Source organism: Sander vitreus, chromosome 16 (assembly GCF_031162955.1).
Source record: "Sander vitreus isolate 19-12246 chromosome 16, sanVit1, whole genome shotgun sequence".
NCBI classification, from domain to species: Eukaryota; Metazoa; Chordata; class Actinopteri; order Perciformes; family Percidae; genus Sander; species Sander vitreus.
The window spans coordinates 5,329,860-5,388,427 of NC_135870.1; the positions used below are offsets into that span (position 1 = coordinate 5,329,860).

The 58,568-nt window shown below is 41.3% G+C and overlaps 1 protein-coding gene and 1 long non-coding RNA gene across 2 annotated transcripts; one reads left to right on the forward strand and one right to left on the reverse strand.

The window, feature by feature from the left end:
• Positions 1 to 29,524: 29,524 nt before the first annotated feature.
• On the forward strand, positions 29,525 to 46,682 carry lhx5 (LIM homeobox 5). The gene is made up of 5 exons (XM_078272151.1): positions 29,525 to 30,122; positions 32,362 to 32,585; positions 33,495 to 33,772; positions 36,600 to 36,765; positions 44,441 to 46,682. Exons 1-5 carry the CDS (start codon positions 29,950 to 29,952, stop codon positions 44,788 to 44,790), a joined length of 1,191 nt encoding a protein of 396 aa, XP_078128277.1. The 5' UTR covers positions 29,525 to 29,949; the 3' UTR covers positions 44,791 to 46,682.
• Positions 42,098 to 52,253, reverse strand: LOC144531835 (uncharacterized). The gene is made up of 2 exons (XR_013503259.1): positions 51,763 to 52,253; positions 42,098 to 44,830 (listed from the first exon to the last, which is right to left on the reverse strand). It is a non-coding gene; the product is annotated as an uncharacterized LOC144531835 (long non-coding RNA).
• Between the last annotated feature and the right edge of the window lie 6,315 nt (positions 52,254 to 58,568).

Sequence of the window (58,568 nt, forward strand, 5' to 3'; positions counted from 1 at the left end):
GGAGGAAGGAAATAACAAAAAATGCAAATGGAGGCAAAAAAGGCAATGTAAGGAAGAGGAGTGAATGGAGAGAGGCTGATGCCATGACAGAGGGAACATTAGATGCCCCAGAACTGTCTCCCATCTCTTCTGCCATCCCTCTCAATTTCTTCTTCCCCTCCCCTCTGCTCTAAATGTACTGTATGCTCCCTCTCCTCTCCCTCCCTTCTTATTACAACTCCACAGCCGCCACCTCTCCACCTCCCACCACCCTTTACACCCCTTCCTCCCCTCTTGTATCTCTCCTCCCGCTCTGCTTCTTCCTCTACCTCTCCATCACCCCCCCCACCTCAGCCCCTCTGCCACCGCTGCCCCGTCTCTCCCCCATGTTGTCTCTTATCAGGTAGAGAAGAGATAAGGCCGCTATCTCGCCGTGCCAGGGCTTTGACATGACGCTTTAATGCATAATAAGTTCACTCATCTTTTAATCAATGCGGCCAAATGATGAATTTCTGAAGGGTTAACAGTCAGTCATTGGCAGGTTTTGGGCCAAAAACACAGAGATAAGGTCGGCCTCCGAATCAGACGGGATGGTGTTGGATTTTGCACAGACAAATATGCAAATCAGATGTACGTACAGTCGCTGTCAAATTCTTAGCAGATCTCCGAAGCATTGTCTCTGTCTCAGCATTTTCTGAACACATCCACTGACATTTTTCTATTAGCTGCTTTGCCTTAAATCTCTCATGAAGTAGCTGTTGCGATGCTGTTGACAGATCTGAATGTGTTTCTCCGTTTAATCTCTGTTTGAGACAACATATTCATTCCCAGTCAAAGATTAAAATCACAGATATTTGACACATCTGCTCAGCTACAGCTTTATATATATTTTTAAATTATGTTCTTCAAGTAAATTTGTCAAACTGGAAGAGATGTTTACATTACTTTAAATGGGTTTTTTTTAAATGGGAATTTGGGAGCATTAAGCATTTTAAGCACCTCACAATAATCCATATTCGACTGGAGCGTTGATAGCTCCAGAGCTGCCAAATCAAATACAGATATAATCACACGGTCAGAAAAATATCAGACTGAGGACAGATTTAAAGTCAAACTGAAATCAAATACATTTTTTTTCCACTTTCCATATTCTAAGACAAATTGGCATTAGCGTAGTTACAAATGTCGATGGCAGCAAGTGAGAGCACCACGTCCAGCTCTCGGCCACTTAAATCGAGAGGCGAAGTCCCTCCCCTTCCGGTGGACCGCCATGGGACCTTAACTCGGAAAAAATATGAACGGTAGCGAATGGGGAAAGACAAATTATTTTTTTATCCATTGAGCCATGGATTACAAATACGATGTTCATCAATTTGAAAGATAATTTTTCAACCGAAGAAAGTCTCAGTTAGCCGTAGGTTTGTCACATGACAAATGTTTAGTTTTGTGTGAACCCGCTCAGTGAACTACATCTCTCGTCTCACACAATTTACGTCACCTAGCTTGATGCTCAACTTGCTCGCTAGCTAGCTAGCTTAGCTCAGTTCCACAACACATGTAACGTTATCTTACCTGATGTGTTTGATCCAGTGAAGTGTTTTCAGCAGATAAGCAAAAGAACAAGCAAGATCCACTGCTCATTTGAGTAACGTTACATCCCCGGTACGATACACAGAGACATCGTAGCTTCAGCGAGACGTCATCCACGCGACTTTGAAGTGTGTAGTCTTTCTAATTATGTATTTTCACATTTGTCTTATACTTCAACAGTTTAACAATAAACTGAGACTTTCTTGACTTGCGAAATTATCTATTAAACTGATGAACATATGTGTAATTCATGGCTCAATTCAAACGGGATCAAAAAATAATTTGTTCGCCTCTCGATTTAAGTGGCCGAGAGCTGGACGTGGTGCTCTCACTTGCTGCCAATGTATCCCAGTGGCCACTCGTGGTATTGCTACAGAAAATCCTCTGCTGCCCAAAAAGCATTTTCTCCATAGACCACCATTATAAAAGAGGCGCCTGTATGTAAAATTGTTAACAGGACACCTCCAACTGCAAACAAGGTCTATTATTACTCTTTTTTATGAATTTCGAATCTACAGCTTGACACCCTTTTTGTCAAGAAATGGTTTTATCCTCTTGAAAAATGGAAAAATATACACAGTATGCACAACGTAGTTTATACTTCCTTCCACGAAAAGTGAGGAGGATTCAAATTCCAGCTTGACTTGAACTTGTTCTTGGACTACATTCAGACTGATTTTAACTGATTCCAGACCAGACAGCTTTCCCAACAACGCCCTCCTCCCTCTAAGCCACCCACTCTGCCTTTCACTCTTCTCACCCTTCTCCTCCTCTACTTTTTTAGCATCCCCTCCTTTCTCCCTCGTCCGCTCTCCAGTCACCCATATAACCTCCCAGAACCCTTCCTCCTCCTTCTCTCCCTCCTCTTCCCCTCTTGATGGTTAGTTCATGGGTCAGCCGGGTGACAGGGCCTGAGTTGGGAGATAAGATGAGGCCAGAATGGCATTACTACACCCCGACACTCTAAGGGGTGACGCCGGGGCGACAGCTGGATGGAGAGATGGGATGAAACAGGGAGGGGGCTTGAACGGTGAAGGTGGGGGCTAATCTGCCATCGTTTGAAGTAATAATACATTAGTGATAATCATCACCACACACAGAGAGAGAAGAAGGACACACACATTCACACATGGGTGCTGCGCACAAAGGCGGAGACAAACAGACAGGAGCAACCAACAGAATTACAGAAAGACCCTGATTCTTACTCTCTCACTGTAAATCACAGCTCTCTGTACTTCCACCCAGCCGCTGCCCCTCCCTCCAATCCAGTGTGGATATCAGGCTGGTGCAGAAGGGCTCAGCCCAGCTGATAGCAGGTCCTCTGAGGGTTGGGGGTGGAGTGCTGAGGGGTGAGACATGGGTGGGTGGAGGTGGCTGTGTGTGTGTGTGTGTGTGTGTGTGTGTGTGTGTGTGTGTCTGTGTGCGTGCGTGTGTGTGTTTGGGAGCAGCAGCTCAGGGACTATAGGAGGCTTACCCTGCTCCCTCCGATATGGAGGTCAGGGGTTAGTCCGGGCAGGAAGGCCACTGTGCTGCAGAGAAACACCACTGGTGTGTTTGTGTGTCTGTAGTAGGGCCGCAACTAACAATTATTTTCATTGTCGATTTATTTTCTCGATTAATCGATTAGTTGATTGGTCTATAAAATGTCAGAAAATGGTGAGAAATGTGGATCAGTGTTTCCCAAAGACCAAGATGACGTCCTCAAATATCTTGTTTTGTCCACAACTCAAAAGATATTCAGTTTACTGTCAGAGGAGAGAAGAAACTAGAACATATTCACATTTAAGAAGCTTTTTTCCCCCCTATAACAAAATGACTCAAACCGATTAATTGATTATCAAAATAGTTGGCAATTAATTCAATAGTTGACAACTATTCGATGAATCATTGCAGCTCTCAGTCTGTAGGTCTATTTCTGTCTGATTCTTTGTTTAAAATGTGTCCTGTGTGCTAAGATAATCCTAACTAATAAAACAACTTCACATTTATGTTCTGATTGACGCTCTGCAGGTCGTACGTGGTTACAGATCTGGCTCAGCAGACGAGCGTGTGCGCAGGTGTAACAACTCGTGAAGAGAAATTGTCCTCTTTTCTATCTTTTTTTTCCCAAGAGTGATTGTGGAAGTATAATCAAATCAGGGGACTCTTCATCTTGTAGCAAAATGGCAATTTGACCCCTGCAGCGAGCAGGGCTGATGTGACAGTGAGTGGTGTATTGTCACAGGTGCAGAAATGCTACTGAACCACATGCCAGCATTAAAAAGAAAGAAAGAAAGCAATTTCCTTTGTGTGCTGTCCACTAACTTTTTCCTCTTGCTGGGGTTTGACGACCCCACGCTGAAGTTTGGCAAAAATTAATGACAATTGTGTCTTGTGATTCCTCTTCTGGTTATAGCAGCCTCAAAGACAAATATTACCTCCTGATGCCTGGTTTGTTTTAAACAAGTTCTCCAAATGAAACAACAAAACACATTTTGTATCTTCCCTCCAGAGCAACACTTTTCAACAGAAGCGTTTTCTGATCCGAGGCCTCGTTGGCAGGAAGCCATTATTTGTCAGTGCCTTCCAAAAGCATTAGCAGTCACAGTTGCAGAAATCTAACTGCTCTGTTAAGGTTTGGTTAGGTTTAGGCAGAATAACAATTTTTTTAAGGTTGGGAAACAATTGCACTTGATTATTTTTTAAAGGATAAGCCGCTATATTATATATTTTTCTCATTTTCTACAAATCCTGTGAACAGACAAAAGCCAACATTTCATGTATCTACTAACAAGTATAGTGTGTGTATCCACAGCCTGATATATCTTTTCCCCCTGTGCCATAGAGCTCCATTGTTGTTAAAAACACATCAGTGAGCCACACTGTTGCACTGGCTGATCTCTTCCTTCATTATCATTAAAACGCACACACTGTAGATTATTCTGTCTCAATCCCACACACACACACCGTCCTGCTGCCCGACTATTGAATGGGTTGCTGAATTACGACTTATTTTTTTATTCTCGACTTCTACAATTCCTGTGCAACTACGGTACGGTTAAAGTTAGGGAGGTATTTTAGTTATGTAAACTCTGGTTAAGGTATGGTTAGGATTAGGCAACTGAAACACTTGGTTAACATGAATCTTGTTGATGTCTGTGATGGGTGGCGAACTCTGGTCTCCTGCGAGAAAGTTGGACTGTCCACCACTCTAATATAATAAATGTTATATAAATAAATCATTACTTCCAATATGAATGTAAATCTGAGGGATACTGGACTTGTAAATAGTAGGGGTGTACGATTCAGAAAATGTCACGATTCGATTCAAAAACGATTCACAGTATGTATATGTAGTTACTTTTCCAATGTGATTGCAGTAGACCTACAATTAAAAAAAATATATTTTAATATTAAAAAATATGAATTGATTTTTTTTTATTCTATGAATCGATTTTGAGTCAGTAGAGCTTGACTCGGGATTCAAATGTGAATCAATTTTTTTGCACACCCCTAGTAAATACTCACCTAGAGCATCAAATATGTATTAATCCGCTGCAAGAAATGCACAACTTTCCTCTGTTTTACTCATGTCTGCTAAAAACTACATTGACCAGCTGTTTTAGGAAATGACTGAGGCTTTAAAAAAAAGACTCAACTGTGTATTTGTAAGCCGTTTTATTTTTTTTTATTTATTTTTTTTAATCCATGTCTTTCTGTAGGAATCGACAGTATTGAGAGACGGACTAACGCATTATTGGTTTTGGTCTTTATTTATCGACAACAAGAACAATATAGAATAACGCCAGCCCTACCTATATACATATATATAATTTTCATTTTCTCTGCTGCTCTTAACCTTGTTTTCTCCTTTTATTTCTTGTCTTTCTTCCTCTCCACATTGTACCAATCTCCCTTCCGTCCTTATTCTCTCATGCCTCACAGTTTCTCTCTAATATACCTTCACTACACTGCTTCTTGCTTCTATAGTTTTTCCAACCTGCCCCCCACCCTCTCTCTCTCTCTCTCTCTCTCTCTCTCTCTCTCTCTCTCTCTCTCTCTCTCCCCCCCCCCCTCCCCCATCCTCTCTCTCTCTCGCCATTTCAGCTCCTGCATTCTTATCTCTATGTTGCCGTCCTCAGTAATTATTATTATGTGCTGCAGAGATAATTCGAAAGCTGTGAGGAGAGAGAGGAGAAAAAAAAAGGGATGAAAGAAACAGTGGCTGTGGCTTCCTGGGCTGTGCTTCTCTTATCTGACCTTGGGCAGAGCCACTTATTGTTAGGCAAATCTCATGTGCAGAAAAATGGAGTGAACGGCTGTGAGAGCGAGTGAGGTGGTGCTAGTGATGGTGGTGGTGGTTAGGGGGTGGGGGGGGAGAGACTGTCGGGAGGGGATTGAGAGGGAAAGGGAGGGAGAGAGTGAGGAGGAGATGGATGGAGGTGGAAGGACAGACGTCAGAAAAGCAGCGGGTAGAAGGAGTGTTTTATGGAGCGATTGGGGAAAGAACCGAGCAGCAAAAGAGAGGGATAGAGGTGTAAAAATGCACAGAGAGGTAAAAACAGGCAGACGTATACACAGGCCATGAGATATGGGAGGAAAGGGAGGAAAGGGAGGAGGAAAAGAGAGGATGTGTTTTTGAGACAGAACGTGATGACGAAGGAACATGAAGAGAAAGTGGAAAATGAGAAAAGGGATGAAATAGAAGGGGAGTTTAATACGGGTAGGGGGTATCCAATTTTCATTGCCTAGTGAAGTAGACACTTTTGGCTTGTTCAAATAAATCCCTCTGCTGAAGAGTAGTCATATAAAATCAATTCACTTTTTGTTTGAACAGAGAGCATACTCAAATTTGTCTATGCTAAATTGTACTTTTTGTTGTATGTGAGCTTTTATTTGTGCCTTTCTATTCTCCGTTGCCTACATCCCATTGACTGTAACTCTCAGTAACCTCTTCTTAGTGAATAAATACGACATGATTAGTATGACGTGTAGCTGACATTTTCTATACATAAGAGTGGTTTCACTTTTTCATAAGGAGCACTCACCGAACCCTTGAATTTCTTTGCATCTAGACAGTTAACTGTCTAGATGCAAAGAAAAGCTTACTCCATGGAGCGAGTTGCTGCAGGTGATGGCGATGTTAACACGTCTGGCCTCGAAGCTGCACAGTGAGCAGTGAGCACGTACACTTGCGAATGTTGGACTATAAATTCCCATAAGTGGCGTCCAGGCCCACGAGGGGCTGATGTGTGGCCTTTTCCACCGCCGCAGCTCAGCTTCCTTTAATTACAACCCATTCTGCAGGAACAACAGGCTGTCCTTCCACCAGATTTAAAACGACGGGCTCCTGGTAATTAATCGTCCTGCGTGTCCTTGACAAGGTGCAAAGTGCGCGTGTGTGTGTGTGAGTGTCTGTGTGCGTGATAATGTGTCCGTTTTTAATAAGAATCTCAAGAATATGAACAAATGCAAAATGTCATATATTTGCAGGCAACAGCTTCTCATATATGACGATTTTACATTTTAAGGACCTCACTTTGGGCTCTGGGAGGTTTTGATGGACGTTTCATCTACCTTTAGAAAAATGTATCGATTGATTGAGAAAATAATTATTAGTTGCAGCCCTAAAATAAGCCTCAGGCTTTGTGGCCTATAAGGCTTTTTTTTTGTTATCAGTTATTTTGGTTTACAAACACGCTGCAATATCATTTCCTAAAGTTCACATCAAGTCTCCTCCAGCTTCTCCTCCCCCCCCTGTTCTACCCCACCACTTCTGCGTTAGTTTCATATTGCCAGACCTTCCTTCTCCACAGCGCTGCGGAGGAGGGTCTGGCTGGTCCACACAGCATTCTGGGCTGGGAGAAGAACGTGCTCAGGTTTATTGGCATTCCTTTAAACCAATCACAATCATCATGGGCGGCACTAAGCACCGGGCAGAGCCACGGTGCCTCTGCAAAATAGCCTAGGGAAGGAACTTGTTTTGGTGGAACATGTGTACGTTCAAAAGTTGTTTTAGTCGTGCAACAGAAAACTCAGATTGGACAGATAGTCTAGCTAGCTGTCTGGATTTACCCTGCAGAGATCTGAGGAGCAGTTAACCGTAGTCCTCATGAATCCACCGGAGTTTAAAATTCCAACACAAAGAAAGTGGAAGGTAACGGACATCCGGCCGAAAAGAGTGAAATCCGGCGGAATTTCCGGCAAATCAAGATAATTGAAGCTCCCATCATGTGAAAGCCCATTGCCCCTGTTAGGTAATAAACTTGCTGAAAAAAGGGCTGCCACAGCTCAAAATGAGAGGGAAGCCTTGGATGCTCTCCATGATGTTGACTGGGCAGGTGTCTACATCTGCCCACATCTGTGCACAGTGCAGACCTCATGGTGCACTCAGAGGTGAATGAAGTGGTCGCAGTGTCACAATAGTGTTAACACTCCCTCCCAGTTTAATGTGTAGGGTTGCAGAATTATGGTTAAGAGCATGACCATGACTATTCATCTGTCTTAGGGAACAAAGTGGTTTTTTTTGCACATTAACCTTTTTTTAAAAGACGGCAAACTCTCTCTTTGCACAATTGACCCATTTATTTTCTATGAACTCGCTTCACATGAAATCAATGTCGTCTTAAAGGAATAGTTTGACATTTTAAGAACAGTGCTCATTGACTTTCTTGATGGGACTTAGATGAGATCAATACCACTCTCGTATTTGTCCGATAAATATAAAGCCACAGCCAGCAGGCGGTTAGCTTAGCTTAGCATAAAAACTTGAAACTGTGTAATGGATAGCCTGGCTTTGTTTAACGTTCAAAAATCAGAGCAATAGTCCGGCACATAATCCATAATCCACTGTGGAACCACAATTTGTTTTTACACAGATAAAAAAAAAGAAGCTATAATGAGCTTTAGAGCTGCTGGTACGCAGCTTATGATTATATTATCCTTAAGACAGCTGTTTTCAGTCTTTATGCTCAGCTAAGCTAACAGTCTCCTGACTAGATTCATATTTAACAAACCGATACGAGAGCATTGATGTTCTCATCTAACTCTGCAAGAAAGCATATGTGTATTTTCCAAAATGTCGGACTATTCCTTTTAAAACTGAATATAATAATAATAATAGTAATATCATCACAGCATGCAACCAAACAGGAACAATACATCTCCACATAGAACATGTAGTTGCATTATATTTGCAGGTTGCCTGTGGAGAGAAAATGTCCTCTCGTGCAGAGAGAAGTAATTACAGAGCGACTGAAGCAAACACCTGTGATTGGTCAGGCAGTTTACCTGTGGAAAAGGGAGCACTTGATTTGACGCAACAATAAGCCTGATCAGCTGAGTCATTCATGTCAAAATGGTAATGATTAGCTCTGCTGTCCTAACGTGTCATAACACACCACATATCATCGTCATCATCATCATCATCATCATCATCATCATTATTGTCACCATTATTCAAATCATTCCAGTTATCATAGTCATCACCGATGCAGGCATCAGCACCGACCTCCCACCCTCTGATCGAGAAAATGTCCCCTTCAGAGCGACATGGACCCCCTGTGTGTCGTGACCCCCCCATTTAAGCCACATCTTCACCCCCAGCCCTCCTCTTCCTGCAGTCCACCCCTGCCGGCTGCTCAATTCAGCTTCTTTAACCGAGGAACAAACAAACAAAACACCCCGGGGTAATGAGGCCACCTCTGGGAATAGACATGGTGAAAGGAGCCTTGCGTATTGATGTGGGATTGACCTTTATTGAGAGAAAGCCAAAGAAAAGGGGAGATGTGGAGAGAAGAGCTCTGATCTGATGGAGAGGATTGAGCTGTCTGCTGCTGTTGGAGTGAAAAAAGGTGACAAGACAAAACCCTGATCAGTGACTCAGGCAATGAGATAACCACCTTCGGGGGGCATTGTGCTCAGAGTGGTGGTCTGGATTTAACGTGGGCTTTCCCACACTATGAACAGGACCTGACTCTCTCTCTCTCTCTCTGTCTCTGTGTGTGTGTGTGTGTGTGTGTGTGTGTGTGTGTGTGTGTGAGAGAAGGGGTGATGAGACCACAGTGACCCGTGGGTGTAGTAGAGCCGCGGTGCCCCTCATCAGCTCACATGATCACAGCCGGTTGATGGTTCATTCAGTCACACAGCAGGTTCGATATGAACCAAATGCATAGCTGACATATAGTTTGATCATTTAAATACTAAAATGTGTGGCAGTTCATTGCAGAAATATATAACAATGCACACAAAACACTGATGCAAGATTGCAGCGAAACGTGAAACAGAAATACAACTTTTAATTCTTCATTTGATTATTTAAAGAGTTAAGCTTGTTTTAAAGTAGTTTTCTCTCCTTGTTTTTCACGTATAAAGTCCTTCTTAACCCGTAAGTGTTATTCTGATTCTCTGAGTCTTAATGAGAAAGACATGTCGTTTATAAGGAGCAGGATACAAAGAGGTCAAATACAGGGCCAACTACAACTGCACCAAATCTGTTTGAAGATGAGCTGAAAAGCTTCTAAATATAATCCACAGCAGTAATGAGCTTCTTTGCACTCAGAACTATGAAAACCCTGTTTCTTTATTCAAGCAGAATTGATCAAGTAGGCTAGTGTTTAATTGGAAAGATGGTAGCTTCAAGTATTGGTATTTTTTGTTGCAAAGATAATTAACCTCCTACTACGACGGCTGTTTCGTTTTTATTTAATTTCTCTGAATATTTCAGAGTCGACCCTCTTGAATTAGAAGAGTCATGACGGGTTTTTTTTGTTTTTTTACCGCTGAGCCTCTTACATCAAGTACTGTTCTCTTGCTCTGTGTTTTGTAAAATGTTTACACTAGAAAGTTGTGGACTGTACAAAACGTCAGCATGTGGAAAGTCTCAGGTCAAACACTTCTACACAAAGTGTTACAGAACACCCCTTTTTTACGTGACATTGTGGTGCAAGTGCATAACGCATTTTACCTGCAAATGTATTAATAGGTTAAAAAAAATCTGAGCAAACATTGTGCAGCCCCGTCTCTGTCTGTCAAACTAAAATGGAAGGGGTCTCTGTCTGTCTGTCTGTCCTTCGATTTTCTCGACAACCGTTCACCCGATCGACTTCACACTTGGCTGCTGTATTGCTGAAGACCCAAGGAAATGCAGTGTCGAGTGCGAGCTCTTGAGATTTACAGAACGTAAATGATGTGTTATTTGTGCTTTATGTACACACTGTGTAGTGTATTGAGAAGGCCCCTATTAACTGTTACATTGGCAAACATCATGCTAGGTACAGCTCGCTCTCTGTCGCTCGCTACAGTCATTTATATAATTCAAGAGCAGATGAAAGAGAGACTGGAGATGTTACATTGTAGCAAATTTAAACATTTTAGGCATCGGCATCAGCGATGTCCCTTTTAGAATGAACACTTTTGTTTCCTTGAAATAGCCTGGTCCAAAAAGTTAGCAAATGATAGGGGACGCAACTATGTCATGGCAGGTGTACTGCCTAGTACCCAGAGAAGTTGTTTGGATGAGCGGTAGTACTGGAGGCCAAACAATCGGTAGTACTAATTAACTGGTAGTACTTAAAAATGTAACAATTAAGTTACAGGCATGCTTACTCCTGAGAGTTTTAAATATTTAGCAGAGTTTAGGCCATTTTTTAGACTAATATTAACACTGGGTGTAAATGTGCAGCCTTCTGATTCATGTCAGAGAGTTACCACAGCCTGAAAAACACACTCTGGTCTGGTGAATAAGTTTAACCTGGGTCAACTTTTGCCTCACACAATACAACGTCATCTGGCAGTGCACTGTGTTGGCCAGCCAATCAAACATGAAAGCACGTATTCCTGTTACATTGATGATTTGCCTCGTGGTCGGCGTGATAGAGGATTAAAGGATTGTCCAGAGTTGTAAAATCCTTCCTCATATTATAATAAACCGCTGTGCAGTGTTTTTGTGTCAGACAAGACTGCAATGATCCTATCCAGATAGAAGAATCCATCTTGCCCTGATCTCTTGTTTGGGAGCACTAAAATCAAGCTCAGTGAGCAGGTGGAAGTTTTAGGGCTATGCTTTGACAGAAAACTCCAGTGGACCATCTGTCTGACATCTGCAAACGTGCTGAACAACGTCTCGGAGCACTGTGGAAGTTGGCCAACAAGCTTCATCCCAGAGGCAGAGCCAATGTCTACAAAACCCAGGTCAGGAGTATCATGGACTAGTCTGCATAATCGGCAATCATCCTGGTCTGGATGAATGCCTCACAAACTACAAATAGGCAGCTAGATATATCTCAGAAAAAGGCACTAACAATCATTGCTGTGGATAAGGACTATGCCCTAAAGGATTATGCCGACACCAAGCTGAGTGATCGCAGAACAGTTGCTGCAACAACTGTTCTTTTCAAGATGCACACTCCTTAAAGCATAACTCTCGCCAAAATGCAACCTAGGGTCTTTTTGTGAATGTACCCGAGTCAAACTTTCATTTAAAAGCATATTTAGGACGGAAACGCCACTTTAAAGACGTTTTTCAGTCAAATGGACTTGAATGGGAGAGCTAGGGGCACTTCTATGATCGCATCAAAATCACTATTTTTAAAACACTAAGAAGGCTCGACACAACATGAAACTTTGCTCGAAGTATCACCAGGGGCTCTACACATGAACTCCAGCATTGACAACATTGTTTGTGTACCCAGAGTTTACTAAAAAAGGTTTTGAGCAACTCACTGTAGCTGTTGTTCTTCCGGTCGCCGTCTATCGAGCCAGTCAAAAATAGTCGAGGGAAGAGAGTAAAGATGGAAAGCTCCTAAAGCTTAGTTCCATATAAATGCACGGATAATTCGTTGTTTTGTTGTTAGTGAAAACAATATTGAACTTGTAGTTGAAAAAGGAGCCTCATATAAGAATGACATTTCCTCCTATGGAGTCCGTTCATTCGCATTCAGAGATCGCCTATTTTTGACTGAGAAAATGGCGGATAGCGTAAACAACAACTGCTAACGTGAGTTGCTCAAAACCTTTCTTTTTAGTAAACTGTGTACACACACAATGTTGTCAACGCTTTCGTTAAGGTGTAGAGCCCCTGGTGATACTTTGAGCAAAGTTTCATGTTGTGTTGAGCCTTCTTAGTGTTTTAAAAATAGCTATTTTGAGGCTAGCATAGTAGTGCCCCTAGCACTCCCATTCAAAAGGCCATTTGACCGAAAAACTAAAATACGGTAAATCTTAAAAGTGGCGCTTCTGTCCTAAATATGCTTTTAAACGAAAGTTTGATTCAGGTACATTCACAAAAAGACCCTAGGTTGCATTTTGGCGAGTGTTACACTTTAAGGCTGATTTATGCATCAGCTTTAAATCGTTGGCATGAGTACGTATGTAGGTACGTCGAGATACCGACCTTACGCCGGACCCTACGCCGGACTCTACGCCTGCACCTCTTCAGAAATGTAATTACACGTCGTGGCGATGCAGGCCGCTTGGCTGTGGCTTGGTAGCGTTGCATTTCCCCCTACTCATTTCCGGGTTCTCCTTCTCCATAAACAACATGAAATTAAGGAGAGGGTTAACTTTTACTGCTACAGATTTCCAACCGTGAGCAGAAAGCGCAGGGGAGGCACTTTGTTTCTCCCACTATGTCTCTAGAGTCCTTGCCCCGAGCTAATCACTGTAACTCTCTCACTTGCTCTACCACACACTCCCCACGCACACATGCCGCCCCTGCTATTATCTTAAAGAGATCGACGCACACACCAACGCACAAGGTATACAGAACCATAAATAAGCCTTAACTGTCCAGACCTGAAAGCACTGCTACCCTCAGATCATGTCCCAGGTCCAACCACCCGATGGTTTCCACCAAGCCGCGCTTTGTTGTGACTCCCCAGTGTGAACACCGTATGCCTTAACAGGAGCTTTCTCCACTCTGCTGTAACAACAGGGAACAGCCTTCCCCCTGCCGTCGTCGGAGACATCCCATCGAGTAGTGTTCATGCCTTCAAGAAGAGATTGAATAAACACCTCCTCAGAATGAGACTGCAATCCCAACGCTCAAGGACTTTAAGTATACACACATCACCTTCGTATATATCCCTGAGTAGCTGCAGATCAGTGATAGCCTCTCTGAATTGTATTCATGGAGCTTGTTCTGCTAAAGCAAAATAGAAAATAGAAAAGCCTTGAATGGATGTATCACTCAAACTGGCTAAAAGCTTCAGTACAGGCAGATAGTAGTTTTCACTTTCCGAGTGGCTGGTGGCAGCCGTTTTTATTTTGAAAATACCAATCAGATATCAGCCTCACTTAGGTTGAACAAGGATTTTATTTTTATTCCATTTTCAAATTAGGCAACCCACATGATATTCCAACCACCACGTTAAGAAATTAAATTTACCTAAAACAAGATTTAAACAGCTTTTATTAACTTTGCAGCCAATGATGCCGATAATTACAACAGACATTGTTTGTAGGAGGAAATGTCATTATGCGTCTTTTGTGTTTTCGCTCATTATCTTTGCTCATCACTAATCCCAAACGTCTTGGTGTATGCACAGTGCATTTCTCTGGTGTCTGCAGACAAAATGTACAATTGTCAATTTATTCATCTGCAACATTTCTGGCAAAATAAGTTCAAAGAAACGGCAAAAAGCATAATTGATGTTTTACCAGTTTTTTTTTACTGATGTTGTGTCCCCTAAAGACAGCATGAAAGGAACTCTGGCTTCCCTTGTATCTCTTCTCCTCTCTCTCATCTTTCCTGCCACGTTTAACCTTTGAATGCATGCCTCGGCTCTTTAGCGACTGTATTACAAAAAAGTTGTTTTTAACGGTGTCAGAAATGTTCAAAAGCATTGTTTTTCTCACAGTTTTCTCAAAAAATTGTTACGGCTTGTAGCGACCTGAGGTATGTAATTGTGTTACATCGTGATAGGGCTGGGCGATATGGAGAATTTTTTTTTGACCAAATACCTCGATATCGATATTGCGACAATATTGTAGGGTTGACAATTGGTGCTTTCACAAAATATTTACACAATGAGATTTGTGATAAATAATCATCAGTCATGTGGATATAATGACTACGTGGGTAAATGCAAATAATAGAGCAGCTAGAACCATCTGGAAAGTTCAGAAAATGACATCACTTTACTTTAATATAGCCTTTTAAACCAGGAAAAGACAACACTTACCTTGTCATATTACGATATTAAGATATCCAAAATCTAAGACGATATCTAGTCTCATATCACGATATTGATTTATATAGATATATTGCCCAGACCTACATCGCGGGGTAATGTTGTGTTTTCCCGTTTGGCCTCATGATGTTTGGCGCTGTTGTGTCACTGTTACTACACGACACATTGATGAAATGATGTGTCTATATTAGCTTATTGTCACAGTAGTATGATGGCGCAGCAGCTGGGTTTCAGGTTTAGTGCAGAGCAGCAGATTTTTTTTTATACCGGAGGGTTCGATGAAATACATTTTTGTGCCATTTATGAGTAAGATCATTTACTAGCAGAGTTGGGGCATCAGAATGACGAAGCTCAGACGACAGGAGCTCTGTCGTCTGAGCAGATACGGTGCAAGATACGGTGCAAGTGGCACTTCTAAGAGAATAAAGTTACCTTGACTGCCTCAACCTTGCTGCTATAAACGTGTGAGTAGTTTTCCTGGCCAGATTATTAGGATGACTAATGAGTCTGAGTTTGGTAGATTTCAGGGTGTGAGAAGTTACAGACAATAGCCTATGTGTACGATAGTACAGTGTAAACATGAAATGTAACAAGCTACGGTGAAAAACATGAAGGAAAAAATCTATGTATGTAGTACTGTTTGAATAAAATACATTTATGTGTTCAAAAATATGCTCTCTAATAGAAGAGAACACCACTGACACTCATCTTAAACGTGAGAATAAAAAGATTTTAAAGATAAATATGTTGTTTTATCTACACATCCAAACACCAAAAAGAATGAGCTCATGTTTTCTGTCTCTCTGCTCAGACCTGTAAACCTCGGAGGAGGAGTCGTCACCATGCTGCGCCGAGAGTGTTTGTGACGGTGAAGGCCGGGGCCGGAGTGAGGGGCAGCTGCCAATGCTGGAACCTGTGTGACAGTTGTAAATGACTGGCCCGATCGTCTCCTTGTAGTAATTATCTAAATGGGCTCATTCAAAACCTCTTCATTGTGGAATCAGTTAATTAATTAGCTGTTTCACTGACAGGATAATGGTGAGAGCATGCTAAATAGATTAGTCTGGAACTTGATTTATCGTTGCAAGGCACCCCCCACCTAACTCTGTTTATCACCACCTCTCACCCCCTTCTCTCTCTCTCTCTCTCTCTCTCTCTCTCTCTCTCGCTCTGTTTTCCCCTTGTCTTTGTAGCATCTATAACAGCCACCCATCTACTCACTGGAAATCCCCCCCACAAGATACAAAGCTGCTGATAAGGCAACGAAATGTGGATGTCGAGTCGAGAAGAAAGTGATATCTGGCAGAACAGGTGTTCAGAAGCTCCGGTAAGATGGAGAAACTGTTGTCTGTGTTCACAAGGCAGCTGAATAATGTGCGTGAATGACGCTTACATTTTGTTAAATTTGTCGATCACTGTCAATATTAAGTATTTATATTCCAAATGGAAGTGACAACGTGTTACTAATGTACCTATCTGTTCTCATCCGGTTTGTTCTCTAAAGAAAGTCAAAGGAATCTGAGCCTGATTGTATTTGTACACAGGAATACAAATATTAAGTTGATCCCTTTATGTATAAATAATAAAATCCCAAATGGATTACAGGTATATCTGCACATTTGTCTCTTCATAGACATTTATAATGTACTGCATGTAGGAAAAAACTGACTTCATTACTTTAATTCAGCAGAGAGAGCTTTTTTTAAAGAAATTGGCATTACAAAAATGAATTAACTCTTACCAAGGCTCTGACCTAATGTGTTTGGTACCAGCTTACCGAACCAATCAGCGTCCGGTAAGGAGCTACTGGCAGCTACGGGCGTGGTTTACGGGCAAACTGTCCATTCAAAACAACAATGTGATAGACAGATAGTTCATCCAATCACCTGCCAGGTATTTTTTTGAAAGTGCCTGCCCTTTTCCAAACAGTTTCCAGTGAGGGCTTCTTAGATGGTTCTGTGTTCACAAACCATCTGGTGCGTCAGGTTAGTGAAAGACACAGTGAAATAAAAAGTAGTGTCAGTGTTCAGTTACCCCTTGTTATATTTTAATTAATGCGTCAAATCCCTCTCTTCCTGTAAACTATTACAATATTTTGACTCTTCTTAAACTCTGGAGGGGGGGGTATGTATTCATTTATTCACTCCACTGTAATTTTGGCCGACATTTCGAGCGTTGGCTCGTGGTAGCTAGCAGAGCCCGGGTCAGAGGGGAGTGTCTGGATGTCAGTTGGTGTCAGAGTCCCCATTACTCAGCAGCAATCCACAGGACATGGTGTCAGCAGCATTTATGGGGACTGTTTCAGCGGTTAAAAGTAGTTTAAAGTTGAGTGAACGGACCCTTTTAATACAATTTTATTCCTCTTAAGCAAGGCACTCACAACCTCCAGCAGCTTGACAGAGGTAATATACAGTACAGTGTCACTGAAATTGTGTTGCTAGGAAACAGATTGGGTCCAAGTATATTTCCATCATTTGATATTAACAAATACTGGAACAGGAGATAACCGGGACGCATTTAAAATGTTTGGAACACTAAAAAGCTTCTACATCGGTTCATCCTCTGCAAATATTCTTGATATACATTCACATATATTCTCTGCACTGCCAGAGCTGAAACTCAAGTGGCTCAAGCACAATGACCGCTCACCCACTTAATAATGCAAAAAAATAATTTGCAACTTCAAGTGCTCAGCCCACCCTGTTTTATTCTTTACACTATTCACACCAGCAGATGATAGCTGACAGTGCACTTTAGCCTTCAAATTGAATTGAACTGAGCTAAAATGAATTTAATTTGATTGAACTCCATGTGCTAGATAGTATGATACACCGGAACTAATAAAAGAATCATCTTTGGAGCGTGACTACATTTCAATGCATATAAATCATATACAAGAGCAGAATAATGCATGAGCTGAAGAGATTTGTATTTAAAACACTCAAATGACAATCTCATAATCTGGATCTCTGTTTACAGAAGAAAAAAAGAAAATCAATCAGACAGTTGAAGGCACTTTGTGTTTTGAATGACACATCGGGTCAACTTTTGGTCAACTATTGTTGAAAAAAAATATATAAAAATCATCTAAATTAGTCCCATTAATTTTTTCACGTGTCAGCGGTGATAAGCACAGAAAAAAAAATAGAAAAAAAAATACACCCACACATCAGATTAGCAAAAAAAAAATCAGATGAAAAAGTGTTCTTCAGTTGGAGGGGGGGAGACAGACGTGGGTTGTCGGTGTGGGTGTTTGGGGGGGGAGATAGGATTATTGAGACACAGAAAGAGTGTGTAAAAAAAAAGAAAAGAAAAAAGGAAGGTGTTATTGAGAGCACTGGAATCACTTGATTAATCAAGAAAGAGAGGCAGAGCTCTCTCCTGCCGAGGTCCAATCAAAGCTGGAGCCGCTGTGGGCGCTGCGCGACGGGCCAAATCCTCTTGTTGCTCCACCAGGAGCATGAAAGCCAGGAGGGGAGTCTCCTTTTGTCCGCACAAAGGCAACCCTAACATGCTTTCACTGCGACAAGGAATGGGAGGGCTGTTTTGGGGGGGCTAAAAAACAGCCAACAAGAGGTGCGAATAAGATGCCCATTCATCTCCCGAGCTTTACACTAATTCCCCCGACCGTCTCCCTTTCTTTCCTTCGTCTGCTCTGCCACAAAACAACAAACAGCGAGAGGGAGTGAAAACACTAGGATCTAGGGGGCTTAGAGCAGACGTGTAATCCCTGCCACTTCTGACCCTCCATCGGTGTGTAAGTCCCTGACCTCCCCATTGAGGGGCTGGGATGTGTGACTAAAGGACGGGTGACCCTCCCGCACACACATTTGCACTCATACACACACCCTATTGCCCCCAAACGCAGCCCCTCACTCACACACCCCACACTCCAAGCCTTTTAAAGAGCTGAGCTAAGGAATTCAGGCTTTGGAACACCTCTGCGGCGCTGAAAAGAGTGAGTCTGTGAGGAGTCTATAAGTAGGGCCAGGCCTGATCGTGTTTCTTTTCTCCCACCATTTAATTCGTCTTTAGAGGCCATCTCGTTAACACGATCTTCCCTCGCTTTTTTTTCTTACCGCCATCCCCTCACAGAAAGCCCCCCTCCCCTCTCCATCTTGCCCAACTTCAAAGGTCCCTGCCAGCCAGGGAAAGAAAGTCACCTCTTTCTTCCATTCAGCCTCTCTGGTCTCTTCTCGCTCCTCTTTTCTTGCCGTGGCTTTCTTTCTCTCCTCTCTCCTCGCTTCTTCCCTAAAGCGGGCCGCCGAGAAATCATCTCACTTTCTGCCGCTGCTTTGCATTTGAAAAAAGGAGTAATTAGCCAGAGGCTGCGGGGTGGGGGGAGACGGGGGCTGAGCGAAGGAGGCGTTGAGGGGAAAAGAGAAGAAGAAGATGGCCCCTCCTTGCTCTCTGTGTTCCCCCGCTTGTCCGCCGTCAAGCCCAGAGGCCAGTCTGTTCTACATACACATCCTCTGCATGTGGCACTAGTGCGCCACTTTGTAATGGATGAAAAACTCTGTTGCACCTGGTGTGAGCTCGATGCTGGTGTATGCATGACTGAGGGGGGCCCGGAAAATGAAAAGCCCCTGATTTCTTTGCAGCGGCGCTGGCTGCAGTTCAGGTTAATGTTGACGTAAACATTTTTATAGGAGAAATGTTTCTGTTTTCAGAAGAGAAAACAGAAACATTTCTCCTATAAAAAAGCAGAGCACACACATATTTATGGTTGCATGGCAGGATTATAAGGAACTATACTGTATTCTGTCCGAACATTGTCAAAAACCAAAATCCTATCACTGTTATCTCACTTCTGCGTATTTCATTTCAGGACCCGGTGCAGTCCCTGTGGTGTTGCTTCAATTCATTCACTGTGTGACAGTCTATTTCAATAATCTACATGCGTATAGCCATAAGGCAGAGATAGGCTCAGCCCAAGCATATCTAAAGGTACAGTGTAATCCTGTAATATGCAGAGTAGTGAGGAAAATTCATTCTCCCCTCACGCCCATCGGGGTCTTAAGCCCCCTGATGCAGCTGATAGGGATCCTGTGTTATCTCCACAACACAGAACAATTTAACACACTCACCCTGCCACTCCCACTCCCACACACACACACACACCCCTGCACGCACACATCCACGCATGTAAAACCAGAAATCAACCCCATGACCACCTTCAGCATGTGCACACACATTTGCACACAGCTGCTTCACGTCCAAAGGAACATTCAAATGCACATACATTGACTCTCCCGTTCACTGCACGTTTCTTTCTCTACATCATTGTAGAGCTACGTCACGCACGCACGCGCACACACACACACACACACTCACACAGGTCCTGCATTATGTTGCAAATAAAAATACAGAAATATTGTAAATTGTGTTAAATAATCAAATTCAAAGCAGAAAAAAATCAAAGCGAGAGGGAGCCAAGAGAGAGAGGAAATGAGAGGTGATGACATAAGAGGAGAGGCGATCTACTGTAAGAGGAGAGGAAACAAGTAAAGGAGCTGAGAGGAGAGGAAAGGCCAGAAGAGAGGACACGTAACGTGATATCATGACTTCGCGTACACATACACGCCATTTTCCTAAAGCCAAGCAGCGTATTATCTGTACGCATTTTGAGCTATCCGCGTGTATATCTACGCTGTATACAGCAGATGGCAGTGGCGTGTTGTCGCGAGGCTACGGTTGGTTTAAACGTCACACGCGGGGGAAAAGAAAAAACGGTTGGGATTAGGAAAAGAAAAACTGGGTTGGGTTTAGGAAAAGAAAAACATGGTAAGGAAACATGCGGAAAACGAAGGAAACATCACACGTGGGACGCAATCCCAGCTCTCCTGGGTGAAAGTCCTGTGTTTTACCCATCCACCACCCCGACCAACCTTCCTACCAATTGGTGTGTCATACATACGTCACTTCATGAGATCAGTCTGGGACACGAGTGGATTCGAGAGGGAGGAGATGAAGGGAAGCAAAAAAGAAATGAGAGGAGAGGAAACGAGGATAGGAAATTAGGAGAGGAAAGAAGTTGAGAGGAGAGGAAACAAGGAGAGGACACAAGAAGAGATGCAAGGAAACAAGAGGAGAGGTAGCAAGGAGAGGACCCTATTATTAGAAATAAGGAGAGAAAACAAGGAAAATAGAGCAGAGGAAATGAGAGCAGAGGCAAAGAACCAGAGGACAGGAAACAAGGAGAGGAAATAAGAAGAGAGGCAAGGAAACAAGAGAAGAGGAGAAAGAAGAGGAGAGGAGGCCATAGAGATCATGAGGGCTTATCCAGAGGAGAAGATCAGGGACCTGGATGTTAGTTTAGTCTGGCTCTCGCTGTTTGTATTGTCTGGTTTGGTTGCTGTTGTTTACTCAAGCTTATATCACTGTTGTATCTGGTGGAAAGCTGAATCTGTCTGAATCATTTTGCTTCGCCTGTCTCAAACATCTCCAGGACACCATACTGCGCAGCTCTCTAGCTTTCTATCACAGTAAAGCTTTATGTTTATTCCAGCAGCTTTACATTTCTGTGATAATTCTCCCTGCTCGTGCCTAAATCAATATTCCTTCTGTGGTTTGTTTTCTGGAAGCAGCCATCACTTGGCACAGGAGCGAGGATGAGTGTTGATCCTTGGTGTGGCACATATGGGCCGTGGTGTTAATTCTTAGCACTGTATATCCTGGCCTGTTGATTGTGTCCAGTGTTGACTCTGGAGAAGCGCTGCTTGTTGATTCGGGTGTGTACATCTGCTGTCAGGGCCCCCAGTGGTGGCCTGCTAAACGGGAAGAGCCTGCCTGGCAGAGCAGGGTTGTTTGTCTGCTTCCAAACATATTGATCTCCTGCAGAAGGGAAAACATTAGCGATAGCGTCTGCACAGGCTGGGCTGGAGGTGGGTAAATAGCTTTGTTAGGTCTGGCGAGCCTTCTCTGCCTTGTAGGAAATGAATAGCAGGTGTATTTGCTGAGGAGGGAATCTCCTGCAAGGCTGACAAGGCAGGCAGAACGATGGGATGTCACAGCAGACCCCCACTCCTTTTCAGGTCAGTTATGTGTGTGTTTTTAAGATGAGGGGCCTTTGTCTGTATAACCCTGCAACTAGATCCTTCTTCTGCTGGTCAAAAATATAAAATGATTAGTTTAAATAACACTTCATTTGTCCTGATTAACTCAATAGATTCAATTTTATTTGCTTGTTTTGCCAATTTGCTATTAAAAAAATATTCAATTTATGTATTATTATAATCATATTATTGACACAAATAGAACTTAACTTATTGTCTTTGCACATCGCTTCTATTTAGCACAGACACACACACACACACACACACACACACACACAAGAGACAGACCGAGAAGGAGAAGGAGTCCAGGATATGAATATTTAACAGTAGCCTCTTGCAGCACGGAGCCTGCCAGTCATTGTCAAATAGGACTTAATCTTTTCAATTTCTGGGTGCAAATATTCACACTGGCCACTGTTTGTTGCCCAGATTAATGAGGCTTTCTGCCCATAATCCTCTGCTGCTAATTCAAGTGGCCGCCGGTGCGGTTAGCCAGGGGAGGACGGGATGCTGAGAGCACATACATAGCTGAGATTACCTCCCCCTCCTCCCTCCATCCCCTTTTTTTTTTTTGGCCAGCCTTCCCACTTTAGCGAGTCCAATTCACCCTCTTCGTCTGCACACAGCTGACCAATGCAGGAGGGTGTATAAATACAGTGAGGACAATACAAATGCATCTGATAATTTGACTAGGATCATAAACTAATTTCTATCATGTTTGTTTACATCTCGTAGCAGGAGTTATGTAATCACCATTTTGTCCGTGTAACCAGTGGTAATCCAGCTGGCCTCCATCCCAGTGAGCCTTAAAGGAGTGCATGGTAAACACATTTTCTAAATCATTTAAATAGCTGCAGTAATGGAAAAGAAACTGAAATATATATATTTTCTTTGAAAACCAACAGCACTGAATATGTCTGACATTCAGTTTAAGGGAACAACCTCTAAATAGCTGATTAAATCTATTTTGTTTTTGTTCATAGATGTGATTAATGTGCTCTTTCAGCTTCTCTGTCCCTTTTGAAAATGAACTTTGATTAAATACAACCATGAGCAAAAAAACAAATACAATACTGATGACATTCCCATTAGCCTCAGCTCTGCTTAGTATTTCGTGCTAATGAGCTAATGTTAACGTGAGCACCTGGCATGACTGTAGACGAGCGATGTTTGCTCTGAGATGAAACCTTATTGTTGTGTCACCGTGGTTCATACAGTAAATGTCTGTCAGTTGCTGAGCCTGCCATGGGCAGTCCAGATAGCCGGCTGACCCTCCTGAGCCTTCCTCCAGGTGGCTGGAGATGAGGTCAAAGGTCGCCGCCACACACACTTCTCACTCCTACTACCTCGAAGGTGTGAAACATTCTCCCAGTCAGCTGCCCCCGCCCCTTATATTTCCTCTGGTTTTTCTTCCCAGGAAATGATGTTCATCCCTCTCTCCTCTCCTCTCCTCTCCTCTCCTCTCCTCTCCTCTCCTCTCCTCTCCTCTCCTGGTTACTAACCATAGCTCTTTAACTAAAAGCACCTTCAATCCATCGCTTGGTCCATTAGTGCTGCCAGATGGGGGAGGTTGTGTCCTGGCGGCTGTGTGTGACCCTACTCTGATTAATAGAGTAGGTGAGGGCAAAGGTGTGATGCACCCCCCCCCCATTCATTACCTCATTAGGATGGCTCACAGTGAAAGGTGATCTCCCTCATTATATCTCAATGACGGGGGCTGAACTCAACACAGTGTGAGCCATGCAGTCATGCTTTTACTCTCCACGACTACCCAGATCCCATCCACCTGTCTCTTTTTACACTGTGCCGCATAGAGCCACACACCACTTTACCCAGCGGTTGACTGCAGGAAGAATATCCAGTCCTGCACAACGACTTATGACTCCTGCTCACCTGGAACATTGCTCCAATTATCTATTCACAAGTGCTACATAGGATACAGCGTGTCTGTGTGTGTGTGTGTGTGTGTGTGTGTGTGTGTGTGTGTGTGTGTGTGTTTGTTTGTGCGAGGAATAATGTGGGATTTAGTGCCCATAGGGTGAAAGGTGAATGTGGTTGTTTGAATTTGTTTATTTTGGGTATTTGAGAAGGTTTTATGTGTGAGTTGAGCTTTCTGCCATGTCTGTTTTCCTTGATGATAGCTTCCCAAACTGCCTGTCCTTCTAATCATAACACATTTATTAAATCCAGTGCAGATTCCTGTGGAGCAAAAGCACTTCACATAACATCACAAATACTTCACATCAAATTAATTCCATGCACATTTTTTTTTTTTTTTTTTTTTTAATGAGTTCCGTGTGGTTTTTAATTCAGGACAAAGAGAAAAGCTGAAAGTGTAAAGAAAGAAAAAATAGAAAATATGTTTCGTGGCTACAAAACAAAGAAAATACTGAGAAAATGACTGTTAAATATTCTTCACACATACAGAGGGAAGGCTTCTTTATACATACTATTTGTACAGATTGGCTTAATGTATCATTTGTTTTTGTTTTAAAAGACACAGGTGGCGATATTCAATATTTTTCTTAATGTCAAAAGATCTAGATAAAAGACCAAAACCAACAATCAATGTTTCCAATTATTTCTGTGTATCACAGCCTGATATATGTTCTCTCTCTGTGCCATAGAGCTCCATTGTTATTAAAGACTCATCAATGGGGCGCCTGGGTAGCTCACCTGGTAGAGCGTGCGTCCATAGACAGAGGCTTAGTCCTCGACGCAGCCATCGTAGGTTCAATTCCGACCTGCTGCCCTTTGCTGCATGTCGTTTCCCCCTCTCTCTCCCCTTTCATGTCTAAAGCTGTCTTATCTAAAAATGCCACAAAAAATTTTTTTTTAAAATGTTTGACTCAGGCCCCCACACACCATCCTGCTGCCACAGATACTCACTAGAGCACCAAGTGTGGATTAATCCGCTGCTGAAAGTAGTCCCCAACAAAAACTCTATTTCCTCCTTTGAGTAATGTTTGATAACAAACTAAAGTGCCTAGCTATTTTAGAAAAAAATACTGACTTAAAAAATTAAAAAAAATAAAATATATATATATACATACACACATATTTATGACCTGTTTTAAAGATTTACATCTTAAGTATGAATTAACAGGCGTGGGGTTAAGTTCCACAGACAGGAAGAAAGTATGCTTCAAACTAAGTTCCTGTCATATCATTGCACAGCCTTGATCAGTATTTCAAAACGGACAATCCAATGAGCACAGCTACTTTAATCAAAAATTGGAAAGGTGTGCAGAGGGTCTCTGTCAAACTCACTCTGTTTTTATTCTTCACACATCTACTTCTATTACTTTTCATGTGCACAACCGAGTGCACAACGTGAGAGCTGGTCCAAAAGTATGCGCTGTGTTCAATTCATTGGCTCGAGATTACAAAGACCCGCAAAAGGCGCCGAGTTTTTGGAAAGAAATCAAAGAGGCAGTGGGATACAGCCAGGAGGAGGCAGCTATGACCGCAGGCTTTTCGCCCCACCTTCAAGTGTGGCCAATCAGATCAAATGTAAACAGTGGTTGGATGAAACGTTGTACGAACTAATTATTTCAAGCATACTCAACCCCTAATGCATTGTTGGCTTTGGTCTTTCCATGGAATGAATAACTCCAGTGTTCTCCTTTAAAGCGGGCATGTGGAACCTTTGCTGAACAGCGGCCACTGTGGCCACAAGTGACTTTAACTGTGGGATTCAATGAATGTTAAAACACAATGTAACAAATGGACAAACTGACTCAGTGATGTCAGATATACAGCAATACCTACAGTTCATTAACATTAGCCACCATAAGCAACTGGTCATACAAAGTAAGATTGTAGCAGCAAATCCCCCGAGTGCATTGAATTATTTAGGAGTATGGTTTATTTCTTATGAATTTGAGTTTTCATTTCCAAGAGTAAGACTGTGTTATTTCTTTTTTCAAAAGCTCTATAGTGTTGCTTTACCTTCATATAATTAGATGTGTTAATTTATTTATTTATCAGCAACAGAGAGAGATGAATTTTTAAAACGACAAATGAACTGTGTGTGTGTGTATGTCTGTGTGTGTGTGTGTGTGTGTGTGTGTGTGTGTGTGTGTGTGTGTGTGTGTGTGTGTGTCTGTGATATGTGTGCACGCGTATATGCATATAGGTGAATACATGCTTGAATGTACCAGAGGCCTTGAATATTGATATGTTTGTGAGTGCAGGGTTGGCTGCCTCCAGTGGGACAGAGGTGTTGGTGGGCTGAGCAGAAGGAGACGGGAGCGGAGAAAGATGGAGGGGAAAGAGAGAGTCCCTCAGGCGTGTCCAGGCTCTGATGGCTCCCCTGACAACCTCCTCTGTAATGGTCTCCCTCTCTCTCTCTGAGTGCTGTGAAATTGCAGGCCGGCGCTCTACAGCTGAGGACTCCGAGGAGACAAACGGCCTTTTAATTCAGAGCACAGAGAGGTGACGGAGAGGGAGGCCCTAAGGGAGGGCTACCAGTCAGACATCCATCATACTAACCTCTCCCTTGGGACTGGCCCTGCCAGAGAGGGGCCCTGGAGGTGGTCTTGAGCGTACATGTGTGCGAGCGTGTATGCGTGCGCACGCGTCTTTGGGGTTGGGGTGACACCGCATGCATGGAAGGCAGCTGCAGGGGAGGGAGGAGGAGAAGTCTGCTCAGGTGTCCATGCTGTCAAGGTGCAGAGTGGAGGGGAGTGGAGCAGTGAAGGTGGGAGGTGTTTTTTTTATTTTTTTTATTTTCTCTCCATGTCTCACATTTATCTATGCACCTGCTTTTTTATTTATTTATATTTCTATCTTCTTTTTCCCTTTTTATGGCTTCATTTCAGCTCACAATGCACCACAGCAACCACGAATAACAAGCTACTTCACCAGGAAGAAGGTTCTTTTTGCTTGTATTTAAAAAATACTTCCTGAAATTCAATTACTGCAAACGCTAACCTTTGTTTCGGGCATCCTTTGGGCGCAGATTCTGTGGGAGCTCACACTGAAGGGACATCAAGGGTAGAGGGTTTGTGGACATTGCTTGCAGTGTTTAAATTTCTCCTTTTACAAACTAAAAAAGATTGACAGAGACACAGAGGTGTGCAGCTGCGGAGGTATTTCATGAAGGCCTCTTAGCAAAGAAAGGGGACTGATGTTCAGATGTTGGTCCTTGAGAAATACAGTATGTGTTGTGATGGCCTGTATGCACGTAGTACAGGGTTATACAAACAAAGCTTCTATCCTCCAGAAAAGAAGGAAAAAAAAGTAGTTTTATTTATAAAATAGTTCTACAAATTTATGATTTGGGATCCTTCATGGATCCTCTTCCGTAACTTTCTGATCTTTATTTCAAGTGCTGGATAACAGCAATCCATCCTCCAGTGCTTCGACCTGTGTAAATACTCTCCATGGAGAGGTTTTTATCACCGAGCTCTGAACATATCTGAATATCAGAAATGTGAGCTTTACTTTGAAATGTTACAGAATGCAAGGGAGTTCTTATGTTTTTATTAAGAAATGTGTTACTGTGGTGTCAATGGAATGACTCTTAATAAAAGCGTAAGTCTGTTCAGCCATTAGTTAAGTGACATGAATCAAATGAATACATCCGTCAGCGTTTTATTAAATGATGGCTCGTTGATGCTAATTTAAAAGACTATGATATTGTCTAATCGGTGTGTTTATATATTATATTCAGCTAATGTTATGATGTGTCGTGTTGCTCCACCTGAAGAACTCGTCTTTATAAGTATGGTGTACAAACCTCTGCCGACTGACATTAATCTACAAAACCTGAAAAACCTCATCAGGACAAACTTCAAAGAGAAATAGAGATGTAAAGTCTAAAGTCTAAAGAGGCTTAAAGGTGTTTTGAAGAATTGATTTTTGGCCCTATAGGAGGATGAGATGTCACGCCAGGGTCAAGGCCATAGCGTAGCCAGTTTTGTTACCAGTTTGTCAGAATCCATTTAAAACACATGTTTCTACAGAAGCTATGTGTGATCGTGTAATGTAGGATTTCTCATTGAAAGGAGAAAAGCCTGTTGCTGTCCTTGGTGTTTCTTGCCTTCTTTAGTACCACGGACAGCTCCTGCACTTTTCTCCAGGTGAGTGTCTCGCTCTTTGGGTGACGCTCGGTGTACACAGCACAGCAAAAGCAAATAGGGCTTTTCTTTTCTTTTGCACAATGTGATGTGGCTACATTCAAACAAGAGCATTTGCCTCACATGCTCTTTTTCCCACCGTTTCCTCCTGAACCCCCCCCTCCCTTTTTTTGGTCTCCCTTGTTTTACAGGCTAAAGGGCGCTGTGTTAGGAGCTCGGATAATTGGGGAAACTCATTCAGCCTTGTCTCTACAAAGGCCTGGAATACACAGGTTAAACCACTGATACCTGAGAATAAATCCACACTTGGGGCGTAATTTTGATAGGAAAACGCTAATTATACCGGAGCTGAGAGGTGTGGAGACTTCTTCTAATGGTTCTATCAATGTTACATTTAAGGATGCCAGAAAACAGGATATGTTACAGTCAGGAAAACAAACAGGCATTAGTTTGGAAGTAAGAAAGAAAGACAGTAAGAGATGCGTAAAGCTAAGGTGGCCATTGTTTGTAAAGTTGGTGGTTCGATACCTGGCTTCTCCTGTCCAACAATGTTCCCTTAAGCAAGACATGGACTATTTTTGACGTTGGGTGTCTGGTTAACAGTTTTTAGGTCAGACAAAAATATCGGCCAAATGAATGCAATGTAATAAATAAACAATTAATTAAACAGTTTTATTTTGATCTAGATTTTATCTGGCAACTGATCATAACATAACTGACAATTATAGATATATAGATAGATAGATAAGACTAAATGTTAATATATTGTCTATTTAGCTTCTTAATGCTAACAGGACTGTTGTTTATCTGTTCCTCTCTAAATGTTGTCTCGGATGACCTATAATCGTGTAAAATGAGTCAAAATTCACACCTAATGTCATTACCATGAATCATCATTAAAGAAAAAAATGCTTCTCACCCATCCACTAACATGAATTAGCGTATTGCATGTTTGCTTAACTGCAAACTAACAAAACGAGGCTGTTCGGTAAATATTGAAATTCGTTTCGATTGGCGGCCAGGCTCTCCCTATTGATGAGCTGCACCTAATCCATCGCATTTCCCTGTAAATAGCTTTCTGCATGAGAAAAGGCCCGCGGCCCCTCCTCTGCAGCCCTGGCACGGCCACAGTGTAATGCAGGAGCGTTTTGTCACAAGGCCATTATAAGGCTGTGTAGCATTAGCCCCTTGTTCGGCTACTCCCACTCCCATTGCAGCTATTCACATTCATGTCAGTGACAGCGCCGTGCCATTTAAACGCGTCTTCCCTCGCCTGTTGTACAGGTATCGCCTGGCCTTCATCGTGTTTTGTGGACTTCTAAGTTTAAAGTCCGATCAAAAATGTTGCAGGAAGCTTCTCTGGTGGCACTATCTGATGTTTGTTTCCTCCTAAAGACAGTTATTGTCTGAATGAACCACCATGAAACCTTCAAGCTGGCCTCTGTCTGAAACACCCAGCATCCTCTCGGCCCTGGAATTTCTGTATACGGCGTGTGTGATTCAGGTTCGCTCGAAGGCTACGGCTATAAACGTGTAACCATGACAACTGTGTTCTGATTGGCTCTGCCGGCACGGGAATTAACGAGAGCGTCATCCAATGTGAGCGCAGGGTGCGCGTGGCGCTGGCAAACCCTCGTGATAACGCAGGCACAGTGATGCGAAAGTGGCGGCGTGAGATGAGCCCGGAGGAAATGACTGGACCCAAAACAAAGCATGAGCGAGGGATAAAATATTAGAAATTAACACGTGTGAATTATGATGTTTTAACAGCTGTGCGCGCGAGGAAAACATGTCCGGTTTGTCCATTACGCAGTCCATCAGCTGGCGCGGCTGAAATCTCTCCTCTCTGGATTGTGGATTGTGACAAGTGCCAGGACTGCAAGCAAACAGGAGCAGGACTACAACACTTCCCGGGGATTGTCACTCCGCCGCCTGTGAACGGGAGGTTCCTCCACTTTTCGCCTGACAGCAAACCCTCCCGGAGCCAAGACGTTGTTCCGCGTAGACCCGGGTTGCCCCAGTCCGAGCAGCGCAGTCCGTAGGTCGGCACTCGGCGCCCTGCAGGCCGGAGACATGATGGTCCACTGTGCCGGGTGCGAGCGGCCCATCCTGGACCGGTTCCTCCTCAACGTGCTGGACAGAGCCTGGCACGCCAAGTGCGTCCAGTGCTGCGAGTGCAACTGCAACCTCACCGAGAAGTGCTTCTCCAGGGACGGGAAGCTCTATTGCAAAATGGACTTTTTCAGGTAACGGAGAGTCTGGATTCAGAGCTCTGATTCTTCACAACAATAAGCGTCACAATGTAAGATTAGGTCAAACTTTCCATGGATGCGATATTGATAAAAATGTAGAAATAAATTAAAGACCGTGTAGCCCACAAAGTCAGGCCTTAACTTAAATCCTATGTGCACAAGGGTCAAAATATCGAGTCATAGGTTAAAACTTAAAGCCAGTGTTGTTGTGCTGCAGGGTTCTACAATAAAAAAGTTACCACGCAGAATAAATGTAAAAGTACAACTGATAACTCATTTAAAAAAATTAGAATTTTTATTCGTCTCTAAAATGAAATATTGGTCACAATGTGGCCTTTGAATATGGCCTTTACAATAAAACAACTGCAATGTAATTTCATTGTGCAGCCACGTGTACTCTGTGCTGAACATTACTATCTATTTTCCAGATCAGACAACAGCCATTAGGCTATTAACCGGTGCACAATTCCTAAAAAAGTGTCCCAGGTAATTGAGTGATGAGTGAAGCCTTGTTTGTCCCGTCGCACTCTCTTAGCATCATTTTCATTCGTATATGTGTCAGTTATTTTCTCCCAAATTGTCTAATGACATGTAAGACACATTAGCCTTTTGTCCAGACGGGCTATTATTGGCCTCGCGCGGCCTTGGCCATCATATTACCGCAGGTCCCATCAAGCGGTGGATTTAAATGGCCAGCCATTAGCCAGGCGAAACAGTAATCACCCTAATATGCCCATTTGTTGTGTAAGTAGAGTTGTGCCCTTTCGCTGGGGGGCTTGGCCATGCATGTGAAAGAGAGGAACAGTGGAGCGATACCATTGCAAATGGGGAGACAAGCCTACATTAGTGTTAAAACAATGCTCCACAAAAGGAGTGCTTGCTTTCACCCAGAGGCTTAAAGCGCCCCCCCCCAACGATAGGCCGACTGAAAATCCAGGTAGAGCAGGCCCAAAGTGAGCCTCGAACATCTGCTAAAACTCTCAATAATAACCTCAGGTGATAACTGTTTCTATCACTCAGGTGTGTTTTCTCTCACCTCTTTCCGTCATGATGAATTACAAAACAGTCACCACGTCTTCTTCCCAACCAGGAGTGGAATTCTGCTGAATTCATTTTAGGTTTTATTTGTGTATCAAATTGATGAGTCTTCTTCCTACTCGGTATTTAAGCGGGTGAATATGGATTAAGAGAAGATTTTCACGCTAAAATGCTCCTACTCTGCTTAATCCGGTTATATATACGTGGCTACAATGTGTTGATTGTCACTAATACGTTTTGCGTGGGGTTATTGTCAGAGCACCTCCATCAAAATAATGAGCACGAGTTTTTTTTTTCCACATCCTTTTTAAAGCCTGACTTTTTTTTAATTGAATTTTTTTATTTCCGTTTGAATGGTCTCCACCGCCATTACTAATACTGCCAGTAGAATATAGAGAGAGACAAGTAGACATGCCTTTTGCTTACTTTTACTTAATACTTCACCAAAATGAACTGCTTATATAAGATTATTCTGGCTTTTACTGGGATGGTGAGAAATAAGAAACATTGGGTTTTTAGCCATATTATTCCTCTTCTTCTTATAATTTTTTTATTTTTTTTTATTGTGTGCTGCTATTTGTTGGTATATTATTAGCTTGACAGTAGAATAGTTTGACCATTATTACAATTTGATCTCTGTTATTATTGTAAATGCTCGAATAATGTATTCTTACCAAATTATAATGCTTTAATAACACATTTTATTTATATTTATATTACCACAGATATGCACATTTATATCAGGCCCTTAGCCAGCCTATAGTTAAAGGGGGGGTTCTTTTTTTTTCCCCAAAAAGAGAACCTCTTGGAGTTTTTCCCTCATTTTGTGTTTATTTATGAGGTTGAAATTCTTCATTTTGTGACTTTTTATGCACTAATCTGTTCTGGATTGGCTTCTACAAGCAAGCTTTTGGATGCACCGATAATATGTACTACAATGCTGTCAAATTGCTTTAAAACCATCACAAAAAAACGTATTTAATTCTGGACCTTTGGTAGTGAGTGTCTACGGGATTATAGACATAAAATGTCGATATATATATATATATATATATATATAAAAGAATAATAATGATATTATGTTGTGTTGGCCAAACCAGCTGGCTTTTGTGTTATCATTATGTTTGGGCCTAAACTGAATGTTAATTTGGCTTTTGTTTAAAAACATTTCACATGAATATTTGGTTCCGTGCAGGCGCTTTGGCACTAAATGCGCGGGCTGTCTGCAGGGAATCTCGCCAAACGACCTGGTGCGCAAAGCCCGCAGCAAGGTGTTCCATCTCAACTGCTTCACCTGCATGGTGTGCAACAAGCAGCTGTCCACGGGAGAGGAACTCTATGTCATAGACGAGAACAAGTTCGTGTGCAAAGAAGATTACTCGAGCTCCGGGGCCATTAATGAAGTCAACTTGAACTCAGGTAAACCGACGCGATAATAAACTGTGATAAATGTGTGTGTGTGTGTGTGTGTGTGTGTGTGTGTGTGTGTGTGTGTGTGTGTGTGTGTGTGTGTGTGTGTGATTTTTGTTTCCTGTTCGATACAATAAGCAGAAGCAAAATCATTTTTTTTTTTTATCGCCATGTTGTTGAATATGATATAGCCTAAATGCCTATCTGACTAACCTGCCTTTCAGTGGACAAAACAAAAAGACGAGGGTGGAGGCTTTAAATGTCCTGTAAGATTCTGTTTGTTTTTTTGTTAAACATTTCCATCAGTCCGTAGAGAGCATTTCACAACAACCTTGTCAGATGAATGGCTTCAATATTTACCTCCACAGGACAATGGCTTTCTATTATTGTACGCCAGGATCCGCTGGGGATGAGTATAGGCTAGGCTGTGTTAGTCCGGCCGTGTTTGCCGCTCCTCTCTCCGCAGTCTATTCATCCATCCTGATAGCACGCTCCCTTCTTCTTTACAGGCACATTATGGACATAAGATGTGTTATTTATTTTACATGTCATATGGTCTATGTGTGCAAGTTATTGTGTTGCCTTAAATGAGAAATAGTCAGAGTTACGTTGAATTTGGGCCATTTTTGTAAACACGTCAGACATCAAATCTGCAAATTACAAATAAATACATGAAAAACAAAAAAACAATAGCATAGGCAACATAAAGAAAAGAAACGTGCAGAGAAAGCGTAGGCTACAAATCTAATCCGAGTGAATTTTTCGTCTTCTTTAAAAAAATAAACCCAACATATTTCAGTCAAGTATAACATATTTTGAATGCATATTTCCCTGTATCGCCGCTGTGCATGTCCAGGCCTAATTAACCCCCCCCGACATTTCGGATCGTGACCCTCGTCCTGTTGGTTTTCCCCTCAGTGTCGTCGTGTACAGATAGGAGTTTATCGCCGGATCTGCAGGACCCAATACAGGACGACATAAAGGAGACGGACAATTCCACGTCTTCAGATAAGGAAACGAACAATATTGAGAACGAGGAGCAGAACTCTGGGACCAAACGGCGGGGGCCCCGGACCACCATCAAGGCCAAGCAGCTGGAGACGTTAAAGGCCGCGTTCGTCGCCACGCCGAAACCGACCCGGCACATCCGGGAACAACTGGCCCAGGAAACGGGACTAAACATGCGAGTCATCCAGGTACAGATCAGCTGTTTGTGTGTGTGTATGTGTGTGTGTGTGTGTGTGTGTGTGTGTGTGTGTGTGTGTGGGGGGGGGGGTTGGGGCTCAGTGGGGCTGAACGAGGGAGGGTCTGGAGAGACAAAGACAAATCCGAGAGAAATGACCGGATTATGAATCAGTGACATCACTCGAGATTCTAATTGAAGGCCTCGTCATCTGTTAGAGAAACGTCCAAACATGACGTGTGCTCTGTTAGAAGCAAATACATCCACAGTGACATTTTCCACCACGCATTCTGTATGTGAATGTTTTTTTTGTTACATTTGATGGACATTTCTCAAATAATAAGCAAATAATCGAAACGATTTTTTTAATCTTTTTTTTTTGTCATTTTGCATTTAAATTCGCTTTCTAACAATAGTTGAAGTGCAAAACACAAGCAGTATGCTTCCCCAAAATTAGTTTTATTTCCCCACAATGCTGTGTCTTTTTATTATTTAACATAGACAAAACAAAATTTTTATTTTATTTAATTTTGAACTTTTGGAATTCTTACACTGTTTGATGCTTCTATTTAATGCTTTACTTAAGAGAGAGAGAGAGAGAGAGAGAGAGAGAGAGAGAGAGAGAGAGAGAGAGAGATGGTTTTCAAATGTAATGGTGCTCACTCCACTATTGTTTTTATTCCTGTTATTTGCATCTAATTCCCACTGCTGTATCCATATCTGCAGGCGTTCATTTATGCTCTGAAATTAAGATCTAATAATCCAAATCACTGATGCATGGATATAATAAATCCTATGTTTTATTTTTGTTTTTGTTTTTTTAAGAAAATCATTTGTTTTGTGCAGACGGCGCTTTATTTCAGTAATCAAACGTGTTGCACAGCCATGAATTAGTGAAAGGTGAGTCTTGTTTATGCCAAAGGCGAGAGGAACCCCACACACAAACATGTTCTGCAGAATAACGCGAGCATAACACACCGTTTTGGACCCTTTCTCTGTGTCTGTCTTTTAACACACACACACACACACACACACACACACACACACACACACACACACACACACACACTGGGTGCAGACTGTGTCAGGATGATTAGCACCATCTCTGCCAACTGTGATATGTGGGTTTTTGTGCACTCACTGTAATTATCGCTGATTTCACAGATTTACATACCACCCTCCCCTTTCCCACCACTCTGCTCTACTCACTCACTTCCAGCCTGTTCCCACCGCTTATTAGAGCAGACCAGGGCCTCTCCACCGCCTCATCTATATCATATACTGCATGCCGCTGCGTGCGTGCGTGCATCAACAGAGATCAATCAAACAGTCAATAAATCAATCAGGCCGTCGGGCAGTCCATCCCTCCGCCCGTGATCTCCGCCCCTGTGTTGCTCGGAGCCAAAATGCAGACTCTGTTTCGTCATCTTCCTCCTCCTCGTTCACTGTGCGTTAAATACCATTGCTCTCAACACGGGGAGCCCTGTGAGCCACGCTGCTTCTCCAGCATGTGCATGTAATCCCTAAGCAACGCTCTCTCGAGGGGAGCGAGAGCATTTCCATAAAAATGTACCCTACAGTTAGACGATTGTTCTCAATAAGCAGGTGTCGCCTTTGCCGCTGGAGCACATAGAACAGAGCCTAAGTGGTGTTAGGTGTTTTTGTGTGTGTGTGTTTTTGTTAATCTGCAGCACAGTGGGATTTTGCCTCTGGTGTAGCCTGGCTGGGATGAGCATACATCATTATGCAGTAGTGAAACAAGATGTGTTATGTGCTTATAATGCAGACATTCTTCCATATGGTGTGTAGTGAAATCCTCCTTTGTTCCTCTTCAAAGACAGTTTATCTCACGTTAGCGATAAGGCTTTTTATACTCTAATTTGTGGCTTTGACAGTTTATTTTAACTTGTGCATTAGATTCTGTGTTGGGGTACATTTAAATTGCTTTGCTTTTCATTTTACAACAGGAACATGAAAATTCTGGGTCCAGTTTATTAGTCTTATATTCAGCAATAGATAAGACACTACATTTCAAACAGAGCATTTTTATGCATTCCCTCACTTCTTAAGTTGGTCTTTGGTAATTTGTGCTTTTCAAAGATATATTGTAACATTTATATTATATGAATAAAAGAGTGAATTACTTAAGTGGTGTTAGTTAAATGATCAAACATTATGTAGTTGTGATATTGCACTGGAATATTTGTTATTCTTAAATTTGGTTAGTTTTAGCTTTTTCTGTGAAGTGGAACAGCTTTTAGTTTAACTTTTAACTAGTTGATTTTTTATAGTCATTTGAATGCTGAGATCCAAGAATGTAAACCTCAATTACTGCTAATTGAAATACTCTAAATAATGGTTAAAGAGCTGTCAGATAACTGGGATGATTATTAAAAAAAAAATAATAATGCATTTGAATTGTGGCTCCAACACAAACAACAGTGAGCATGACATTAAACAGATCAGGGAAATTACCTAAAATGATCAGGATCCAAATGAAGTTAATACATAATAATTTGTTGTCAATTCTGTCAGTTATGCTTCATTGCAACAGATTGTGATTAGAGTCTGAGTCTTATACAACAACATGGTTTATAGGTAAAAAAAGAGAGAGTTCTCTGCGCTTGTGCAGACCACAACAATCAGGTGCAACCAAGGCAGGACAAAACAGTGTAAAGTAACAAAATTGCCGGTGCATCGAAACATTAGTCACTGTTATGCACCTTAAAAAATAAAACTATAAAGTAAGAAGACATCTGTGTTGCACCGGCAATTCTGGCAATCTGAAGCAAAAGCTGAAACCCTTTTAACTGGGCTCCTGTCTGTCTGGTTGGATGTAGGTTTGGTTCCAGAACAGAAGATCCAAAGAGCGACGAATGAAGCAGCTGAGTGCTCTGGGGGCCCGGCGGCACGCATTCTTCAGGGGCCCGAGGAGGATGAGGCCCCTGGGAGGCAGGCTGGAGGATCCTGACATTTTAGGACCTGGGGCCTACGGCTACTACGGAGGTATGGAATAAAGGATTCTCTTCTGCCAATACATGCAACTAATAAAAATGAAGTGCACGGCCCTGTTTGTCCTGCATCTTTATGTGTATCCAGTGCCTAAAATGGGACCCAGCAGTACTTAGTACCGACACTTCGGATTTTTGTCCACATGAGTACCCTTACTTCTAATTGTTATTTACAGTATTATTATGCTGATATTTATGGATGCTGTGTGCCTTATTCTTGCTGCTTTAGCACAATAATTTCCCAGTTTAGGATCAATAAAGTTCATCTATCTATCTATCTATCTATCTATCTATCTATCTATGTCAAATCAGACATTCAGGACCCCCATATAGCCCGAATAGAATGATCTTTTGTTTCATAAGTATATTTTCAGACATTGCATTGATGCAACTGTGAGATTGGTAGTCAAATTAAGCTCCTTAGATCGAATAGTCGACTATTCAGCGTCACCACTGCAAGATATACTGTACGTATGATTATAAATATATCACATGCAATGTTGATCTTGTCATGGAACTGCTCAACTAGGGCACTGGCACCTTTTTTTTGGTCCAATCCAGGCAAATGTAATCACAACAATAATCTCTATGCTGGTTTCATTCTCACTTGAAACAAATGTGATATTGTGTAACTTAATTGCAACCTTGATCAACACGGCTGGTAGTTATGGTGTCAGGTTGCAGGAAGATTACATAAAGGTTGTTCTTAACCTACTGCAGATGTCACCTCTGGGTGGTTTGTTTGGACATCGAGGGTCGCATGATTTTCTTTAATCTTTTGTTCAAAGATACAACATACTGTAGGATCAGTCCTTGGTTTGATTCTAACCATGGGGACTATTCAGTCAGCCAGTGCGTATGTTCCGGGAGAATTTCACTCTGGGGAATGAACCGTATACGTAAAGATTGTGAAGGCTCACAATAAGCATTAGCCTGCCTAACTGTCACATAATGCCACTTGGTATACACGTGAGAGCGGAACAGATGTATCCAATCACACCAAAGCATGGTGGGCACTCTTCAGTCAAGCAAATAAGCTCAATAGACACAATTCATCTTGATTTACCTAAAACTTTTTCAGAACAGAGTGTAAACCCTGGATGAATAAAACACATAGAGCTGGAAGGATTAATCAATTAGTTGTCAACTATTCAATTAATCAGCAACTATTTTGATTAATCGGTTTGAGTCGTTTTTTAGGGGGAAAAAAATTCTCTGATTTCAGCTTCTTAAATATGAATATTTTCTAGTTTCTTCTCTCCTCTGTGACAGTAAACTGAATATCTTTGAGTTCTGGACAAAACAAGACATTTGAGGACGTCGTCTTGGACTTTGGGAAACACTGATCCCCAGTTTTCACCATTCTCTGATATTTTACGGACCAAACAACTGATCGACAAAATAATCGACACATTAATCGACAATGAAAATAATTGTTAATTGCAGGCCTAAGCACAACACCAGTATTTATGAGATTCTGCAAAAGAAACGTGTGAGTCGTTTTAATGAAGATGAAAGCCTTCCTTATAGCCATTAAAGATAACAGCATTTGATTAAAAAAAACTCACGTCTTGAAGGTTGTTCTATTTCTGAAGACTTTGCTCATTTCCTCCTTGAAAATAAATCTGCTACGTCTCCAACAAATTACTGTAAGACTTTTTTTCAAGGAAAGTAACACATTAGAAGTAGATTCATTAAAAGTAGTTTTGATAAATTTTTTCAAAGTGAAAAAAACTGAGGCTTTGGAATAATGACTAGCAAATATCTTGACTTAAAGTTAAGATCAAAGATACATATTCAGAAGATATCAACTCCAATCAACAAATAGACTGACATAAAGTTCATATCAAAATGTATTTCTTATACCTTTATGGTCAATTATACCCAGCTGTACCTGTATGAAATTCTTTTGGCTGGCTCCAATGGGGTGAAAACCTGTAGAGGTGAAACTCATTCACTGACCAGGTCATTGCAAATTAAAACAAGTATTTGTAGCACTGACCTGGAACACAGAAAACCTTTAAAAAATGGATGGAATTTTAATTGCACAGAAGAATTTGGGTTTGATTTTGTCAAATAGTTGCTATAGCTATTAAATTGTGAAAGCTTCTTTCGATTGGATGCTGGAGATAAGGTGCGCCTGGTTTGTTGTTTTCCACACGTGAAAATGAATTGCTGATGAAATGATAAGCTGTGTTCTTAACACTGTTAAGTTTTCTTTTCTAATCACGTGTGCTTGAGCACAATGTGATCTCCAGTCGGGTGTCAAGACTCCTTTAAATCAATATTCCTTTAAAACACTTGTCAAGACCACTTGACTAAAAGAAAAAATCTGGATTGTAGGGTGTCTGGATTGTGAAAAAAAAACCCATTAGGAGACAATAGCAGGTGGGCAGCATGTAACAACAGCGTGCTAACACAGCTCCACATTGAGCTGCAGGAATAAATCAGATGCACCTGTCATATATATCAGCAGTTTGTTTTTCATGAACAGGCTGAGAGCCGTGGTTTCTATACAGCTCCTGCACATCTACCTGAATGGCCCAGGCATTGAGTCTACAATAAACTGGAGCCTCCAAGGCTGCCGCGCAGATTGTGGGAGGGGAAAACAGAGGACAAAACCTTCATCCCTCACTCGCATCTCTCTTGCTTTCTTTGCACGCTGCTTTTCACACCCTTTTGTGCCGCAGCAGCAGCACAGGCCAGTCTGCTCGCCTTTATCTGAGCCCGCTGCTTCCTTCTGCTCCTCTGCTGCTGTTTAGAGGGAGGAATGCCTGTGTGTGGTGTGCTGCGTCTGTATGCGTGAGTGTAATTATAGTTTGCAGAGCCAACGCCCCCCCTCCATAAAATCCCCACCCCCATCACACACACACACACACACACACACCGTGCAGGCCACACAAGCCCGTTGTTTATTCTCGAGGTTGGCCAACCTAGCAGGGGCCTGTTTGTGAGATCAAATAATTAGCTTGTTTCCGAAAGTCGTGTCAGCTCTTATTGTTTCTCTTGACGATTTCGAAAAAGAGCCACATGCAGCAGCAAATTAATGCAGTTGTTCTAATTGGGCAACATATTTCTTGATGTGGAACCTGTTAGTTCCCGCTTGTGCCTGTTCAGACTGAAATAGGAGTGAGGGGAACATCTGGTGCGAGTTGAGAAGTGCCAGAGCAACATCTGGGGCAGCGGGATAAAGTCTGCATCGATCTCAGTTCATGGTGGTGTGGAAACAGAATGGATTTAATGTAACTGAGGTAATGTGGAGCAGAGGGGGCAATGGGTTTTGGATGGAGAATATAGAAGCGGAGAGAAGGAAGCAGGAGGCAGGTGGAGGTTTGTAATTATTAGTTAACGGATGCAAACGCTGTGTGAAGTAATTGGCTACATGTGGAGGGGATGGATCCTTTATAAACTGTTCTGACAGGTTTTTTTCCTCATAAACAACTCAAGAGATAGTTTTAGGGAATATCACCGTCAAACTAAACTTTTTTTATTTTTTTTTAAATATATGTATTTAATTTTACGTCATTGTCCCCTTGAGACTGTTGCTGGGTTCAGAGCATCACTGTGCAGTCAGATTGATAATACAGCAGCGATGTGTTTGGAGATATAAGTCTCTGGTTTTTGATTAAAGGAATATTTTGGCTTTCTTGCAGAGAGTTAGATGAGAAGAACGACACCACTCTCGGGCCTGTGTTGAATATGAAGCTGCAGCCAGAAGCCGGTTAGCTTAGCTTAGTATAAAGACTGGAAATGGCAAAACACCAAGCTCAGCTCTGTCCAAAGGTAACAAACTAGCTATTTCTTGGCACATAAACCCCTGTAAAAAAAAACTACAACTTGGTGGTTTTTATACTTCTGTTTTTGTAGAGATTAAACAAATGTAGAATGAGTCCTTGTGCTAAGCTAACTGGCTGCTGGTTGTAGCTTTATATTTAACAGACAAATATGAGATATAACAAGAACATACCGCAGGCATACAGGCTGCTCTGAGAGACTGCAGGAGGAGCTCAGCTGCTGGTTGTTTTGCTTTTGTCCAAATTTATACTGGATGGATCTCAAAGTGGTTTGGCACTCAGGATTGGATTCACATGTGCACTGCTTAGAAACAATAAGGGTTGGTTCACCCAAATTACAAAAAAAGAACAAAGAAATAACAAGTTTCTTACCTGTTGCGTTATATACAGGTTAGTCTCGCTTTGCCAGACCGTCCTCCACAGCACTGTGGAGAAGGGTCTGGCTAGTCCACACAGCATTGTGGGATGGGATGAAAAACGTGCTCTGGTTTATTGGCATTTCTTTAAACCAATCACAATTGTCTTGGGCGGCGCTGAACTCCGTACGGAGCCTCTGCAAAATAGCCTCGGAAGGGAACTTGTTTTGGTGGAACACGTGTACGTTCAAAAGGTTGTTTTAGTCGTGCAACAGAAAACTCAGATTGGACAGATAGTCTAGCTAGCTGTCTGGATTTACCCTGCAGAGATCTGAGGAGCAGTTAACCATAGTCCTCACAAATCCACCGGAGTTTAAAATTCCAACACAAAGAAAGCAGAAGGAAACGGACATCGGCGAAAATACATGCATCCGGCGGAATTTTCTGCTGCACCGTAGCAATCCCGCAAGTGGAACGTTGTAGATATAGACCATCTAAAGGTAGATTCCTACATCCTAGTCCAATTTAAAGCAGGGAAATGAATTATTTGCTGCTGCCAGCATTACAAACAGCTTCTCTGTTATTCTGGATCCACAGTACAACCAGGAAACAATTGTCATCGGAACTACCGAAGAAATAGTCCCTATACAGTATAAACTATTTACAGTTCATTAATTATCCAAAAGGGACATTGTTTGTGAAAATACATGTTCAATGTCTAATTATTCAATGCTGTGAGCACCAGAGATTCCTTTCACTACCGTTGGATTGGGGTGGAGGCAGAAATCATTCAGTTCAGTTCAGTTCAGTCACTTTATTACCCCAGATGGGAAACTTAATTAGCAGTCAGGAGTGCAAGATAAATACAAGATAAGTACAAAGAAACCAAAAGACAACAATACAAAAACAAAAAGTACAAAAATGTTTCCTGTACATACAATATACAGAACACTATTTTACGCAATGCTACAGCAGCAATCTCTAGTTTTTACTAGAGTTTTTTACTCCTATTGCTCTTGAACCTGACTACTCTGAATCTATGGCCTGAGGGGTGTTTTCAATCTCAATCATAGACACACATATCTCAAAACCTGGGCACATAAATACAAAAGTTTCTGCATAGCTAGATATTACTATATGTATGTGACTGAATCATTTTTTTTGTATTTTTAAAAAAAAATATTTTGCAACCCTTTAACCCTTTGTTATGAATCCTGGTTGTAATGGACAGCATTCCGGATCAATTTAGAGACTCAGTAAATTCATAAACAACAAATTATATTATCTTCATGTTAGAGGAATAATATGAATATACATAGAGACCTCAAACATTAGTCGGGGACCCAAACTGTGCCACAACCTCTCAGAGGCGTGAACATGTCAGTCATTGTTAGAGGTTAGGGAGAGATTAATTGTAAATCCGAGTGTGCGCTGGAGATTTCTTTTTGTGAAAGCAAGGAATTTGGTCTGTATTCTGTCATTATTGTGGCAGTTTCTGCTGCAGCGCTTTCATGTCAACGCCACAGAATATTTTAGACAAGAGAAACATCAGTCATGAGTCAAGCTTTGCTCAAATATTTCAAATCTGAAGTTGGCGTTTCAATACATAACAATAATAAATATTTAAATGAGTTATATTACAGACATTCACGTTCCTCAAAGGATGAATCCTACGGACTTTGCTGATCCCCTGAATTTTCATGCGCCATGTACTGTAGGAAAAATGTACAGACTAAAGAAGCCTTCGCTCCTGCTTAGTGCAGTTAGTTTAGTTTAATTTAGTTACACATTATTTAAAAAATAATAAGGCTTTGATGCAAAGCAGTGTAAATTAGAAAAGTGTACAAAATGGGATGAATTACAATAAGATCTTAAAAGTCATTGTTGTGTCATGTGTGTGGATATATGCATGACATCAGTGAACGTAGGTCCCAACAGAGAACTTCCCAATGCTTTGCTGACATGTAAACAGACATAATGTGTTTTTGATAGAGAACTATTTTGTCTTACTGACGATGATTGTGATGCTGCACAATTGTTCTCACTGTAAAGATGAAAGGGTAAACCTGTCACTGCCACGACTGACTCCACTCATGTGGAAAACTATTGATGATCCAACACTGTGTCTGTGGATAGAAACACAGCAGCAAGGTGTGGTTGGAATAGGAAATTCAAAACCGGTGTCCATAGGAGCAATAATGCTGGATTCCGAGCTGAAACGATTACTAAATGTATAATCCTCCAACAATTAATTGGATGCTTTGCTGCTTTTTTTTCTAGTTTATATTGCTGTAAATTGAATATGTTTGGGGTTTGGACTAGAGCTGAGCGATTTTTATGCCAGATATTGCGATTACGATTCGATAAAACATGTCATGGATCATTATAACATCTTGAGACACATCAAAACTGATCTATATTCTTATGCAAGGATGAGAACATAGATATGAATTGCGAGAAAGTAAGTGATTTTCTTTTAGAAAACATGGAACATTGAACAGTCAAACACAGAACATTTATCACAAAAGTTAAAGTTATAATAATAAAAAACAATTCCAATAAAAAAATATCAGTACTTTCCTGTAAACTGAGATGTCTGATACACCTCAGTTCCACAGCAGCATCTACATATTACACCTTCTACCATCATGTTATAAAAAGTAATATAAATAAATGAAAAATCCACTGAAAATAGGACATTTCTGTAAACAATCTGTGATATGTAACATTAATCCAGCATTTATCTTATGAACAAAACAGTAAATATAATAAAAAAAGGAATAAAAAATGTTACACCAAACATTCAACTAAATATTGCATCGATTAATCGCGGTCTTCACGATTAGCTCATCGCATTCTTTCAAATCTCGATTTCGATTTGAAAACGATTAATCGTTCAGCCCTTCAGGACTGTGGGTCGGACAAAACAAGCAATGTCAAGATGTCCCATGGGGCTTTAGGGAAAGTGCGATGGGCATCTTGCACTATTTAATGATGCTGTATAGACCAAACGATTAATCAGTTAATCAAGAAAAACCTTTGTCAGATTAGCTGATAAGGAAAACAATTGTTATCTGCAGCCCCAGTTGAATTGCATGCTGGGAATAATAAGAGCGTGATGTGTGTAGCTCATGTTGCCGGAAGCTACATCCGGACATGACGGAGAGAGATGCAGCGCTGCGGGGAGCCTGGAATCTCATTTTAGAGTTCCTCATCCAAATCGTGAAGTTTCAGCAGGGGAATCCATCGAGGTGCACGCACGGCTGCGAGCTGAATGAGTGAGGGAGATGAATGCAGTGTGTAAAATGCGAGAGAACTGAGGTGGAGAAGTGTAAAGTTGTTTATACACTCAAATGAGGCTGTTGGAGACCGGTTGGTTGGAAATTTGACATGATCAATTTCACCACTTAGGTATAGGGGTGGAGGTGTGTGGAAAGTCGCACACCGCTGTGGGGAACTATGTATATTCAAAGTCTTTGATAGAAAGTCTAACCCCGTGTATTCCCCTGTCTCTTCTCAGAATACCAAGGCGACTATTATGGACCAGGGAGTAACTACGACTTCTTCCCCCACGGCCCTCCATCCTCGCAGGCTCAGTCTCCAGCCGAGTCTCTCTACGTCCTGGGCTCTGGACCTGGAGCCATGGAGGGATCAGGGCACCACCCTTCAGACGACCAAAGGTTCACGGACATGATCTCCCACGCGGAAACCCCCAGTCCGGAGCCGGGCTTACCGAGCTCCCTGCAGCCTGTCCCGGGGGAGGCTTACGGGGGCGGACCCAGTCCTCCTTTCTCCTTGGTTAGTAACTCCAGCTACAGCGCTCCGATGTCCCACCAAGGCCAGGAGATGGGTGAAACCACAGCCTGGTAAAGGACAAACCACAGGGACCATTCCTAGGCTGAATGTCAGCCTAGTTAATTCAGGAGATGAATACAATAAAACACACATTGTGGAGTGAAAAATACAGCTGACATTTTTATGGAGGACTTTTTAAAATCACGGACTGATTTTCACAATTATTGACGAACTGAAAGAAACGGAATCAAGAATGGGACAGGCTGCTGGAAAAAGTAATATTTGCTGCCCAGTAGACACTCCAAAGCATATCCCTTCCTGGATTACTGGACTTGAATTATAAAAAAAATAAATAAAAATTAAAAAAAAGAATTTGCAATTCCACCCAGCAAAAATGCTTCTCACCTTCCCCTTGATATTACCGAAGGTATCTTCTAAAGCTCTACAAGCACATTAGAGAGAAATGCCAACGGGGACATCTTTGGTTCTCTTCATTTCTCACCACATTTGTTTGTTTTTGTTAAAACGTTGCTTTAAAGCATTAGTTTTTTCATTCTGTTCATTGTTAAGTTGCCGCTCTACCCTCAAACTTAAAAAGACAAAGGAACAGGTTTTAATACACGCTTTAATCTTTAATGTTCATATACAAACACGTAGGTGGGAATCGAGACACGATTAGTCAAAGCCGTTGCTTTAAACATTCTTCTCTGTAAGACATGTCAAATCAAAGGCTGCTTCTTCATAGAAACTGTATACACACACACACACACACACACACACACACACACACACACACAACTCTGACATTGGCTTTCTCAAGCATACATCTCAGCTTTGAGTCCCTTAATGCACAAAAAGCATTCTTGACCATAGCTCAAAAGAAGGATGTCTATACTATTATTCAAAACACGGACACAATTATGCAGACACTTGTACTCACTCAAGCGTGCACACACACACATACACACACACACACACACACACACACACACACACACACACACACACACACACACACACACACACACACACACACACACACACAGCCGGCCCTGATAGTTCTGCTCAGCAGACTGCTTCACCTGACCTTCCTTTTGTTACTGTCCCTTTAAAAAAAAACATGTTTTAATGGAAATGATTTTCAAAAGAACATTGAACCCATAATGGAGAATCTACTTCAACAGCTGAGGTCTCCTTTCTCTAAAGAGAGAAAACAAAAGAGGGGGCAGACAACATCTGTGACATTGCCTCTGTCGGCTCTGAAGCACTCATTGCCATCTAGTGGCCTTAAGACACATTGAATTAAAAATGAGCTCAAAGCAGCAAGCAGCGTCCGGCTGTGTGTTTGGGAACATCTTTGTGCCGAAGAGGACAAATTCATGTTGTTTGTTTTCTCTAAATAATGACAATAAATAATTCTGCAGCTTCAAGTTTCATCAGGGCCTCAATTTGAAAAGTCAGCCTTTGTGGAACTACATTAAAAGAAACATAAATATGTTTACCTCTCCTTATAATAAAGCTTCTGAATGGACACGTACCCGGTTAGCTGATATTATTCGCAACAAAACCTCCCGTAACTCTTTCAAATCCATCTCGTCTTTCAGCTCTTGTTTCGTCACACACAACAACGTCTTAAGCTAAACTCATCCAACACTTGTAATGCTGTTTGTCCACAAAAGTTCTCTCTACTTGAAATATTGTTTTGAGATTATTTGCGTTTCCTTTTGGACATTGTATAAGATCTAGAGAGAGTGTGTCTTATTTCTGATGTATTGAGATATTCTTGGATACAAAAGCGTGTGTGTGTGTGTGTGTGTGTGTGTGTGTGTGTGTGTGTGTGCGTGTGTGCTTGAACGCTTGGGGATGTGCGTATGCGTGCTCATGTGCGTGCGTGTGTGTGCATTTAAATGGGCAAGGCTGTATTATTTCTATGTAAATAGCACTGGTAATAAAACCTTCTCTTACAACTTGAAGATTTGGCTTTCTTCTTCAGCTTCATCACACAGTCTATCTTCTGTTTTCTTCTGTTTGTAGGGGTGGGAAGTAACTTAGTACATTTACTAGAACAAGTACTGTGCTCAGGTCCAATCTGTACGTCAGATTTTTTCTATACCTTTACATTTATCTGGCAGCTATATATCTTATTTTTAAGATTTTAAAATCAAAACATAGGCTATAGTAAGCTTATAATATATGATGCATTGTTACAAAATAAACTACCTAACAGTACGTGATTTAATAAGCTCCATCTCAACATTTAAGTGCTGGGTATGGCTCTTATGAAGTATATTATATAACGTCGCTGTCAGGCAGAAACCTTGCATCTCCATATTTCATTTTTTCATAAATCAATGCTATTGGCCACCCTTTAAGTCTGTCTGCGGGTTTTACAAATATTTAAACAATGACGAGATGATTTCACCTGACTTTGAGAAAAATAGCTCAATGAAATTCAAATGAGCCTTTTTTAATTTCCTGAAAAGCAACGGTTTTGGACATACGAGGTTTTCGCTCGACAGTGACAATAAGGAGTTGATGAGTTGTAATTACAGTTATGGCTTTATTCACATTTATTCACTTACTATGGCTTAATGAATGAATTATTGACTGTTACAGTCTGTTGCCAGACTGTGCTAGCCTCCTTTGTAACATTCCACATAATAACGACTGTATTTTCTTTTTATTCTCACAGATAATACTTTAAATCTGCATTATTTGCTATTTATGGCCGCTTGGGGGCAGTGTAACAAGCTAAAAACACAACATTAACTTATTATTGACTTATAAAGATTGTATGGCAAACATGCTAGCAAACAGCTGCTTATTTACACTTCCAGCAGACACAGAACAACATTAGCATTTGGAGTCGTATTAGCGAATGCAATTCACTCAGCTTTTAGCCCTTGTTTACTCCCGTCCAACCCTGAGGGAAATAGCTGGCTCTTTAGCTCCTAAATCTCCATTTTATTCACCAGCTAGCTGCTAACTGTGTGTCTGCCGTTTGGTGCTGTGCAGGTAGCTGATAGTGGGTTTATAATCCAACGTGAACTCATGGTAAGGCGTATAAATAGAACCCCGATTTAAAGGACATTTTGAGAGTCGTGTCAACGCATTTTAAGCTTGCCGTTCTCATTCCCAACTCGTCAGTTTAAACACGTGGTTAACATTGTGAATTCAAACAAAACTACTCAGGTTAAGGAAAAGATCTCAGTTTGGGTTCCAATAAGTCTGTTTGTTTCACATAAACAAAGTTACGTATGTGAGTAAATTAGTGTCCATGTGAAGGGTTAGTCAACGTTGACTTTTAGTATTACACGGGACACGAACAGCCCAACCTCCTCCCTATGCGGACTTTGTTATACGATGTCACAATATAAGTCAGTAGAGACTAAATGGTGTGAAATCACACGCAACATGATATGTTATTCATGCACCATTTGGTGATACCAGCAGAGCCAGAGTTTTTACACTTGAAAACAGCTGACCTGTTCAGTGCAGTGAGACTCAACCAAAACAGCAAAGCTGCAGTCCAGAAACCAAAACAATTAACTAAAAGAACTAAAGATGAGGGGAAGTACAGAGTCTGGTGATAATTTGTTGCTGGAAGTCACTACGTTCACATTACCCACACTCATTTGATTCATAAAAATATTTATTAGAGCACCTTTAAATTACTGTATCCATCTAAAATGTAACATCAGCATAACAAACTCTCTTTCTCTTTAACGCTGCTAACAGAAATGGAATCAGGGCCTTTTCTGAGGCCTGCAGGCACAGAAATTCCCTCCTTGCACGAAACTGACTTCAGACCCTTGCCTTTGGTTGAGCCCTGCCCCTCACTGGGTCCTTCTGACCCCCCCCCCACCTCCTCATCCCCTTAGCCTCCTCTTTATCCCCTCCTCTGGCTCCACATCCCCTCCTCTCGCTCTGGGGCCAGGTGGGCAGACGGTGGCCCAGGTCTGCAGTAATTTTCCCCCTGACTGGTTTTAATGTAAAGGGTAATGTGAGAGGAGACAGGCAGACACTATGTGTGTATATATATTCACACACACACACGCACACACGCACACACACGCACACACACTCACACGCACACTGAGGCGGGTGTGGTCTTTAGCATCTACCAGTCCATTACCAAGAAGCTCTACATCCTCTTTATTTATTTCTTTTTTGCTCCCTCTGTTTACCCTCTAGAGTATTTTCCTCAATTCCGGTTTCTATTTCTGCATCTCCTCAGCTGCATTTTCTCCAGCGGAGCGACACACACACACACACACACACACACACACACACACACACAGAAACATGGGTGCTAGGACTTGAGCACCAGTAAACCTCCACGAAACACCCTCAGTAACCTTCACCTTGCTTTCACCCAGTAGCATCTGGTTATCACTGTCACACACACACACATAAAGGTGCCCACTCACACTTGTGCGGCCTCTGTATCACACGTGCACACACACACACACACACACACACACACACACACACACACACACACACACACACACACACACACACACACACACATACATGCACACACACAACAATCCCATTAACATCAGTACTTTTGTAATGGATGTGTTTGCGGTGCTGCTGTGGGAGAAAGGAGAGACCTGGAGTAGCTGTTATAAATCACTCGCTTGTTCCCCCTCCCCCCTAACACACGCACACACACACACACACACACACACACACACACACACACACACACACACACACACACACACAGGCCCTCTATTGGCATCACTACATGGGGCTCCCATTCACTAACTCTGCAAACACACACTCTCTCACACACACACACACACACACACACACACACACACGCAGTGCATAGACATTTTCTCCCCCTTCTACTCTCCTTACAGCCTGGGGTGGGGAAATCCTATTACCCTATGAAGAGGAGGAACACATCATTAATTACACTCACATACTCCTTTACACACACAAACATATCTATATGCCAGGCTAAATTGCAACACACACTCACTTACAGATCCCAGTTACTCATTCTCACACAAAACTCTTATTTTATGCTGCATCATGCTGCAATATTTTTGTGTATTCCTCTGTCAGCTGCACCTTGGCAGGTGACATTAGAGCTGAGCTAGTTTATCTGATAGCACACACACACACACACACACACACACACACACACACACACACACTTACGCACAGACCTCCGCTTCAGTGAGGAATATGTCAGAATGCGTGAGAAAGCAAAGTTACGATCGCCGAGAGAGATTTCAGGCAACATGGACAGGCAGATCAGGGACTGTCAGAGTGTCACCCTCAGATTTATACCGAGCCTCAACAGCCTTTTCAAGGTTTACTAGATAGATGGATGCCTTAAAGTGATACATGCACACTATAAAATGAAGAGAGGAGGAGTAAGCCATGCATAGCCAGGCTGTCAGGCCGAGTGTTTATGCACCCAGGTGGGCACCTTTAGGATACATTAAGTCATGGCTGTCCAAGCAAAAATAGAACAAGAAATAGAACAAGCGGCTTTACTTCAGTGCCGGGACTACAATGCAGGTTTTAATGATCCTTAAACGATGAGTTGCATCATTTATGCCTATGGAAATTTGAATTGGTCTTCATCTTCTGTCTTTCAGTTGCAATTAAAATAAATAAATTAAAAAACAAAACAGATTAGAGCAATGACCTTTCTACACCTCAAATGTGAGCAAATGCATACTAATACACATGCATCCATTCATATGCAATATGAATGACTACAAATGTACATGCATGTGCACATACATATACACACATGTATGATTCACATTTTAGTATGTTATAGTTAAACATCAACTGGATAAAGAGTGTGATGGGATCCAAAATATCATCTTACATTTATGAATTGTACTTTAAATTTGACTTCCTCTGTTGTTTCATGCAGATGACAAACAAAATGTGTCTGAACATTTCAGGATACACAATAAAATAATTTAATAGTAGCATGATGAAAATATGTAAAAAGATAAATGTCTGGTCGTCACCAGGATGAAAACTGCATACAGTATATGTCAATGGTAAAATCTATCTATTTAAAAGAAATCTTGCTTAAAATGTCTTTCTTTTCATCTTTCACCACTTTTCCTTCATTTTTTCGACACAGTGGAGCGTGTACAACCTGGGAACCTGAAACCAGGAAAAGTGACAGTTTTTGTCTGAAATAAGACAAAAGAGAAAGCAGTGTTTCAGAGCATCATGTGCCAAGCCTCACACTGACACATAGCCACAGCGCCACCAAGTGGATTCAGACTGCCAGTGACTGGCTGACCTCACATACCAGCTGTGTCTGTAACGTTTGGCAACAAGAAGGAGCTTCTAATTTGAACAGACAATAATGAAAGCCAAGATCTCTATTCAGCAGCAATGAAGAGATCCAAGCTGAACTTCAAGGATATTTGAAGTGCCTTTTTTTTTTTTTTAATCCAGTGTAGCCAAATCAATTTTTCTGAACTTGGACATTTTTTAATCAAGGCCAGAGGATGAACAAAGAAGAACAGAAAAAACAAGCTTTTTTTAGTCACTCATGAGAGCCCCGATGCCAAAACATTATGAATGGTTCATTTGAAAGAGCGTCTCAAGAGAATTTGACATTTCTTGGGAGAAAGATAGAGCCTGGGATCTTTTCTTTATTGTTAAATAGGTTATAGATACATGGAGTATTTTGTCTCGATCAGAGAACACAAAGTTTTATCTTTTCAAAAAACAATCCAACTTTTGAGCCATTATTTGGGAGAGAAAGGAGAAAAGAAGAGATTTCACCTGTTGTTACATGGCCTTTAAAGTACAAGTGAGCATGTGGGAACATAATGGAGGGATATTTCTGAATGGGACTATTATCAGCTATGACACCAAGTACAATATTCTTTACAGAAGGTTAGTCAGGTTATTGATTTAAATAACACAATACATGTATAAAATAACTTCACATGATGAAATAAAAAAACAACAACATTACATCCAAACAATATTCCATACCCAAAACAATTATGTTAACACAGATAGAATTACTGAACAACATACCAGTAGTCATGCTTGGTGCGTTTCACGAAGGCCAAGCGAGGCTGAGGAGGAGCGACTAGGTTGAGCCAGGCTGAAGTCATTCAGATAGACAGTAATTTCCTCACAAGACCGCGAGGTCGATCACAGATTTGCTGACGCCAAAATGGAGAATACGCATTGTACATACTTTATACAGAGTGAGCAGCAGCTTCTTGTGGACGTATGATGACGTGAAACACGTATATTTGTATAAAAATAAAAGAAACAGCCGCTGTAATGAAACAGCGAGAGAAAGCGTAGCAGACGATCACGGACCGACCGCGTAAGCAGCCTAAATATATACATTAACTGACCACTGCTCTGAATTGAAACCGTCATAATCATTCCATTCAAGGATTAGGCTACTAATCATTTGCACTAACAGTTGTACTCTTTGCCTTAAAAGTAAGCAGAAGATAATGTTACTCAGGAAATTTACCATGAAGATCAATTTTCTACAACGCTAGAATATGATGCGTAAATATCTCTTTCATTCTGTTCCTCCCTCTCTCTAATGGGCTAAAATATACATTTCCTAAGTCATATTAACTTCCACTGCTCGCTTTTAATGCAAAGTGTACAACTGTTCGTTTTTGCAAATGACAGTGACTCATTGAATGGTTTCAGTTAAAAGCAGCAGTATATACAGTAAATGTATATTTTTAGACTTTCATTCAGTCTGTCCGCTAGCCTATTATGTGCCACGCTTTCTCGCGTCGCTTTTATTTTTTTTATAGAGGACGAGTTTCCTTCTCTACATATTATATGCCTTGCTCCCTTGTATATATGGACATAGACATGAATGGAACAGAGTATATTCATCAGTTATTTCCCCCCCAGCAAAATATAAGGTCAAAAACCATTGAGGTGTCCACTCCCTGTTACATGAATGTACAGTAGCCTACATCACTACATAGTTACTGGTCCAGTAAACTAAGACTATAATTTGGGAGGATTGTACAATTAGGATATGTTCTTTAAATTGTACAATCCTCCTAAATTATAGTCCCAGTTTACTGGACAACACAAATTGTGTGCTAAGAATGCCAAATACAATGTACATGGAAGCTGAACAAACATGATTCTTATTGTTAAAGAATTAAAAAAAAATGAATCAACTAAAATAATTCAAGGTGCATTGGTCAACTATAGAAATGTACAGCGTTGTATGTATTGCCCTTAGTAACTTCATTTAAAACACATTTGAAATTACAACTGTCATAATATATTCATCAAACTTCTAACAACAATATGAACAGCCGTCTTCATACAGCAATATAACAGTAACATGAATAATTATTTAAAAAAAATAATGGTCACAACTTTAAATAGGCTAATAACAGTACTTAAATGAACAGCAATATGCACCGGTTGTATTTTAATCCAGGCTGATAACAATAGGGTAAAACCACTGCTGGGTGATCAGAAAAGGCTCCAGGATTAAATAAATCCTGGTTGTTAGCCTGGTCGGGAGCAGGCTAGCTGTTAGCCTGGTCGGGAGCAGGCTATATGTTAGCCTGGTCGGGAGCAGGCTATATGTTAGCCTGGTCGGGAGCAGGCTATATGTTAGCCTGGTCGGGAGCAGGCTAGCTGTTAGCCTGGCTGTTAGCCTGGTTGGGAGCAGGCTAGCTGCACAGAATAAATCTATCTATAAATGGTGATTTATGTGGCTCCGCTTTCGTGAAACCGAGTCAAGGCTAAATTCATCCAGGATAACGGGGAAATCCCGGCTTAATCCCTTATCTTGGTTTTGTGAAACAGGCCCGCGAATGTTCTCACGAGGATAGAAAGACTAAACACAAACAAACAGAAGAAGAAACACTGTATTAAAATCAAGATTAGTCTTCAATAAGATCATGATGTGTTGGTTCCCTGTTCCTGCACACAGTGCTGGAAGAAGTAGTCAAAACCTTTTACTAAGTAACTAGTTAAAGTACTAATACAACAGGGTAGAAATACGAAAGTCCTTCATTCAAAATATAACTTGATTAAAATCAATGTAGATGACCTTCATCTGTCTCACCTTCACCTGTCTCACCTTCAACTGTCTCACCTTTACATGTCTTACCTTCACCTGTCTTAACTTCACCTGTCTCACCTTCACCTGTCCCACCTTCAACTGTCTCACCTTTACGTGTCTTACCTTCACCTGTCTTAACTTCACCTGTCTCACCTTCACCTGTCTCACCTTCACCTGTCTCACCTTCAACTGTCTCACCTTTACATGTCTGACCATCAAGTAAATATCCTATTTTATCCTACCTGCTTGCATTGCATTTGAATCTTCCTTCCTTTGTTGCCGGTGTTACGGTTTAAGTGGTGACTGAGTTAACTGGTGACAATCTAGTTACTGAACATCCTAGAGCTAGCACATTGAACTTGATTTTGTATACCGTGTTAACTTTTGCTTGGTGGTTTGGTTTTTCACACTACACCTGTCGTGGGGCCTATGTTATGATTTTGGCAGGTCTAAATGATTAAAGGTGAATATGAAACATGACCGATTTACAGATGTTGTGTCACAAGTTCATCTGGGCGCAGTGTAACTTTACCTCAGCTAACAGCAGTTTCCACTTTGCGTTCGAGCCGCTTCGTCAACAAACAAACACCTCCCGTATGCTGTATAAGTACAAACACATTAAACACGATCATGGTACAAATAAGAATGACAACATGAACATTTCAACGATTTATTGACGTTTGCAGTGTTTTGAATAGGCATCGGTACAGTCACCTACATGATTATTCCTCTAGTCCTCATTTTGAACTAATTTGCAGTTTGAAGAGATCCCTGTGAAGCTGTGGGATTATTTTTGTGCCCTTAATTCCAAGCAAAAACTTCTCAAGCATCAAACAAATCAATAACTCAAGCAAAAAAATGGTCACCTCAAAGGTAAAACTTAAAACTTGCAAACAAAACATTTGTGTAGTCGTAAACTATTGGTCTTTTATTCGCTGGATAATATGTCCTATTGCTCTCTCCATCACATCTGCAGTTGCGCCCCCAGCTTTCTCGTTTGTGCTTCCAAATTCTTTGTTGTTGCAATTCTGGCACAAACCTCTCGCGTGAGCGGGTCTTACAGTGGTGCGTCCCCATTGGCTAATGAGTTTTTGGGTACGTTTGAGTGACAGCTCAGTGCCTGCCTGCCCTGACTTTTCAGTGCAGCTAAATGTTAGAGACTTTGGAGGACACACAAACCACTCTACACAGTGGATTCCTACAAGATGAATAAAGTGTAAGTATTAATCATGTATGTTGTGATCTGCGTTGCAAGCATGGTTACTAGACATTTGTTGTTTTGTTGTGTTAAGTTACTAGCTAGTAAAGCTGTGCAAGTTAGCATTTAACGTTAGCTTACTGCTAACATTATCTAAAGCAAATGCTAGCCAAGCCAAGTAACTTTGGCTAACTGTAGCTACGTTACTGAGCTAATTTGTCATGGGAATCATGTAGACTTAGTGAGGCCTTACTCAATGGAGCTGTATTAATTATCGTCTTCTCTCTGTAGAACAATGAAACATTATGGAACCTGCAGGACCCAAGCGGTAGGTCAGTAACGTAGCTATATGGTCTATATTATGACAAATTATTATCCAGCTAGGGTATTAGTTAAGTTGTACAATATAGAAGCTGTGAATATAATGTATTCTATCTAGAGGTTGACACATACTGTACATTAGATAATGTTCCATCTGTACACATTGTTTCTTCATTTATTGTACTGCTGCAAGATGGCAGATAACTGACATGTTTTTGTATATTTTAACACTGTAAATTTCAACAATATTTAGAATGAATGCATATTGTAACTGCTGTCCAATCTATGTACTGTAACTGACACACCAAGCCCTTGACAAATTAATTAATTTTTTTATTTATTATTGAGCTAAATTCAAACACTTTTTTATCATCTAATAAGGCACTTCAAGCTTTACAATAAGATGTCAAGGAAGTGAAGGACTACAGCCACATCCCAGCCCTTCAAAGAGCTGTCCTGCAGAAATTCAATTCAATTTTATTTATAGCATCAAATCATAACAAGAGTTATCTCAATACACGTTACAGATAGAGTAGGTCTAGACCACACTCTATAATTTACAAAGACCCAACAATTCCAGTAATTCCCCCAGAAAAGGCTGTCGTCCAGACTGGAGCTATCATTGAGCTCAGGAGACCAGATAATCCCAGGCGTCTAGGAGTTGTCAGCAGAGAAATACAGCTTGCCTCAGGTATAACTGAATATGTGAAATATATGCATAACCCAATTACTCAGTATGTTTGTCTATTGTTGGTGATGAAAAACCTGTCTGAATAATGACTGACACTGAGTTCCAGCATCTTCTACCAGAGCTTCTACCACCGGGGCCCCAGCAAAATAGGTTCAAATATCCATTATGAAGATATGTGATTTGTAAAAAAAGTTTTATATTGGACTAAAAATAAAGCATTATAATAGTCTCAGCCGTATTTCCTGTATTATATAATGAACCAAACAGACAAGGGTGAATGTAAAAAAGTGTTTTAATATATTATGTGCATTTTAAAATACAATTACAGTAAAACAATGTAAACACAAATGAAATTACAAGACAGTATACTGTAGTAGGATATATTGACATACAATGGACTTAGAAACTACAAGTACACAAATGAAAATAAACTACGAAAAAGGTTATTTTAAGTGTTAATAGAGTATCTCAGTAAAATATGATCAACACATACTCGATCGGTCTATACCCTGGCTGTTTGAAGCCGAGGGCTGCTCTCCCTCTACTGCGACCACATCCTCTTGGTTGGTCTGCCTGATAGAAAATTACAACAAAGTTCCTTACACAAATCAAAGGATAACAAAGTTGTTGTTGATAACTGCGGCTTCTAAGCTTGGGTGATTTACAATTAAAATAACTTGCTTTTAAGGAGCCATTAGCAATTTGAGAGTGTAGTTTTCAAGGAGTTTAACATCAGTAGGCTGTAAGCTGGAGGTGGGTGATTTTAACAACTGACCCAGGAAAAAAATACATTGAACATTTGACCTAGGGAAAAAAAAAGCATTGCTAAGAACACAAAACCCTTTGAAAGATCTTGTGTGTCATATTACTAAGATAATGAGCCAGGGAACACATGACCCTGGGAACATAGATATGCCCCGCCTGGTTGTGTCACACATTCTAAAACTAATTGATAATGATACATGCACACCATAAAATACTGTAGCGAGCTACATGGAAGAAGTCAGAGAGCCAGAGCTACTGAAATGTATGGTAGTTTAATTTTTTTTCTACACATTCGATACACAGAGGTCATTAACCTACCCCAGTGTCTCAGTCATGGTAACCCATCAAATATAAACATGAACACTAAATCAAGACTAAAACCCAGGTAACATAAATGCATAATGAAAACACTGACAGAACATCATGTAGACACTTAAAGCAGCATCAAAGATTCTTTTGTACCTTAAAATAATGTTTCCAAAATCGTTTCAGTGGCTCATCAAATCGTAACAGGGTGAACGGCACTTCTGTATTCGCTCTCTATCGGCTATACCCGCACTATGCAAGTTTGCCAGATCGGGCAGCGGATCTGTAGTTCGAATGACAGCGGTAATGGACAATTCCGCCGAAGAGGAAAAGTGCTTTGGTGTTGCTTTAAACTAGGACAGGAACCGTTAATAACATAGTCCCATGATCCTTTGCACTGCAGTGCAGAACAGTCAACACAACTGCATCCTGCCAGGAATTACAATACTATATACACACTATATATTATGATTTAGTATGTCTGAGCTTTTCTCACGTGTTTAAAGTTAATGTGGTCAGTGAGAAAGAGGTAATGTTACCATCCGGATGTGCTGTCTGTGTGTTCTTAACTATGAACAGCAGCGTTACACTTGAGCTCTAAAGCAGAGCAATGAAGCTCAGTTAGAAACTTGACACATGATTGGCGAAGGGCCACAGAGAGCTATTTGAGGCTTTTGGCATGACTCACTTTATCCTCTTCACCACCGATCATCCGTTCAAAAATCTCCGCAGCTTAATTTACCTGACAGATTACATTACCAGAAATACTTTCTAACAGACACGGGGTACAAGTTAAAAAATGTTTTTTTTATTGCACACGTTGCACACGTTGCACACGTTGCACGTACGTGTTACTGTATGTGCAGAGAGCAATTTGAACACAACTAAATAACTGTGATTGCTTCTTAGACAAGATGTTGAAATGAAGAGCGAGACAGGAAGTGCAGTCTTAAACACCCAGACCTCAACAGTGTACATCATTCTGACATAAAACAAACAAGAAGAGTTTGTGTAGGTTCCCACACTTTGGTGATAGACACGATGCTCAACACCAAAACACATTTTGCAATGCAGAGGAGGCTCCACTATGTAGACAACTATATGCTAAGAAAACATAATTTAGCAATGTAAGTTACATTGCTGTTTCCTAAGAAAAGATAGTGATATTTCTGGTAAATAATGTTGCTTAAAGAGAAAAAGAAGTTTTTTGCGTCTGAGACTGCACTTGGCTTAAGTAGTTAAGAGCAACCCTGACAGGACTAAGTGGTTATTTGAGAGGTGGCAAGCTAAAGGTCAACTCAGCAAGTGTGCTGCCTTTAAAGCACGGATGGCAAAAAGTCAAGTCAGAGTCCATTTAGAACTCAATATTTGTCAAAACCTACACATTTTTATTTCTGTAAATTAGTTCCCATACGTTAAAAAGTCTTTATTAGCATCTATAATAAGCTAAAATTCATACTATGTTTTTATTTGGTAAGTCCACTAGC

Coding starts and splice junctions, on each gene's coding strand:
- lhx5 (XM_078272151.1), top strand. CDS start 29,950: ATGATGGTCCACTGTGCCGGGTGCGAGCGGCCCATCCTGGACCGGTTC. Junction 30,123..32,361: donor TGCAAAATGGACTTTTTCAG/GTAACGGAGAGT, acceptor GGTTCCGTGCAG/GCGCTTTGGCACTAAATGCG. Junction 36,766..44,440: donor GGCCTACGGCTACTACGGAG/GTATGGAATAAA, acceptor GTCTCTTCTCAG/AATACCAAGGCGACTATTAT.